The 72089-nt window shown below is 40.2% G+C and overlaps 1 protein-coding gene across 1 annotated transcript; it reads right to left on the bottom strand.

Moving 5' to 3' along the window:
• Positions 1-23962: 23962 nt before the first annotated feature.
• LOC104234953 (V-type proton ATPase subunit C) lies at positions 23963-39530 on the bottom strand. The gene is made up of 11 exons (XM_009788609.2): positions 39283-39530; positions 39109-39177; positions 38684-38811; positions 38508-38607; positions 37321-37388; positions 36268-36409; positions 35912-36028; positions 35608-35733; positions 24957-25040; positions 24779-24858; positions 23963-24343 (listed from the first exon to the last, which is right to left on the bottom strand). Exons 1-11 carry the CDS (start codon positions 39400-39402, stop codon positions 24247-24249), a joined length of 1131 nt encoding a protein of 376 aa, XP_009786911.1. The 5' UTR covers positions 39403-39530; the 3' UTR covers positions 23963-24246.
• Between the last annotated feature and the right edge of the window lie 32559 nt (positions 39531-72089).

Below are 72089 nucleotides of genomic sequence, written 5' to 3'. Positions count from 1 at the left end.
TTTAAATCAACAACAACAATTCAACAACTCAATTACAAGAATTTCTACAATCAAGAGTATGAGTACATGGCAATAAGAGAACCACGTAAAAATCAAATGAATACAAAAACCATTACAAAACAACAAGACATGTAAGGCATATGATAACTACGCACGCCATCACAACAATTTGGACATGTAGCATATATGCACAGAGTCATGGAGGGACTCACAATTAAGAAGTAAACAAATAACAAGGAAGGCAATAATTTCAACTAAGGCAAATAAGGCCAAACAAAGAGCAAGAGGTAAACAGTGTTAACAACATCATATAGAGCATGTAAGTGCAGCCTAACAACAAGATACCACATATTATGACAATTTGATCAAAGGCATGGAAAAAAGACTAGACAATCTAACCAGTCAATACAACATATAAATTGTGTACCCAATCATCACCTTGCGTACACGGCTTTCATATATCAAGATAGCACAATTGACTCAATTCCTAAGGGGTGGTTTCCCCCGCACAAGGTTAGACAAGATACTTATCTCAATTCGACAAACTCAATACTCAATTTAGCTTTTCATTTATCAATTCACCATCGCTCGACCCAATCTAGCCAAATACAACTTAAATATATCAAGTATTGTAAAAGAAAACAATTTCAATTAACAAAACTGTGATCCTTACACAATTTACAAAAGGTTAACAAAAGTCAACTCCCTAGGCCCGCACCGCGGTACCTGATAAATTTTACAAAACTCGAACACCCATTCTGATACGAGTTTAACCATGCAAAAATTATCAAGTTCCAATATCAATTCATCCTTCAAATCATCATTTTTTTATTTTTGAAAGATTTTACAAATTTTCCCAAATTTTCCTTTAGATTCTCATGAATTTGATGTTAAATCTAAGATATAATCAATAAATATAGTTGGAAATTGATTAGAGGCACTTACCCAATCATTTTCTATGAAAATCTTCTCTCAAAATCGCCCACTCTCGGACCTAGGGTTAAAAATATGATAAAATGGATGTAAGTCCCGAAATGGGAATCTTAATACCAGCCTCAGATGTCGCATTTACGTCACCAGGATCGTAAATGCGATTCTCGTAAATGTGACATAAGTATCGCAAATGCGAAGGTTGGTCAGCTCTGATCAGGCCGCAAATGCGACACAAGACTCGCAAATGCGAGCTCTGAGATGTTCGCAAAAGCGACAGTTGCGTCACAAATGCGGAGCTACCTAGTCGCAAATGCGATGAAGTTGTTCGCAATTGTGAACTACCCTGCCCCAGCCCAGTGTCACAAATGTGAGAATGATCTATCAAATGCGGTCATCGCATTTGCGATGAAATCCTCGCAAATGCGAGAACAGAGACACCAGCACAATTGAACCTTCTTCCAACACTCCGAAACGCGTACGAAACTCATCCGAGCTCCCGGGGCTCCATGCCAAACACCCACACAAGTCTAAAAATATAACAAGAACTCGCTAGCGTGATCGGAACACCAAAATAACCTCTAGAACCATGAATCGAATGCCAAAATACATGAAAAATCATCATGAACTTCAAGAACTTCTAGAATTGCAACCAAGCGCCCGAACCATATCAAATCAACTCCAAACGAAACCAAATTTTGCAGGCAAGTCCTAAATGACATACCAAAGCTATTCTAAATCTCGGAATTGCATTCTGACCCCGATATCACCAAAGTCAACTCTCGGTCAAACCTTTCAGTCTTCCAAACCTTCAACTTTTCAATTTTCACCAAAAATGCTTCAAATTACCCTACGGACCTCCAAATCCTAATTCGGTCGTACTCCTAAGTACAAAATCACCACCCGAGCCTATAGGAACCATCAAAACTCCAATCCAAGGTCAAATACTCAAAAGTCAAATCTTGGTCAATTCTTTCAACTTCAAGATTCTCAAATGGAAGTCACTGCTAAATTTTTTTTTGAACTTCTCAAAAATCCAAACCGATGATGCACGCAAGTCATAATACACAGTGTAAAGCTACTCGTGACCTTAAACTTTCAAACCGGATGCAATTTCTTAAAACGACTAGTCGGATCATTACAATTAATTTCAAGTGAGTAATAAATTTACGCGTTGACTTTAGGTCTTCCTCTATATTGGATAAATTTATTGTAATTTTACTAGGTGAAATACTAGTAATTGATATCGTGTACTTACTCTCCATCTGAGTATACATGTTGGATCAATGGAACTAGAGCTATTAATTATGATGTTCACTTAACTTAAATTAATAGTATACTCTCCATCTAAGTTGGGTCTGTTTTCATTTATTTGAGTGAATAATCTGGCATTACATATGTATGTTGCATGAGTAGTTCTTTTCTCATCGAAATTTCTATTCAAAATGCATGAATACATATATGTGTAGTGTGTTTAAAATTTTCGTATTAAAATGTTATATACAATTGACTGAAAATAATAGTATACTCTCCATCTGAGTTGGTTCTATTTATTTTTGGATTGTATAATTCTCACATTATATAATATACTTAGCATGAATGATTCTTTCCCATCAAAATTTATTATTCGAGATGCACGTATATATATAAATATTGAATGCAGTCTGAATTTTATATTTAGTGTTTTGATTTATTATGATCTATTTAATATTTTTATCCCAATTCCACAATGACTTTATGCAATTTGTTGTATTACTTGTTAAAATATTCTTTTAGTGATAAGACATAAATTTAAATGATGCAATGTATGTACCTTTTGTTAGAAGGAATTTAATTCCGATTTCTTGGCAAAATAAGAGATGAATATTTATTTTATTTTTCGAATAACTCTTGAGTTATTGAGCTTGATAAATATTTTATCTCTTGTGGTACATGAATGTATGATCTTGTTATTGTATATTAGTATCTCTTCTGAACAGAATAATATTTAGTCTACCTCATAAGATAATATGTTTCAAAATTGAGTAAAACTTTTTGTGTACTTTTGTCTAAGTCATATTAATCTGGACAGGATTTCAAGTTGGTCAAGGATGGACCTTAACGTTCATTGAAAGTTGAGGCACTACCAACATGTAGATCCTGTTTGGAAGGAAATTTGACTAAAGGTTATTTCCTTTCAAAAGGAAATAAAGCTAGTGATAAGCTAGAATGAATCCCTTCTTATTTGTATCATTAAATGAACATACTGGTAAGAGATAGTTTTGAGTATTTTTGTGACGTTCTTAAATAATAACTCAAAATATTAATATATTTTTTTGATGCACCGTAAGTCTTAATAAATTAAGTAATTCAAGGTTTTAAGCTTTAAACGGAGAAGCACCAAGGAAATATATTAAGTTACTGCAATTTGATTGTAGTGGAGAGCACCTCTCTAAAGAGTTCTTATGTAATTTATGAGAATAAGGGATTACATCTCAATTGACTACACCGTAAACTCCATAATAGAGTGGTGTGCTAGATAGAAGAAATAAGTCTTTTTAAGATATGGATATATTAATGACGTGTTGTTCAGATTTGCCTTATTTGTTTTTGGGATATTTCCTAGAAACTGCAAATTACATTCTGAATTTAGTTCCTTCTAAGTTAGTACCTGGGACATCTATAGAACTATGAGCTGAATGTAACCTCAGTCTGTGGCATGTTCAGATATAGGATTGTCCCGCATATATACTGAAAGGGAAAGTGGATATGTAAGTTAGAATTAAGAATTGATAGGTGCATGTTTATTAAATATCCAAGAAATTGAATGGAGTTTTATTTTATTATCCTAAAGAAAATAAGGCAATTGTTAAAACAAATGCATTTTTCGAGATAAGGACTGTTTAATAAACCATGTTCCTAGAAGTAAACTATTTTTTACAGGAACTAGGCAAAGAAATAACTCGATATTCAAGAACATCAAAACCCACAAGTCAGAATTGGCATTCCATTGCATTTAAATAGTGGGAGAACATTAATAGACATAATATGCCTTTATCGAGTGAGAGTGATATTTGAACAGTGAACACTATAGTAAAAAGTTACTAAGATTTCAATGTTATAAGGTAATGAAGGTAATATTAGTAGTATTTCGTCGTAGTGGGAGAATGCTAAAGAAAATTATAGGTCAATGTACACTATTGGGATAGTTTCAGTAACAGGATCCCTGAAGAGTTTAATACCAAACTAGATGGTTATGACAAAGCACTACTAGACAAATATTGCATCAGTAATAACTTGGCAAGATTCTTTAACAAAACCTTATTTGGTGAAGATTTTTAATAGTCATGTAAAAGAATGCTTGAGAAAATTGAAGATGCATGGTTATGAGTCTAAGTGGGAGATTGTTGGGGCATATACTATTAACCATGTATTGAATATAGTATATTCTTATAATTGTCATACTCAAAAGTCTAAATGGGAGATTGTTGGGATATATACTATAACCATGGGTTTGTTTTAAATATAGTATTTAGTGTGGAATAATTATTTTTTTAATTTTAATAAAGTTCTAAATAGATCATATATTTGTCTGTGTCATTTGCTTATATAGTAGATGATTTAGTATATAGAGTTTAGCTTATACACGGAAGATTAAATCATCAGTTCTTATAAGTATAAAGTTTGAGTTCACAATCTAATGATGGAATTGGACAAACCATCGTGGATGATTGTAGCACAAGATTAAATATAATTTATCTTGATTATGAGAATGGTTTAATTCGAACTTCTTGTGCTAGTACATTTTGTATGTATTGAATGGACAAGTAGAGATAAGTATTTTATACTGACTTAATAAAATAAACTCTCTAGCCATTAAATGTGCTTATACTCTTAATCTTGATATAATTATTATAAGTTGTGTACATTATTACTGTTTTGAAGGCGAGATTCTTTCCTGCGTCAATATGCCTGGTTGTGACGACCTGGTCAGTCGTCTCATGAGTTACCGCTCCGTTTTTCCCATTTTTGCTTCTTATTTCTTTGTATAGTGGTTCTATGTGTGATCAGGTTGATTGTTTAGGGTTCGGAAAGGAATTGGTACGGTTTGAGACACTTAGTCTTTTTTGAAGAAGGTTAAGTTGGAAAAGTCCGTCGGATGTTAACTTATGTGTTAGAGGGTTGGTATCTGAGTTTCGATGGTTCGGTTAGCCTCGGGAGGTTATTTGGGACTTAGGAGCGTGATGGGAATGAGTTTTAAAGGTCCAGAGTAGATTTAGGCTTGAATTGGCGAAAGTGGATTTTAGGCAACTTTCGGGTGGTAGGTGAGATTTTGATATTGGGGTCGGAATAAAATTCCGAGAGTTGTAGTAGTTCCTTTGTGTCATTTGGGATGTGTGTGCAAAATTTCAGATCATTTGGACGTGGTTTGGTTGGTTTTTTTTTATCAAAAGCGGAATTCAAAAGATTTTGAAAATTCAGGCTTGAATCCGATGTGTTTTGGTTGATTTGATGCTGTTTGAGGGATTTTGAAGATTGTTACAAGTTTGAATAAGGTTTTGGGATATGTTAGTGACTTTGGTTGAGGTCCCGGGGGCCTCGGGTGAGTTTTGGGTGGTCAATCGGGCCATTCCATAAAGTTTGGAGCTGCAGAAAATTGCAGGTCAGTGCTGCAGAAAAATGACCTTCGCGTTCGAAAGAGGGTCCTCGCGTTCGCGAAGGGTCAGTTGAGGAAACTAGAAATTTATCCTTCGCGTTCGCGAGGAAGGCGCGTTCGCGAAGGGCTGGGCATACGTGCATCGCGTTCGCGTAGAAGAAATGGGCAGCTGAGCTTCAAGGAAATTTAATTCATCATGTTCACGATAGGGGAATGTGATCGCGAAGGACTGTCTGAGTAAAGCATCGCGTTCACGATGGGGTGGTCGCGATTGCGAAAGATGAATTTTGGTCAAGGTATTTTTGTGCATCGCGAACGCGAGGCTTTGACCGCGTTCGCGAAGAAGGATTTCAGGCCTGGGGAGAAGGTTTAAATAGTCATCATGTCCACGAATTTGGGGTTTATTTCTTCCAGTGTTGGTCATTTTTGGAGCTTTTTGAAGGGTATTGAAGAGGGATTCAAGGAGAATAACTTGGAGGTAAGAATTTTGGACTTAAAACTCGATTCTATTGTGAAATCTACCTAATAAATCATGGAATCTAAGCCAAAAATTGAGGAATTAGGGCTTGAGATTAAGAGACTTTAAAATAAGAATTTGAGGGGTCATTCGGACTCCGATTTCAGTGTTCTTGGTATGTATGGACTCGTGGGGAGATAAGGAATCTATTGATATAAAAATTATTGAATTCCGAGATGTAGGCCTGGGGGTCGGGTTTTGGTAATTTCGGGATTTGTGTTGTAAATTGATTATTTTCGCTTGGGCTTCGTTCCCTTGGCATATTTTGACATCCTCGTTCTGATTTTGGATAGATTCGACGCGAGTGTAGACCGATTCGAGGGGCAAAGGTATCGTGAGCTAGAGATTTGACCGGATTGAGGTGAGTAATGATTGTAAATGATGTTTTAAGGGTATGAAACCCCGGATTGCACATCGTTATGTTATATTGAAGTAACGCACATGCTAGATGATGAGCGTGGGTTCGTGCACTGTTGGAAATTGTGATTTAGTCCGTCCCGAATGACTATTTTACCGTGTATTTGACTGAAATCTATTTGCTATCATCATTATTTGGGCTGAATGCCATATTTGGGCTTTGTGCCAACTATTTGAACCCTTAGGGGACTTTTATTGATACTTCCTCACTGTTTTGACTTTATACTTGAACTCAGTCATGTAATATTTCACTATTTTCGTACTCAGCCATGTTTACTCTGTTTTAACACTTAAATGATATTTTGGGCTGAGAATCATATTTTACTATTGCTCGAGTGGCTTGTGAGGATTTTGACTGAGTAAGGTTGAGGGCCTGTATTGTGAGGAAACATTTGATATTGATTATGAGGTCGAGGGCCTGAGGTATGTACGCCACGAGGTGGCTTGATTGATATGAGACCGAGATCCTAGTGATGATGTCACGAGATGGCTTGATATTGCACTTGGGTCGTAAGGGGTCCCTCCAAGAGTCTGCACACCACCAGTGAGCGCGGGTACCCATTGTGATGTGAGATATAGCCCGAGGGGCTAGTATTGTTGTAAGATATTGCCCGAGGGGTGGATTTGTTGATACTGTGCCTAAAGGGCGAACCTCTATGTGTTTATTTTCTTAATTGCCTATCCTTTTCTAAATGTTCCAAAAGGTTTTCATGAAGTTTAATTGTGCTAAATGACTTTCACATATCTTTTACTGATTTTACTGTTTCATTAAAGTCTGCAAATGTGTTTTACATGATTTTCTGCTTTCAGTCTTTATTTATGGTTATTACTCACTGAGTTGGAGTACTAACTTTACTCCCTGCACCTCGTGTGCAGATTCAGGCGCATCTGGTCCCGCTCTCGAGTACTGATCTTCCCGGCTCAGGCGGATCCGAGGAGTCTCTAGGTAGCTGTCGGCGTTCGTAGCTCGTAGCTTCTCCATATCTTATTTCTCTATGTTTTTAGTTACTGTATTAAACTCTGTAGTTTTCTCTGAGTATCCCGGATTGTTTAGATGCTCATAACTAGTGACACCCCAGTATCGGGCTATGTTGGGTTGTATTCCATATATTATACTATCATCTTCTTAAACGTTGGATTATTTTATCATGCTTTAGACTATTTCTTACTATTTAACTATTAAATACTAAAATGGGAAGTGTCGGTTGGCTTTGTTTTCACGAGAGGCGCCATCACGAACTGGTCCGAGTTTAGGGTCGTGACAAGTTGGTACCAGAGCCTAGGTTACATAGGTCTCACGAGTCATGAGCAGGTTTAGTAGAGTCTCACGGATCGGTACGGAGATGTCTGTATTTATCCTCGAGAGGCTGCAGAACCTTTAGGAAAAACTTCATATTCTTGAAATTCTTGTCGTGCGAATTTGTTGATTCGAGTACTAAACATCTATTATTTTATTCTCTCATAGATGGTGAGGACACGCGCTACCGGTCAGGATGGACAACCACCAGTACCACCAGCTGTGGCCACTAGAGGACGAGGACGCAGTCGTGGTCGCAATAGGGGAAGAGGTGTGGCTTGTGCAGCAGCTAGGACAGCACCTGCAGATCCACCAGCAGCCCCAATTCAGGATCAGGTCCCAGTTATGGGCGCTCCAGCAGCACCAGCTTAGGCACCAGCGGTGCCCATTGTGATTACGAGTCTTTAGGACGCCTTAGCTCAGATCCTATCAGTTTGCACTGGCTTAGCTCAGGCGGTCTCAACTACTACAGCCGCAGGTACTTCTCAGGCCAGGGGAGGCAATCAGACTCCCGCCACTCGCACACCTGAGCAGATCATGCAGGGACTTCAGATGTCGGGGGCACATCCAGCCCAGCTGGTTGCAGCTGCTCAGGACTATGTAGTTCCTGCCAAGCCAGAGGACAAACAGCATAGGTTGGAGAGGTTCGGTAGACTTCAGCCTCTAACCTACAGTGGTGCAGAGGGCGAGGATGCCCAGGGCTTCTTGGATAAGTGTTAGAGGATGCTTCGTACAGCGGGTATTCTAGAGACTAGCGGGGTCGCTTTCACTACTTATCAGTTTTCTGGAGCTGTCTTCACTTGGTAGGAGGTTTTTGATAGGCGTAGGCCTATTGGTGCAGCATCCCTTACCTGGCAGTAGTTCTCCGTTCTCTTTCTGGAGAAGTATATGTCGCAGTCCCGCAGAGAGGAGCTGCATAGGGAGTTTGAATGGTTGCGTCAGGGAGAGATGACTGTGACGCCGTATGAGATAAGGTTCTCCGAGTTAGCTCGTTATGCTATTTGGTTGGTTCCGAAAGATAGAGAGAGGATTAGGAGGTTTGTTGATGGCCTCACTTATCAGCTTCGTATTCTCATGACCAGGGAGAAGGTGATTGGTGCTACCTTTGAGGAGGCTGTAGACATTGCTCGAGATATTGAGTCTGTTCGTCGCCAGGAACGCGAGGAGAGGGAGGCCAAGAGGCCTCGAGGATCTGGTAGTTACAGTGGTACTCCTTCGAGAGGTCAGTTTCAGAAGGCAGAGCATGCTTAGCCAGCTCCCCCACGTTATCGTGGGGCATTATCGGGTCATGGTTCTCACAGTTCTTATCAGGTCCAGTCATCACTTAGTGTCGTTCTAGCAGCTCGTCTCGTGCTCCATCAGTTCAGGGCTTTTCTATGCCAGGTACATCTGCTAGTCACTCTGGTGCGAGGGGTTCCCTTCAGTCCCCTTCTCCAGCACCTGGAGCTGTTATGAGTGTGGTGAGATGGGTCATATGTGGAGGCAGTGCCCTCGTCGTCTTGCGAGTTCATCTTAATAGAGGGGTCAGTCATCGGCTTCAGCGCCAGTTACTTCACCACCACCCGCCCAGGCGCCCAGCCAGCTAGGGGTGGAGGTCAGTCAGCTAAGGGTCACCCTAGAGGGGGAGGTCGATCAGGTGGCGGTTAGGCCCATTTCTATGCACTTCTAGGCAGGCCCGATACTATTGCTTTAGATGTTGTTATTACAGGTATTGTTTCAGTCTTCCACAGAGATGCCTCTGTATTATTTGATCCTGGTTCCATCTTTTCTTATGTGTCATCATACTTTGCTCGTTATTTAGGTATGCCCCATGAGTTTCTTGCTTCACCTGTTCATGTATCTACCACGGTGGGCGATAATGTTGTTGTAGACCATGTGTACCGGTCGTGTGTGGTGACTATTGGGGGTCTGAAGACTCATGTGGATCTTTTATTATTGTGTATAGTGGAGTTTGATGTCATTTTAGGTATCGATTGGCTATCTCTTTGTCGTGCTATTCTGGACTATCATGCTAAGACAGTCACATTGGCTATACCGGGTGTGCCACGGGTTGAGTGGCGAGGTATGACTGATTATGTTCCCAGTAGAGTGATCTCATTATTGAAAGCACAATGTATGGTTGGGAAGGGTTGTCTTTCGTATCTAGCCTTTGTGAGGGATGTCGGTGCTGAGACTCCCAGTATTGATTCTATTCCAGTTGTGAGGGATTTTCTTGATGTCTTTCCTGCAGACTTATCGAGCATGCCACCGGACAGGGATATTGATTTTTGTATTGACCTGGTGTCGGGCACTCATCCTATTTCTACTCCGCCGTATCGTATGGCACCAGCAGAGTTGAAGGAATTAAAGGAGCAGCTTCAGTAACTCTTTGATAAAGGGTTCATTCGGCCTAGTGTGTCACCTTGGGGTGAACCAGCTCTATTTGTGAAGAATAAGGATGGCACTATGAGGATGTATATTGATTATAGGCAATTAAACAAGGTAACAATTAAGAACAAGTATCCTTTGCCTCGCATTGATGATTTATTCGACCAGCTTCAGAGAGCGAGAGTGTTCTCTAAGATTGATCTCCGTTCAGGTTATCACCAGTTGAAGATCAGGGACTTGGATATTCTTAAGACAACTTTCAGGACCCGATATGGTCATTATGAGTTCTTGTTGATGTCTTTTGGGCTGACCAATGCCTCAGCAGCATTCATGCATTTGATGAACAGTGTGTTTTGTCCTTATCTCAACTCGTTTGTCATAGTCTTCATTGATGATATTCTGGTGTATTCCGTAGTCAAGAGGAGTACACAGAGCATTTGAGAGTTGCGTTTTAGAGATTAAAGGAGGATAAGCTTTAAGTAAAATTCTCCAAGTGTGAGTTTTGGCTCAGTTCAGTGGCTTTCTTGGGGCACGTGGTGTCCAGCGAGGGTATTCAGGTTGATCCGAAGAAGATAGAGGTGGTTCAGAGTTGGCCCAGACCTTCCTCAGCCACAGATATTCGCAGCTTTCTTGGTTTGGCATGCTATTATCGCATGTTTGTTCAGGGATTCTCATATATCGCATTGCCCTTGACCAAGTTGACTCAGAAGGGTGCTTCATTTTATGGTCGGACGAGTGTGGGTGAGAGCTTTCAGAAGCTCAAGACAGCCTTGACCACACCTCCAATGTTGGCTCTGCCATCAGCTTCAAGTTCATATACCGTGTATTGTGATGCTTCGAGAGTTGGTATTGGCTGTGTTTTGATGCAGGAGGGTAGAGTTATTGCTTATGCTTCCCGTCAGTTGAAGCCCCATGAGAAGAACTACCCCATTCATGATTTGGAGTTGGCTGTCATAGTTCACGCGTTGAAGATTTGGAGGCATTACTTGTATGGTGTGTCTTGTGAGGTGTTTATTGATCATCATAGCCTCCAGCACTTGTTCAAACAGAAGGATCTCAATTTGAGGCAGTAGAGGTGGCTGGAGTTGCTTAAGGATTATGATATCACTATATTGTACCATCCGGAAAAGGCCAATGTGGTGGCCGATGCCTTGAGCCGAAAGGCGGTGAGTATAGAGAGTTTGGCATATATTCTAGTTGGGGAGAGACCTCTTGTAGTTGATGTTCAGGCCTTGGCCAATCGGTTCGTGAGGTTAGATATTTCGGAGCCCAGTCGGGTATTGGCTTGTGTGGTTTCTCGATCTTCCTTATATGATCGCATTAGAGAGCGCTAGTATGATGATTCGCATTTGCTTGTCCTTAAGGACAGCGTTTAGTACGACGATGCCAGAGATGTTACCATTGGTGATGATGGGGTGTTGAGGATGCAGGGCCGGATTTGAATGCCCAATATGGATAGGCTTCGGGAGTTGATTCTGGAGGAGGCCCATAGCTCGCGGTATTCCATTCATCCGGGTGCCGGGAAGATGTATCAGGATTTGAGGAAGCACTATTGGTGGAGGAGAATGAAGAAAGACATTGTGGGATTTGTAGCTCAGTGTCTCAATTGTCAGCAGGTGAAATATGAGCATCAGAGACTGGGTGGCTTGCTTCAGCGGATGGATATTCCAGAGTGGAAGTGGGAGAGGATCACTACGGACTTTGTAGTTGGACTTCTATGTACTTTGAAGAAGTTCGATGCTATTTGGGTGATTGTGGATCGGCTGACCAAGTCCGCGCACTTCATTCCTATGTGTACTACCTATTCTATAGAGCGATTGGCAGAGATCTATATCCGGGAGATTGTTTATTTGCATGGTGTCCCAGTTTCTATCATTTCAGATAGGGGCACTCAGTTTACTTTGTAGTTTTGGAGGTCTGTGCAGCGAGAGTTGGCCACTCAGGTTGAGTTGAGCACAGATTTTCACCCTCAAATGGACGTGCAGTCCGAGTGCACTATTCAGATATTGGAGGACATGTTGTGTGCTTGTGTCATTAATTTCGGAGGGTCATAGGATCAGTTTCTACCGCTTGCAGAGTTTGCTTATAACAACAGCTACTAGTCGAGTATTCAGATGGCTCCATATGAGGCCTTGTACGGGAGGCGGGTATGGCTAGGCTATTGGGGACAGACTTGGTGCAGGATGCCTTAGAAAAGGTGAAGGTGATTCAAAAGAGGCTTCGTACATAGCAGTCGAGGTAAAAGAGTTATGCTGACAGGAAGGTTCGAGATGTGTCCTACATGGTTGGCAAGAAGGTTCTGTTGAAGGTTTCACCCATGAAGGGTGTTATGAGATTTGGGAAGAAAGGTAAATTGAGTCCTCAGTTCATTGTGCCTTTTGAGGTGCTTCGGAGGATTGGGGAGGTGGCTTATGGGCTTGCTTTGCCACCTAGCTTGTCGAGTGTGCATCCGGTATTTCATGTTTCTATGCTCCGGAAGTATATTGGGGATTCGTATCATGTTTTAAATTTCAGCACGGTTAAGTTGGATAATGATTTGACTTATGATGTGGAGCTAGTAGCTATTTAGGGTCGTCGGGTTCGAAAGTTGAGGTCAAAGGATATAGCTTCAATGAAAGTGCAGTAGAGAGGTCAGCCCGTGGAGGAGGCTACCTGGGAGACTGGGTGAGAGATGCAGAGCATGTATCCTCACCTGTTTGAGGCTTCAAGTATGTTTCTTGACTCGTTCAAAGATGAACTTTTGTTTAAGTTGGGAGGATGTGACGGCCCGGCCAGTCGTCTCATGAGTTACCACTCTGTTTTCCCCATTTCTGCTTCTTATTGCTTTGTATAGCGGTTCTATATATGATTGGGTTGATTGGTTAGGGTTCGGAAAGGAATTGGTAAGATTTGAGACACTTAGTCTCTTTTGAGAAAAGTTAAGTTGGAAAAGTAACCGGATGTTGACTTATGTGTTAGAGGGCTCGGATGTGAGTTCTGATGGTTTGGTTAGCTTCGAGAGGTGATTTGGGACTTAGGAGCATGATTAGAATAGATTTGGAGGTCCGGAGTAGATTTAGGCTTGAATTGGCGAAAGTGGATTTTTGGCGATTTACGGTTGGTAGGTGAGATTTTGATATAGGGGTCAGAATGGAATTCCAAGAGTTGCAGTAGTTCCATTGTGTCATTTGGGATGTGTGTACAAAATTTTAGGTCATTCGGACGTGGTTTGGTTGGGGTTTTGATCAAAAGCAGAATTCGGAAGATTTTGGAAACTTAAGCTTGAATCCGATGTGTTTTGGTTGATTTGATGTTGTTTGAGGGGTTTTGAAGATTACAAGTTTGAATAATGTTTTGGGATATGTTAGTGCCTTTGGTTGAGGTCCTGGGGCCTTGGATGAGTTTCGGGTGGTCAATCGGGCAATTCCATGAAGTTTGGAGCTGCAGAAAATTGCAGGTCAATGCTGCAGAAAAATGACCTTCGCGTTCGCGAAGGGTCAATTAAGGAAGCTGGAAATTTAGCCTTCGCGGTCGCGAAGGGCTGGGCATCTATGTATCGCATTCGCGGGGGTGTTGTTGCGTTCGCGTAGAAGAAATAGGTAGCTGAGCTTCGGGGGAATTTAATTCATCGCATTCGCGATAGGGGGAACACGATCACGAAGGTCTGTCTGAGTAAAGCATCGCGTTCATGATGGGGTGGTCGCGATTGCGAAAGATGAATTTTGGTCAAGGTTTTTTTGTGCTTAACGAACGCGAGGCTTTGACTGTGTTCGCGAAGAAGGATTTTAGGCCTGGGTAGAAGGTTTAAATAGTCGTCTTGTCCGCGAATTTAGGGTTTATTTCTTCCATTATTGGTCGTTTTGGAGTTTTTTGAAGGGGATTGAAGAGGGATTCAAGGAGAATCACTTGGAGGTAAGAATTTTGGACTTAAAACTCGATTCTATTGTAAAATTTACCTAATAAATCATGGAATCTAAGCCAAAAATTAAGGAATTGGGGCTTGATATTAAGAGACTTTAAAATGAGAATTTGAGGGGCCATTTGGACTCCGATTTCAGTGTTCTTGGTATGTATGGACTCGTGGGAAGATAAGAAATCTATTGATGTAAAAATTATCAAATTCCGAGATGTGGGCTCGGGGATCAGGTTTCGGTAACTTTGGGATTTTATTGTAATTTGATTATTTTCGCTTGGTCTTCGTTCCCTTAACATATTTTGACGTCCTCGTTCTGATTTTGGATAGATTCAACGCGAGTAGAGGCCGATTCGAGGGGCAAAGGTATCGCGAGCCAGAGATTTGACCAGATTGAGGTGAGTAATGATTGTAAATGATATTCTGAGGATATAAAACCCCGGATTGCATATCGTTGTGCTATATTGAAGTAATGCACACAATAGATGACGAGCGTGGGGTCGTGCACTATTGGGGATTGTGACTTAGTCCATCTCGAATGACTATTTTACCATGTATTTGACTGAAATCTATTTGCTATCATCATTATTTGGGCTAAATGTCATATTTGGGCCTCGTGCCAACTATTTGAACCCTTAGGGGATTTTTATTGATATTTTCTCACTGTTTTGACTTTATACTTGAACTCAGTCATGTTATATTTCACTGTTTTTGTACTCAACCATGTTTACTCTATTTTAGCACTTAAATGATCTTTTAAATGATATTTTGGGCTGAGAATCATGTTTTACTATTGCTCGAGTGGCTTGTGAGGATTTTGACTGAGTAAGGCCGAGGGCCTATGTTGTGAGGAAACATTTGATATTGATTATGAGGCCGAGGGCCTGAGGTATGTACGCTATGAGGGGGCTTGATTGATATGAGGCCGAGAGCCTAGTGATGATGCCACAAGATAGCTTGATATTACGCTTGGGCCGTAAGGGGGCCCTTCAGGAGTCTGCACACCTCCAGTGAGTGTGGGTATCCATTGCGAGTGAGATATAGCCCGAGGAGCTGGTATTGTTCTGAGATATTGCCCGAGGAGCGAATTTGTTGATACTGTGCCCGAGGGGCAAACTTTTATGTATTTATTTTCTTAATTGCATGTCCTTTGCATGTCTAAATGTTCAAAAAGGTTTTCATGAAGTTTAATTACGCTAAATGACTTTCACATATCTTTTACTTATTTTACTGCTTCATTATAGTCTGCAAATGTGTTTTACGTGATTTTCTACTTTCAGTCTTTATTTAGGGTTATTACTCACTGAGTTGGAGTACTCACTTTACTCCCTGCACCCCGTGTATAGATTCAGGCGCATGTGGCCCCACTCCCGAGTACTGATCTTCCCAGCTCAGGCGGATCCAAGGAGTCTCTAGGTGGTTGTCGGTGTTCGCAGCCTGGAGCTTCTCCCTATATTATTTCTCTTTGTTTTTAGTTACTGTATTAAATTCTGTAGTTTTCTCTAAGTATCCCAGATTGTTCAAATGCTCATGACTAGTGGCACCCCGGTATCGGGCTGTGTTGGGTTGTATTCCGCATATTATACTATCATCTTCTTAAACCTTGGATTATTTTATCATGATTTAGACTGTTTCTTACTGTTTAACTGTTAAATACTAAAATGGGAAGTGTCGACTGGTCTTGTCTTCACGAGAGGCGACATCACGTCCGGGTCCGGGTTTAGGGTCGTGACACTGGTAAATTGGATAATAATAATAATGTACATTGGCGAAGTAATAGTTAGTTGATGGAATCCATGTCTCGGTTGAGAGATTGATGATACACCTTTATAAAAGCTTATAAGTTTTCATGTATAAACCCAGCCAGTGGATTTTGTATCCGACACATGAAATAAGTTTAGTGAAAGTCTAAAGGAAATAATCAATAAATTAAATCATCAGTAATTTAATTTAATTGATTAGTATCTGAATCTTAACATGGGGAATTAGATAAGATTTAATGGATGAATTTCAAAATTGAATAAGGAGTGCAATTACGAATTTTTAGTGGAATAATTCGTAATTAATTATGGTGGATATTAATTTCGAAAATTAGAAATTAATTCCATAATTGGAAGCCTTGTTAATTAAATTATGTGGTCCCTGTTGTGCCTAAATAATAGGAAATAAAGGAATCCTTTTTCTGGTGGAAAAGAAAACCCAACAGGTTTTGGAAAAAGTGTTTTAACCTTTAAAACTTGTGCTATAAATATATAACGTTTTCCACCTAAAGGGAGTAAGACATGGTAGCCGAATTTCAGCCATATTTTCCTAGAAAATTTTGCTCACACGAAATTACTATTTGCGGATATTATTTAGGTAACACAGTAGAAGATCGTGGAACGTTCGGAGATCATGATCGTGGGGGTGGTGGAGATTTCAATGAAACAATGTGAAATTGAAGGCTCATGTGACTGAAAAGCCGTGTTCACGTTTCAAGAGGTAACCCGTGAAATTCGTTTATACTAGTTGTCTAGATTACATGTGATTTTGATATTGGAATTACTTCCGCTGCATATAATAATCCAACACTAGCAACATTCAAGATCCAAATGGTGTACTGCTACATGCTTCTTGATCATCAAATACATCAAGGAGATGTATATCATTCTACATTCGATAAATATGCCGTTAAGACCCTCGAATTATGGATAATAAATCGAAGGAAAGAACCAAGGGATAAACAGAGTTGTAACCCGCAATGTTTATCAATAAAAATCATTTTCTCTTTATAGTTATTTGAAATTGCAGTTTTATTTTTTCGCACAAATTTATTGCAAACCGTCATTTCCTGCCAAGGAATTTTGTCCTAATTACTTTAATAAATTTTAGAAATTCTATTCCTTTCCTTGGTCAATAGCTCTTGTTCTATTTTGTTAAAAGCAAAATTAGTGGTCATCTCCTTATCGTTGAGTAATGGTATTGACAATTTCGGCAATTAACTTTCTGAATATGTTCGTCCATGGAATTGTTCTTTCGTGGCATTAATCAATTATGCTTTATTTTGTGCATTGATGCTTTGTCAATCTTGATTACCACAAGTTCTTTTCCTTTTTCTTCATTCTAACTAAGAAAAATCACCCTTCATTTTGGGAAATATTGGTTTTTTGGGGCTGCTTCTGTATTTCCTCTATATTTTCAAAGAATAAATTGAGTGTTCCATTTAACATGGAATAATTTAATACAGTACTTTTTTATAGTTTAAAGAATTTTCCTAGTCAGGAAAGTGTTTATGATTGTTTTTAAAAGGTAGCATACTTGGTTTTGACTGTTTAATTTCACTTTTTTTTATTACTAGCTTCATCAATTACAATTATCTAGCATTTGATTGTCACGTGTTAAAGTCATTTATTTGATTAATCAGAATGATGGTTTTGTGATTCAGCATGCAGTAGAACATTGAATAAAAACATAACAAATTCAATAATTGCTGACTTTCCAATTCAGTAAGATTCTGGAATTCTTTGCTTAATCGATCAGGATATAATAATAGCTTTCGAGAACGAAAAAGTAATGGTTGTTATCATTTGAAGCTAATCAAACTCAAGTAGGCCCTTTCTGTTATTCCTTTTAATTTCGTCTATTTTAAGTGATTTGGTTTTTTATTATTATTTTATGGTTAAAAATATCAGATTTTTTTGAAGGAATTAACTTTTTCTTTCCTAAGTTGTCTTTCGAATAAAGAGCCTAGGAGTAATTTGTTATATTTTTAATGAGCAAATTAAAATTTGTATGGTCAATTTCAATTAATGTTAAAAGAGGAATTCTATTAATATATATGAAAAAAGCCAAAAAAATTCATTTAAAGTGGACCGGGGAGTATTATTAAACCCCTAAACTTTATAAACAATTGTGTAACTTTCAACGACAACCTTCTGGCTAAAAAAGCAATTAATGAACAAATATAAAACACGTGGATATTTTACATGACATGTCATCATTCAAAAGTACCTGATGATGTATATGTGGCATTGTAGTAATGCCTGGTTACCAGTCATAGGGTTTCTAGAATGACCACATCAACCATATTGATTCCACGTAGTAATTAAAGTCTCTCTCTTCAACTTTTTTCATATGGAGGCTTCTTGATCTTCGATCACTACACTCTTTACTTGTATTTCTTCTGCTTTCTTATCATCTTTAATTATTATGATGATTTGATAATACAAAATGTATGATCCATCTAATCGGAATGGGACATATATAGCTTTCATAAATATGAATGTCGTTATCGCTCATATCTTGTTTCAGCATTACTTTTGATTGACGGGCCTTCATTCATCTCCAATATATCTCTATTTTTTTCTTTCTTGAACTCATTAATGATTAAAAATATTCTGTGATGCTTCTTTGTTTCTAAATACTTTGAAGAAGAGAATTTTGATAGCTAACTTCCTAATATTTGTGGATACATATAGATATATATATGAAATATATATGCAGTCTTTTTGTTGAAGCTAAAACGCTATGGTGACCCAAACCCATTATCCCTAATGTAGGTCCACCCTGGATATAACTAGTTATTCGGTGATCGAGCTGAAGGTATTCGGAAGAATAATTGAGATGTGCATAAGCTGACTCAAATACCATAATTATCAAAACAATAAAAGGATGTAAGGGAAATTCTCTAAAACTTTTGAGTATAATGTTTTTAGGTATAGCGAATTAACAGTCCCCAAGTATTCTTAATTAGCAAAACCTCATATCGACAAAAGAAGTAAAATCACCTTTTTTCCCTTTAATTAGTTCCTTGTTATTATTTCTATTTTAATATTAATCTGTGGTTGAAACTTGAAAGGAAATGAGGATCAGTAACGTGACAGTCAAAAGCTAGAACGTTAATATGTCAATGTAAATGAATGGTCATTTGATACTTGTCCATATATAAGGAAGAGGATATACGACATTCATGTGGTGGCCACTTTTGGTCCCTTTTTTCTTTTTCTTTTCTTTTTAACCTATTTTGGCAAATGAATTGCTTTTGAGAATTTCAAAAGTCCAAAGTAAGGGAGATTTTCGGTGTTTAAAGCTTAGAATAGATTGATAATGAATAGAAAGAAAGAGTAATGTTGAAGTAAACAAACCTTAACCTCTATTCTCTTTCAGTCAGAGATGGTACATTATATTTGTGTTAGAGCGCTATCATTGGATTTCTGTAACATTTTGATTGGATTTATAGCAAATATACTGTGCTTTATGCATGCGTGACATGACTGATGGTAAGATTGTGATAATCCATACTACTATCTAATTTTCCATACTAAACACTACACTTATTTTGAAAAACAAAAAAAGCTTTTACAAATTTTCAAATTTTTTGTTTCTTATGTTAATTTTTATTCTATAATTATCCAAGATAGTTTCCCTACTTTTTTGGTTCCAAAAAACTTGTTCAACTTATACGAATATACTTTACCAAGAAATAATCCAAATTAAATGGCATGCATATGATTTTTGAGGAAAATTATGAAGAGGGAGGTTCTTGTAGATTCGGAATTTTGTCCTATATATGCATCTTAATTTAGCTTGTCGGGTTGCAAATTTTGGTTGTTTCCTTTCGCAAGTGTTTGTGTTATTGCTGCATGACATGAGCTCTCCATCTCTATTTGTCTCTTTCATATACATACATATGGTGTCGATTGCTTGGCTTTGGCCCTTTGTACCTTTATTTTGACTCATCATTCTCTTAAAAATGCGTACAAATTAAAGGCGCAGAAACATCCAGCAATTGTTAATGAAAATTTAGAATTTACCCTTTTGTGGACAGATATATAAGAAAATTTTACATAATATTGGCATACTAATAAATTAGAATAAATGGTAGGTATATATTACGATAGATTAAATTACACTGATAGTATATAATTTATTTCGAAACCAGTCCATGTAATTCACATTTTTATACCGCCATTTATTTTTTACTATAACACCTTCTTTTTCATTAATTCCTCCATCCTTTCTCATTCAAAACGAATTACTCCCCAGTTTGAATTGGATCTCATCTTTCTGTTTTGATTGGTTTTCAAATTATATTGACTTATCTCAAAATGAAATTAACTTCTCCTAAAATACTTACAAAAGGTCAAATGAGATTTTTTTGACCTTTTCATATACAACATTATATATTCTAATCTTTTGAAAAAATGTTTACCTTTTGCCCGATAGATACCCTCTATAGATACTATACAATTCAAACTTTTACGTCTTATCTTAACATCACTACGTAATGTAAAGCAAACTAAAAAATTGTTGAGAAATGCATATAATGATATCTTTTGGACCAAAAAGAAAAAGAGTCGGTTGAAGAGATTGAGTAATTATAACCCGCGTTCCACCCCAAAAAATAACAATAATAATGATGAAAATAAAAGCGAAAAGGAATGAAAACATGACAAGGGAAGAAAATAAAATAGGAATATAATTCTTGGAAACATCAGGAAGAAGACAGAGAACATATTGGGTCAAAGTGTTTCCTGCTGTTTGAAACTAGTCACTTCGCAGAGGCATTTATTCAAGTTTCATTCATGCATACATACATATACATATACATATACATACATACATATACATATACATATATATATATACATATACATATATATATATACATATATATATATATGCAGATATTAATCAAAAGATTTATTAGGTGCAGGGTCTTTGGGATTAAGAGTGTTACAATTTGGTATACGACATGCCAATTAGGAACTTATTGTCAAACCCAGGCAGACAGATGGGTCGGTTAGCGTCCAAACACATACGCATTCAGAATTCAAACGTTGTGCGTTGTTAGTTAATCAAGAGTAGACATATATTTAATTCTACCTTTACCCGAAAATAGTAAATTATGTCGATTCGCAAACTCGTTGTTAGATCCGTCACTGTATGGAAGTCCATCGAAAAAATGACATTGTATAGCCGTTGTAAAAATAATAGCCGAAAAATGTATAAAATTTATATATATACATTATGTATGCTATATACAAAAATTATACAATTTTGTACATTTTTTCGAATACCATATGTAAATCGTTTCTGACAGGGGCTAAAAGTAATAATACCCAGGTTCATCTTAAGGATAAGGCCCATGGGACAGGGTCCCACATTAAGCTCCAATTTGGCATGGCTTATTTGCTATTTATTTGGTTTGTCCCCTTTGCCTTCATTCCCTCTTCTCCACCCCTCTTAGGATTATTAGGAATTGGATTTTTTTTATTTAATTTCTCTTAGGTTGGGCCCCCAAGTATGGAGGGTGAAGATGACATTGATTTTTAATAAGATGGTGGCAATGTCTGTTGTGTCAATAAGTTAAGGCATCCCTTTCAAATTTAAGCTAATTAGGTCTAATATAATCCCAACAATCTATTTGCTTTAAGGTTACATTGAAAGTAATATATGTGAAAGCATAAAGTTTAACCTCACATCTTTATAAAATTGTATGCCAAGTCTTGTCATTATAGTCTCATAGTCATTGAATTAATCATCTTCACTCATATAAGATAAAGTGTTGTATACATAAATCACAACTGTTGTTTCCCCTTTACATTTCGTTTGTTTGTTCTAGGCAAATCTTATACGCCTAATTAAGTTCGTACAGACAAATATAGCATAGCTTTATTTTTTGTTCTCAACATGCTATCAACATGGGATGGCATCAGATTCAAATTTCAGTGACTTTGTTCTCAATCAGTTTTCTCTATACTTCTATTCCAATTGTATTGTCTCTACTTATTTTAGCTTTCTCTATATCAAAATCAGTGCACTTTAGCCAGCGGCGGAGCTAGGGAGGCGCAAGGATCTGACTCCCCTTCGCTGAAAAATTACAATTTATATATTAGACCAAAGTTATTTTGTATGTGTGTACAGTAGATGTTGAATTCCGTTGATTTCTTCATGTGTTTACTTTTTTATATTTAGAATTTTGTTTGTGTAAATTCTGACTCCCGCTGCATTTAGCTAGCTCCTAACCTTCTTGAGCAAACTTTGAGCCTACTCTCTCTATGTTCTAAGCCTAAAGTTTAACTTGTTGAGCCTACTCTATCTTCTCTAGGTCAGCTCTTCAACCCTTTTCATTATTATAATTAACAAAATCTTAAAGAAAACAACAGAAAAAAATAACAAAAAAGTTTCTATAGTACACGTTTTTAGTGATGATGTTGTAGAAAATACGTACTACCTATTTCATGTTAGTTGTGAAAAGTGTTTCCAAGTTATAATATACCCATAAAATTAAGTGTTGAGATTGTTTTACAAAGACTGACATGGGCAATGTGATTGGCCAGGAGCTAAGAATGTGAAGAACCTGAGTCGTTAGGACCACATTCATTATGGCATTTGTGCCATTCTCCAAACGACATAGACTTGCCTCTTTCACCAATTTATTACTGTTGTCTTCACTTGCTTTAATTAAACTTACCACTACCTTTGCTATAGTAAATGTGGCCAACTCCCTGTTTCTCCACCTCTTTCTCCATTTGACTATGATTATTTTTGGGGCACAGCCCATGGTTTCTGTTATTTTTTTTCCTGTCGCGTTCAAATCTCACTTTCGGCTATTATAAGTATTATGAGTAGAGCAACTTCCTTTTATATAATTCTTTTTTCTTTTTGGTAGGGGAGGAGAAGATATTAGTAAGTGAGCCTTGCCGAATATTTGGTTTTATAGTCCATTATAAATGTTATTTTAGTTATATGACCCTTTTCATAGAAGATCAATAAAAATGACGCGTGAAATCTGTAAAAATAATAGAGGTGTTTTTTTCTATTCAATTCAATTGTAAGTGAGCACAGAAGATCTTCTCCTCAGGCGGATTGAGCATATTGGTGTCGAATCACAAATGTCGATAAACATTAAGCAGACACAAATATGTCCAATTTGGCAACTAGTCCAAGGCACAAGCTGTTTGTTTTCTGTTTCCTTCCAAAATTTGTCTGATGCCTATGTGAACAACCTCTAATACAATCTGCGAGTAGATAGGCTTTTTGTTGTGCATTATTGACACAAAAATCTTTAATTTAGAACGTCAGTTCCAACCAAAAAATTAATGCTCATCATTTGCCAACTAGCTAACTAGACAAAACCAACATGTAATATATATAAGAGGGCCAATTGATCATTGATGGTGCATGTGGGTCATTTTGTTGGATTACAGGGCTACACCAAAAGAGGATACATTGCAGAGCAATGAACCGAACCCAAGTTTTTTGGAGTTTAGACATACCTGAGAATGCCCTAACCTCCTTTTCAACTACAGCCTAGAAGGCTATAGGTCCTAATCCCAACTAGCCAGGACCATACCCTACCTACAACTACAACTATTATTACTATGTCTCAGTCTCAAACAAGTTGTGATCGGCTATATAAATACTCACCTTCTCCACTTAAACTCAAGCATATCCTACAACCTCCAAGACATAAGCTGCACCTGCACTAAAGTTTTCCAAAGGTAGAGTAAAAGAGCAGGGTTCCAGTTTTTGCAGAACTTAACCGGGTTCCTGCTCATTATTTAACCCGATTTCCTACTCACTTTCCTTGCCAAGAAGATTGTACAACCTAAGTCTCAATGGTCGCAAACAATTAATGGTAATCAGTCATTTTGGTAATTAATTCCGTCCATGTAAGTTTGCTCATATTGGTGGTCCATAAACCCGAATAAAAGAAGATGGTTGTAGTAGCTTAACAAGACAACGCAAACTAGTCAATACATGATTGCTTGATTTGGCAATTGTCATGTGCTCAAAACATACAATCGAGAAACCAATAGCATCTACTCGTCTCGACTCACAAAGATCAAGCTAGCTAAGAGTGAAAATGCATCAGAAAAGACCAAGGAGTATCGTATTGCAAGAAAGCAACGACATACAGGCTTAAAACAAGAACAAATTACATTTAGTATGGGAAACAATACCCAATACATATCAAAATTATCCTCAAAAAATTTTCATCCAGACAGTACTAAGATTTGGGATACAATCAACCCCTACAAAGGCAGCAAGAGGAAGTAAAAAAAATATGTTTTACAATAAACATATAATATTAAAAAAATAATTGAACAATCCTCTCTATTGTACAAGTGCGCAACCTGTCCTTATTGTTGATGGCAACTAGATTCAAACCAATTGCAGTGGACAGAACAAGCCATTTATCGAACTCAAACAAGATTTATGGTGAAGGAGACGTAAGGATGAGCCTCTGAATCACCTCCAAAACCAGCCATTCCTCCTTCATCCTCAGATTTCCAGAAATTGCTGCAGTTGAATTAAAAACAGTATAAATGGGGAACGTGATAGATAAACCATTTAATAACCGTCAGTTAGAGTTGGACAGAGAGACATGTAGGTCCAACGGACCACATAGATGTGGCGTATTGAAACTGAACAAATGCATGTTCTTTTCTTACAATATACTCAATGGACAATTACAGAACTTTCAGCCTCAAGTAGAGATAGAATGGGATAAATGTACTCGGGACCAGTAATAGTCAAGCTAAATAGCATCCATGTTATAAGCATGATATATGTTCCTGCTCGGCGGAGACTGGAAGAAAATATTATGTTACTTATAAACACCATTAACAGTCATGCAATACAATTTTAACATGTTAAAAGCATCACACATGTTCCTTCTTGGTGGAGTTCAGGGGAAAATATTATCACATGCAAACAGGTGATAATATGCCATACCTGTTTGAACTGTCGCAGAGTGACTCAAGAATGGAACGTACTTTCTTCTCACTTTTGGTAGAGGGTGCCAATACAACAGACTGAAAATTTATGTCGGTCCTTAAGTACTGGTAATAATCTAAATACAACCAAACAGGTAGCTGATAAGCATAATATTTGGGGGTCCAAATGAATTTACCAAAAATGATGGAGGCAAGCCGTATCTCAAAATGCTCTCAGCAAAGATACGCACAGCGCAGAAGTGCATCCAGGAGCTAAAAACCTGTAGAATGATGGCAGGACATTTTAGATAAGGGTTTCAATCTCACCAACTACAATATGGGTTTCAATCTAACTAACTACAATATGGGTGAGCTGGAAATGAAAATAAATCAATCAGCACTAAGAAAAGAAAAAGGAAATAGTGAACCCACATCGAGATGGGATACTTTTTGTTTTGAGAATGGATCGAGATGGAATCCTATTGCGAAATCTAAAAGGTAATTTACAAATTTACAGCAGTCGAAGAGCAGAAATCACAAGAGCGCACTTAGACCATTGGTCATTACTTTGGTTTTATTGGTTGAGCAAAAAATGTGCTAGAACCCTCTCGTCAAGGAGTGCACTTAATATCTAAACAGGCAACCAAATGGAGAGGTGCGTAGTGGAGGACAAATTGCTGCAAGGACTGACCTAACACGATGTTAAATTTAACCTCTGGCTTAAGCCACGTCCCTTAACACAATTGATAACGGAACTGCAAATCTATCCAGAATTGGCTTTGCACCTTACATGCTGATATTATTGGTACGTTCTGGAAACAAACTACACACCCCACTACGTGGATCATGTTATATGGACTCATTGTGGCCTATGCCTAAATGTATCTGTGTGAATTGCTGTGACATGGACATAGGTATTTCCAGTTTTCTAATGGACTTTTAAATACACTAGCTTAAAATTGAACATAACCATGTAGGTTTAATGTCTCGAGCAAAAAAAATGTAGGTTTAGTGACTGACTCTATAATTCATTAAGGGGGCGTTTGGTAGGGTACATAAGAATAGTGCTGAATAAGGCGTATTAGTAATGCATGGGTTAGTAAAGCAAGTATGAGTTATGCAGGGATTATTTATTATCCACTGTTTGTTGTGGCGTATTAAAAATTAAAATGCATTGCATAATTTTAAGAAACTAGTTGTTTACAAAAATGCCCTCCATATTCTTTAGCTTTAAGGGACTTTAAGGACAATTTTTTCTTTAACCATGTTAATGCATGCATTAACAGCCTTGGTATTCCTAATACCATGGTTTGCTATGTATTAGCCTTCGAAACTCGGTGGATAATGGGCCCGCCCCTCTACCCTTCTCCACTTAAATACCAGGCTTTGCTTTGCATGGTGTGGGGGCTTGAACCTGTGACCTAAGACACAAATTCACCACCCTTTGCCACTTGAGCTAGGCCCTGGGGGCAGTTATACATGGCATTATACCAGATAGGCTGTATAACTAATACTTGCATTAGTAATACATAGGTTGAAAAGGTGTATCAAACAAGGGATTAGTAATACCATAAGCTAAATCATGCATTATTTTCTCTAATGCATCCTACAAAACGACCCCTAACAGAATCCATGTTATAGAAATTTAGATCCCCCCCCCCCAAATCTTTCACCACCCTAGTCTCCCTGGAAGCCTCCTATGAACTGTTTCCATCTCTGAATGCTTATCACTATTATCATCTAACAGCACCAACACACTTGAGAACCACATGTACCTTTCTGTCATAAACTTTGTTTCATCCTACAAACTGGCAACAGATGAACCAGTGAACTGTGAATGCTTTCAGGGAAAGCATGAATTGGGGGTTATAGGTCAATGAAGATTGCTATCACGTGCTAATTAGATTGAAAAATATGACTTATTGACCCCGTCAAGCGAATTACATTACTGCACCCCCTCATCGCTGACTGATACACTCTTTAGGGGTGTTCAGATGGTCAGTTCACCTTTCAATCAAACATCCGTTCCTGTTTGTTTCCAAATGCTTTGATTTCTCGTTTTGAGTAACCAAAATCACACACTTATTGACTAACTATTGGACATGCGACTGGCTATTTATTAGTAATCAATAACCAAATTAGAGGGATGTAAAGATGTCGTAAACAAGTTTATATGGTTTTCAGATGACATAAATTATCTAGTCCTCTTCCTTAACAATTTTACAATGTCAAATGAAATATAAAGTAATAATATTGTTTTTTGTTCTCAGACCGCACTTGTGGGATTCAATTGGGTTGTTGTTGTTATTGTTGTTGTTGTTGTTGTTCCATGGGATATCTCAGCCCATTAAGTGCACCCTGTCGGAGTATAATACCTTGTTGAAGACCTTCATCATTGGAACTTAAGTATATGCGAAACATGTAATTTTTCTTGTTAAATTAGACGAAACCAAGCAAACCAAGCGTATCTCAGCTCATATTTACCAAAAGAAAGCCTAGTTGGCCCGAGCTGAAATATGAGTGAGGTGAGCCAAGCATAAGTCGGCTCTACTCAATGTCCAGGCCAAAGAGTTAATTTGTTCTCCTGAAGTTGGCACTAATTGAATCTTTAATCATGAGCTTAATCATTCAAAACTCTAATGAGATCTCATCTACATGCCTTACCTCAACCCTTGGTGCGCCACATCATTAAAGTTGGACTAGCCAATGGGAACACTTGATAACGTGCCTATTTCTAAGCAATCGAACAATAAACATTTGGTAGAAAAACAACATACTAGAACTTCGAAACAAAATGAACATTGTTCCCGAATAGGATATAATTGCAAGAAGTGGCCAAAAGTGATCATGCCAAAAAACCTAGGTGGTCTGGGAATCAAAGATTTGGCCAAGCATAACTAGAGCTTGCTCATGAAGTGGTAGTGAAGATATGCCCAAGAATCAACAAGCATATTGAAAGAGGTAGTTAATGCAAAATATGGGGTGCAAGACAGGTGGTGTGCCAAGAAAAACAGAGCCCCACATGGAGTTGGCCCGTGGAAGCATATCAGGTTGTGACCTATCAGGTTGGGAATGGTATCAACATTAAATTATGGAAGGATAGATGGCTCAACAATCAAACTCTAAAAGACTCTCATCCAGACCTATATCAGATTGCTTCAGACACCAACTCTTCTATAGCCCAAAATAGAGCAGGGAACAACTGGGACCTTCACTTCACAAGAAATTTGCAGGATTGGGAACTTAACGAGCTGTTTGATCTATACAGATCTCTTGTAGAAGCCACAAGGAATCCTCAAGTTTCAGACAGCTTAAGGTGGGGCAACTCTGGAAAAGGTAACTACACGGTGAAGACTGGCTACAGCAAACTAAGTGCATCCAATGACATGATTGAGCTTTGACCATGGAAGTTAATTTGGAAAACAAAACTGCCCACAAAAGTAAAGTGCTTCTCATGGACAACCTACAAGAAGCATTCTTTCAGGATGTGACCTATCAGGTTGGGAATGGTATCAACATTAAATTCTGGAAGGATAGATGGCTCAACAATCAAACTCTAAAAGACTCTCGTCCAGACCTATATCAGATTGCTTCAGACACCAACTCTTCTATAGCCCAAAATCGAGCAGGGAACAACTGGGACCTTCACTTCACAAGAAATTTGCAGGATTGGGAACTTAACGAGCTGTTTGATCTATACAGATCTCTTGTAGAAGCCACAAGGAATCCTCAAGTTTCAGACAGCTTAAGATGGGGCAACTCTGGAAAAGGTAACTATACGGTGAAGGCTGGCTACAGCAAACTAAGTGCATCCAATGACATGATTGAGCTTTGGCCATGGAAGTTAATTTGGAAAACAGAACTGCCCACAAAAGTCAAGTGCTTCTCATGGACAGCCCTCTATGAAGCTATTCTGACCCAGGATAACCTTAGTAGAAGGAATTTCCAGCTGGCTAATAGATGCTACATGTGCAAGCTCAACTCTGAGTCGGTTAATCACCTGTTTCTACATTGCTCAGTGGCTTCAGATTTATGGAACATGTTCTTAGCACTTTTTGGTGTCAGCTGGGCGGTGCCACAGAACTTGAGGGATGCAGTACTTAGCTGGAGTCTAAAGGAAGTTGATAAATCCATCAAAAAGATCTGGCAAATGATCCCATCCTGTATGTTTTGGTGTCTTTGGACTGAGAGGAATCGTAGATGTTTTGATGGCATTTCAACTTCCAATGGCCACCTGAAGTCTAAATGTCTAATGAGTCTCTTTAGTTGGAGTAACCTCTCCCCTATAAATGACATTATTCCCCTCCTAGACTTCATTAGCTCTCTCTCATTGGTTTAGTAACCTCTGATTTTTGCTCTTGGTTATCTAAAGGCTCTAGAATAGTTTTTTGTCCTACTGAGTTAACCAAGACTCTTATGTAACTTTTGCATCTTCTTGATACCTTTAATATAATACATTACTTTATCAAAAAAAAAAATTGCAAGAAGCGAATTATTTTGCAATCAAAAAGTTGGAAATTGACTTCTCCGGATGAATTCTGCTACATATCTCAATTTAGCATAGTTCTAGAATTAATAGACACAACAACAAAAAACCTAGTGAAGTCCCACAAATGCGGTCTGCGGAGGATAGCGTGTACGCAGGTCTTACCCCTACCCTTGGGAGGTAGAGAGGTTGTTTTCGATAGACCTTCGACTCAAGAAGATGAAAAGCAACACTAGAAACAAGCAACATCAACCACAAAGGCCAGAAAGGTAATAACAGCAATCTAAGAACCAGAAAAATAAATGAAGGAAGCAATAGCAACAAGTAAAATACTAGTAAACCAAAGCGTAAGATAGCATGAAAACAACATGTAATACTAGCAATCTAAGAACAAGACACTATCACACTAATCCTAAAAAACCCCGGTACGAGACAAAAAAACGCTCGACGACGTATTAACTTTCTATCCTAATTCTCGACTTCCACACCCTCCTACCAAGGGTCATGTCCTCGGTAAGCTGAAGACGCGTCATGTCCTGCCTGATCACCTCTCCCCAATACTTCTTTGGCCGCTCTCTACCTCTTCTCATACCCACCAAAACCAATCGCTTACACCTCCTTACTGGAGCATCTAAGCTTATCCATGATATCTTCATTCCTAATCTTATCCAACCTAGTATGCCCGCACATCCATCACAACATCCTCATTTCTACTACTTTCATCTATGAATATGGGAGTTCTTGACTGACCAACACTCTGGCCTATACAACATAGTCGGTCTAACCACCACCCTGTAGAACTTACCTTTAAGTTTTGGTAGCACATTCTTGTCACACAAGACGTCGGACGCTAACCTCCATTTCATCCACCCCGCCCTATAAGATATGTGGCATCCTCTCCTCATTCCCTTGGATAACAGACCCAAGATACTTGTAACTCTTGGAGATGACTTGTGAATCAAGTCTCACGTCCATGTCCGTTCCCTCCGTCAGGTCGCTGAACTTTCACTCCAAGTATTTTGTCTTAGTCCTGCTCAACTTGAAACCTTTAGACTCTAGGGTCAGTCTCCAAACCTCCAACTAGTCGTTAACACCGCCTCGCATCTCGTCAATCAGTACTATGTCTCTAGAATTAACAGAAGGGAATAAAAAAGATAAAAGAGAGACCAAGTGCTTGAATGTGTACACGATCCAATTTTTTGCCCATGGGATTCAGTAAGTCAGGAAGAGTACATTGGAGTTTAAAAACAGTGCATGTGTAAATGTTTTATCAAAAGAAAGATATAATACATGTGGAAAAGCAGACAGTATTTTCTTTTTTTTTTGGGGTGGGTTTTTTTTTGGGGGGTTGTTGTTGTTGGGGGGGGGGGGTTCAGCTTATAAGTGATTATGAGGAATATCTATGGAAACTACCTCCCTCTGCGAGCTTGTAGCTTTATCTATTTGTATAGATTAACCAACTGGATACCCGTTATCTGTTTCCATAACATACATACAAAAATTTACCTGTGATTTTTATCACCGGGTAGGATTTTAATTTGCCAAACAAACTGAATAACCAAGATGGTAATGCAACAGAAACTAAACCAAAAGCAAAATTAACTGCTCCATATCTTTTTTAGCCAACTTGAAGAGTTGGCATCCTGTTTAAACAAACAATTGGACACCCTTATCCGCCTTGTCTCACCCTCTGCCCCACGACAGAGTCTCCAATCTCATCCTCTTTTTAAACCACATATATGATCATAGTTCTGGTGAAAAACTTTTCAGAGTGCGTACTGATTATTTTTAAATTGTTAGTGATTAATTTTTTCTTATCTTGTAATAGCTTTTTTAATTGCGCCAACTAATTTTTTGTCAAAGAGTTCATAGCTTTCCAGAGAGTAGTGGACAAGGTTAGTTGATAGGTTCTTTTAAGATGAAGCATCATAGCTTCATACTGGCACACTTTGTCCTTCAACTTATGTTGGGAAGAAATGGGGGAGCAGGTTGTGGAATGAGATGGAGGATAAGAGACAAAGGATGGTGTAGGTGCAAAGGGTGAAGGCAGAAGGTTGAGAGGGTGGGCGGGAAGCAGTTGATTAGGGGGTCGCCATGGGAAGCAGTAATTGTGGAATATGTTGGAAGGGTGATATGGCACACAGTTGTTCTGTTGTTTTTCCTTTTCCTTCTCTTTTCTTCAAATTTCAGAAGAAAAACCAACAAGAATATCCTTAGTTTTTCCAGCGGAGGCACACTAGGTGATTTCTTCTCATCTATCCAAGCCTTGGTGGATAGAGTTACCTGGTACCTGTTGCTGGTGGGAGGTGGCAGGTATCCCGTGGAATTAGTCGAGGTGCGCGCAAGCTGGCCCGGACACCACGGTTATCAAAAAAAAAAGAATATCCTTAGTTTTTTTTTTAGCACATATCAACTGTCCCATTTTCTAAATGCAGATAACTATAAGTTCCAAATTTTGAAGCAGATAAAAGTTAGACGACCAGTGAAATGAATGTCAGGGGGACAGAATTACACCTTTTTTTTCTTGTTTACAAGAGCGATTAGAATAATTTCCAGTTTTACTGGATCACATATCTAAAGCTGTGAATGTCTGTTGATTGTTATAGCCTTATAAGCATAGTTGGCGTCAGAAAGAAAGCCTGGGAGTGATAGTCATTTAACCACACAACTAAACCCCAATCCCATGATTGTTATGCCGGCTAATCGGCTATATAAATCATCAAGATCCAGCTCGCTCCACTTTCCCCATTCATTCCAATATTCAATAGTTTCGGATTTCCTAACAAACTAGAGGTTTCTTCACCTTTTTAACAAAAACAAAAATCTCTAACGCCTAGTAAAGGACCAAATGTAAGTATACCAAACTAAGCTTAATTCCCACTAATTGGTATCGATTATATGGATCTTTTGCTTCCTTTGTGTTATATTTTTCTTTAAGCCCACATGAATTTAAGAGATGCAAGTCTCGTTCCACGTAATTTTAGGCCAACCTCATTCATTACTAACACCTTTAATTATTACAGTATCACACCTACGACCAATGCATTTGAAGGTCCACATAGAGCATGAACAAACGATCTTAAGCAAGCATTATTTCATTTTGTCTTCTGTTTGTGCTACTTGAACCTTCTGTGAGATGTGATAATTTCTTCATTTAACCATAATATGGACTTTTCCTGATTTTTGCCTTTCTACGAAACAAGGGTGATATCCAAAATTGCAACAACTATCAGGGTATCGAGCTACTGAGCCATACCATGAAAGTATGGGAGAGGGTGGTGGAGCGGAGGGTGAGGAGGATTGTGTCTATTTCAGAGAACCAATTCGGATTTATGTCGGGGTGTTCTACTACAGAACCTATTCACCTTGTTAGGAGATTGATGGAGCAGTATAGGGAGAGGAAGCGGGATTTATATATGGTGGTCATCGACTTAGAGAAGGCTTACGATAAAGTGCCGAGGGAGGTGTTGTGGAGATGTTTGGAGGTTAGAGGCGTTTCTGTTGCATACATTAGGGCTATTCAAGACGTATGATGGAGCTAAGACTCGAGGAAGGACAGTGAGAGGGGACTCGGAACACTTCCCGATTGTGATGGGGTTGCATCACATTCAAAGGAAGGTGACGTGGTGCATATTATTTGCAAATGACATTGTACTGATTGACGAGACGCGAGGTGGTGTTAACGAGAGGTTAGAGGTTTGGAGGAGACCCTGGAGTCTAAAGGTTTCAAGTTGAGCAGGACCAAAACAGAATACTTGGAGTGCAAGTTCAATAGCGCGACTCAGAAAGTGGACGAAGACATGCGGCTTGATTCACAAGTCATTCCTAGGAGAGAAAGTTCCAAGTACCTTGGGTCTGTTATACAAGGGAATGGGGATCGACGAGGATGTCACACACCATATTGGGACGGGATGGATGAAATGGAAGCTTGCTTCTGGTGTTCTGTATAACAAGAATGTGCCATCAAAACTTAAAGGTAAGGTTTATAGAGCGTTGGTCAGACCGACGGAGTGTTGGTCAGTCAAGAACTCTCATGTACAGAACATGAAGGTGACTGAAATGAGGATGTTGAGATGTACGGGCATACCAAGTTAGATAGAATTAGAAATGAAGTTATCCGGGATAAAGTGGGTGTGGCCATTGTGGAGGATAAGATGCGGGAGACGAGACTTAGATGGTTCGGGCATGTTAAGAGGAGAGGCACTGATGCCCCGGTGAGGAGGTGTGAGAGGCTGGCGTTGGAGGACCAACGAAGAGGTAGAAGCAGGCCGAAAAAGTACTGGGAAAAGGTGATTAGGCGAGATATGGCGTTGCTCCAGCTGACTGAGGAAATGATCATGGATAGGAAGGTGTGGAGGTTGAAAATAAAGGTAGAGGGTTAGGTAGTCGAGTGTTGTCCTTGTTTGTCACAGTAGCTTTGATACATCACTTAGTGTCCTTCGTGTTTTATCCCTAGATTGTCGTTATTACTTGTTGGTGCCTTGTTCCGGTTTTCTAATTGCATTACTTAGTGTTAGTTTTGTATTTTCGCTTCGGTTGCCGGATTAGTTTGCTTGTTTCTGCCCCTTCCCTTTTTCCTTCCTGAGCTGGGGGTCTACCGAAAACAGCCTCTCTGCTTTTTTAAAGGCAGGGGTAAGGTCTACGTACACTCTACCCTCCACATACCCCACTTGTGGGACTACATTGGGTTTTTTGTTATTGTTACGAAACCAGTCAATCAACTTTTTTGGTGAAACATATTGTAATCAGTCAATACATCCATTTCATGAGGCTTTTGCAATACTATAACATGTAATACAAGGTTCACAAGAGAAAGTTCATTTGCTCCCCCTTAAGAAATTTTAAAGTTTAACACTTTATCTACGATTTAGCCTTTGACCACTATGTTATAAAAATAAATACAAAATCACGGGAGGTATGTAAGGCCATGTCTAGAATGCGCCAACTGCTTAGGTTAAAATACTCACACAAAGCGCTAAAGCTACCTCCTAGCGTGGCATGCCGCTTTGTTTTCCAGCCACATTATGCTCCACCAAGGTACATATTTCCACAAAATTTTATCTAGTTCAGCTTACAATTTACGGATGAGCTGAAAACAACCACCACATGTTCATTTTTGTTTTATTTTCAATCAAGATTTAAGAAGGAAAAAGGGAAAAAATCAAGGTACAAGATGAGATTTCTTAAAGCAATTTGCCTGAACATGAACAAGAGTAAGGACAATGTTATGCACTGGCAACCAGAAATTAACACCTGCCTTTTCACACACCCAACTTGTGCCCGGAAGGAAAAAAGAACAGATCCTTTTGGTGTTTGTTAGGCAATTGTTAAAGAAAGATAATAGAAGTTAACAAGAAAAATCACATGTTTTGCTGACCCGTTCCCCGCTAATTAAGAGCTTGTCTTCTCGCCAAGCCATGATGCATTTCGCTCGGTCAAAATACTGAAAAGCTTAATAGCTTCTTCACTGGCAGAGGAAGGGTATGAAAAGATCCACCGACATTTAATGAAAAAAAGAATGAAAAAATTAACAAAGAACTCCAACACTTAATTGATATCACTTTGAATTTGGCAAATCCTCTCACCACAGCATGTTCCCTTCTCCGCTTTAAGATCTCCCCTCATTTTCTCTATTTCTTCCCGTGTATCATTGTTGGTTGGTAAATAATTTAGGTCTCTTCAATCATCATCTTTTAAAGTTTTTGGAACGCTATTTTGAGAGAGAGGGCGGGAGTGGATAAGGTGATAGGTTATGATTGTTTTCCATTTATTCTTTCCATAATTCATTTCCAGATAATGAAAAACAAAGACTGCAAAGACTTTTTCCTAGTCCCAGAACATGCTCCCTCAGTTTCACATGTTGCTCATGTAAGATGAGACTTGGTCCCCGGGCAATGGTAAGGCTCCCTCTCTTTCTCTACAGTTCATTTTGAAGGTTCACGGGATCAATTCATGAATATATTCTCTTGAATATCGTAAGCATTTTACTTCTACCGACTCTATCAGATAATAAATCCAAGAGGAGTAAAATCATTTTGTATCCTTGAAATAGTCAAAATCCAAGTTAGCATCTGATTGTAAAGTGATCTTGAGATAACTCATAGACTTCACCAACAACCATAATGTGATAGGTTATTTTGTTAGCTCAAAGTAGTGAAGTGCAGAAGAGACTAAAAGATCCTTATAACGCAGTTTAGATATATATTTGGCTGATGACAAACGAGTTCACTTTTTCATTTCCTTCGAGACTGCAAAGCATTTCTAATTTAAAGCCAGCACCAAAGACATAAGTCTATGAATAAAATTAACAGTAGAAAATGCATCCAGAAATACTTAGATTTCCAATAGAAAGAGGGAAGTACCTCCCCATAACTGGTATAGCACCACTGCAGCAGAGAGCTCCTGAATGTCTCTTGGTCTTGCATCAGTTTTTCCAGCTCTTGTTTCCGGCTTTCTTGTGTCTCCGGATTATGTTCAAAATCGCGAATCTGAATCAAATGTACCAATAAGACATCTCTTTAGATAAGGCCTTCCTCTATCAATAGTTCTTCTCACCACACATTACATATACATATATACGGACACAACAGAACAGTTTCACATATTGAAAGCTTTTTTCCCACCTGGTGGGGGAAGAGAGACTTGAAAGAGGTAAAGAAAACTCACCTGGAAGCCTCTTTCACGCGCCTTAATCTTGAAATTGTCGGCATCACGGTTGAATAATGTTACAGTATAAAGAGCATATTCATTGTCCTCATAGAGCATCTTAGAGGATCTGGGAACCTAAACAATTTAGTTAAAATGAAAAAGTAGAACTTGTAGGATAGCACTATAAAGAGCTCAGAAAGAAAAAAAACGTTTTCCATTTCCAGAAATAAGTAAGAAATCCAGCTTGTCCTCGAAGAAGATCAAACTAATCCAAAGTGCAATGCCACAATAAGGACCACTATGCAAAGCAGAGACACATTCCAAGTAAATAGAAGATATGTGAAGCTATAAACTGAATCCAACAAAGTTCTTACCACATAGGTGGTAAGATTCTCGTAACTTGATAACCAGTCTTTCTGTGAGTATTTGGAAACGACAGCAAGGAGAGTTGTTAAGTGTTCTGAGGTAACAATATCTTCCGGCTTTACCAAATTGGACAGATCACGGACAGCTAAGCTGGAAGAAACACCAAGCACATCAGTTAGAATGCCAAGTAGAGACAAATTCAAAAACAATTATACCAATCCAGATTAGTAATTTCAAATAACAAAGAAACAAACATTAACAGAGTGCCCTTATCCTTTGACAAGGATAAGTTCAAAGACCCGAGTACCAAACTTCAGACTTCTGAAAAAGATTTTCAAGTTTCTATGAGCAACATGAATCTAGCACTCTGTATGGAAGTTTTATTTTAATTTCTACCATCTAGATGGAGTTCCTCTTGAGCCAAGGGTCTATCGGAAACAGTCTCTCTACTTTCACAAGGTAGGAGTAAGGTCTGCGTACACACTATCCTCCCTAGAACCTATTTGTGGAATTACACTGTTGTTGTTGTAGATGGAGTTCCTACAGTCCCTAAGATTTCGCTCTGAAGCAATACACCTAATGCAAACCTAACTCACCACATACTTTTTTCAAAACTAGTTTTAGTGTAAGCGCGTTGCGCATGTTTCCTATCTTAATAAGCACTAACTCTCTCTCTCCCTCCCTCCCTCCCTCGCTCTCTCTTTCTTTTTGGTGTAAATATTCTAACCAACCAGATAATATGAGGGCCACCTCTAATATCTGCTGATCTTTAACAAAAACAACATGGATGTATTTCCATGTTTCTTCTTTATCAAAGAAAACCTTCCATGTCTAATAGTGTCTATTTAGAGATAGCCTTTTTCAAGTTAGCTTCCTCTTATCCTTTTTAAATTTCACTATTATGTCCATCTATGTTGTCAGTGTCTTGGACATACATTTAGGCAGAAATTGAAGGTTCCTCGATGGTAAATCAATAATGACATAGCTGAACACTCAAAAATGATAAATCACCATTTATTGGAAGTCCATGTGTATCCAATGGAATCTTATCTCATACATACCTTCCCGCCTGCTTTCGATTGATGGCATTAAGTTGACTACGCACATTGTTATACTCAGAAACACGAACCTGTCATAGAAAACCAGCAGATATTGTAACACATTGTTCGAGCAATATATACTATGATTAAAAAACTCTTAGTAGTAAAGTCAGATACTCAACATTTAATCCAATGAAGTATCTCAAAGAAAACTGTCACCAAAAAAGAATAACAAAGACTCTCAAAACCACCATGCTGTACTTAATTGACAAAACGATGTTACTCGATTGTTTTAAGGAGGAATAGTTATGTTCTAGGGAACCACACTCCGGGAATCAGTGGAACCAAACAGTGAATGTTTAACTAACATTGTCACTGTATCTTCAACAAGTACTTAATGCACTTCACTGTTAGGGACCTACAGCACCAATTTGGTTGAAACACAAGGGAAATGTGTCACATAAATTTGGGCAATATGGTTGTGGGCGAACTACGAATGGGCCATCTAAATCATAGAGGATTTCTCGGTTATCCCAAAAGAAAACATGCAGATAACAGAGAAAAAAGGAAAGAGAAATTATCTTAAGCCCCACTTGTTTCCACTTAATGAAGAACTAAATCTGAATCATTTACATGTCAATCCATTAAGTTTATTTGTTTTTATCTTGTACAATCACTTATTTGCTCTGAATAGGCCTGATTCAGTCAGATATGGTACAGAGTCTTAAATCATTAAGACGTTCACTTAAAACTTTATGTGAATGTAACGTTTTAGCACTATACTATCCACTAACACAGCACAACCACCAGCACCAACTACCTCCACTATTTAATTCTGTAAAGTGCAAACACATGATACCATTGGCAAAAAGTGAAGTAAGGAATGCTAATTCATGTTTGCTTTCTCCCTCGCTTATGGTGCTCTTCTTTTCTTCAAAATACCCTTTCTCTGTCTACTAGAGCATCGGTTTGTGCTTAATTCACATTGCGAATTAGAGCTATTTCTTCGTTTTACTTCACCATATACCACCTATTCATTCGGGCCTAATTACTTGTATCGTAAACATTTTATGTAAGCATTGAAATGGAGGACACCACCACACCCAACAAAAACTGGAAAATAGATAAATAAGATCTCCTACATTGTTATACCCAATTACTGCTCCTCACAAAATTACTTGTTTCACATAACACAGCAGAATATATACCTTAAGGTCATCCTCAATCTTGGCTACTTGGGTGTGAATTCCATCCACAATCTCCTTAAGAGGTGACATTGTTGGATACTTTGCCTCGTCCCACGCAAACCTACCACATAAATCAAATTTCTTGTCAGAAAAGATAATTCCACATATCAAAAGCAGTCAAACTAGGTGATATATACCTAGTGAGGTATGAGTCAACAGGAACCCCATCCACAGTGAGAGAGCTACTGAGGACCCCAGAAACTCTCTCCAATTCCTCGATCTGTCTTCGTGTCTTGGAGCAGACCCCTTCAATGAAGTTATTTGACTGCAAAAATTCAAATTTTCCACATATGATTCAAATAATTACCACATAAAATAACTTAATTTTTCGATTACAAAATACAGCTTCTGTCAGATGATATTCAACTTCTACGAATCCCTAATCAATACCACATTAAACAACTAAACTTCTCGATCACACTTGTAAAATTGCAGCCGGTAACTACTAAAAACGAGAAAATTAAAACAATCCAAAATAGATCACACGTGACTAATGCTTCGCAATTGAAATACAGAACAAATCAAAAAATGTAGAGAGAGAAAATAAAAATAAAGAGCTCACCTTGACGAGATCATCGCTGAGAGCTAGAAGCGAATCCAATGTGCCGACACGGAGATTCGGGATGTTAAACTGCAAATTCAACAAGAAATATGAAGGTGATCCAAAAAATTTGAAGTCGTTGAAGGCAGATCTCAGTAAAATTGACATTATTTAAGGGAAGGGCAGAGAGCTTACTCTATAAAGAGGAGTATCGAATGAATGCCTGGAGATAGATTCCTGAAGACGACTCCATAGAGAAGTAGTGGATGAGTTTTGCTGAACGGGGAGAGAAACCACCCAGTACCTGGAAGCCATTGTTCAACTTCTTCTTTGCTTTGATTAGATGTAGGAAGCAGAAACAACTTCCGGACAGATAAATAATTACGAGTCGTTGAATTTTATTTTCCCTTTTGGGCCTTATGTAGTTGTGAGCTGTGATTTATGTCCTTGCGTTATTGTTCTCTTTTTACATAAAAGGTACCATTTCATAGCTTCTTAAATTACACAAACACCCCTTCTTGTTTGAATTTGTGGTGCCAAGTGAAAAGGGACCTAACCGCTGGCCTAAACTGTTCATACTAGCACTGACCGGTAAAAATGGGGGAGTTTTGATTGTCGGATGGAAACGGATACATAGTATTTGAAGGTTGTCTACGGGTAAAATTTGGGATAGAGTTACCCCGATTTTCCGTTGAAGAAGCGAGGAACAGCTTTATTCGTTACTAGCTCAAATAAGATCGAAGGTGCCCGCAGATCGAAACCGGGACAGACGAATGACACGTCGAGAATCGAGCATGACCAAAGCCGGGAAGAATCAAGCTCGAGCAAAACGGAGAATCGAGGGTAAAGGAGAGACGGTTAAAGAGGACAAAACGGGGAGTTGAAATATCTGCCATCAACCGGATATCGGGGCACGAATCACGCCCGGTATCGAATGCGGATCATGTTTTCTTGGGAGAAAAGGAAGGAAGGATTTCACGCCCGATATCGAATGTGGATCATGTTTTCTTGGGAGAAAAGGAAGAAAGGATTTTTACCTTGTTTACACTTATATTAGGATTAAAACTCATCCACGACATAAAGAGGGGAACCTTTTTATTTTTTGGTCATTGTTGGCACGCATATCAAAGCAATAAAAGTTTATTCTAGCTCTTATCATTTGTTTAAGTATTCTTGAGTTGTTCATTGACTTAGCCATATCCAAACTCCATCTCGAAAGCTCGGTTGTGGTCGATTATTAGCGTTTAAGACTAACATGAGGCTTAATTACTTCAACATATTTGTTTGATCGTTTATTCTCATTTCAATTCAATTATTTGTTGTTCTTTAATCATTTTTGTTAAATTAAATCGCATATCCTTTAAACCGCGTACAAATTTAATTGTTATCTGTTTTAAGGGTAAACAATTTGGCGGTCATCGTGGGGTTAAGAATAATAGTGGTGATTTAATACGAATATTTATAACACACTATTTTACACTTGTTATTTGAAGTTTGATTTCAGGACTGTTCAATATGTCAAATTCTCAATCTGCTCACTTGAATATCGACGTCGAATCATGCCACCATGGTGAAAATAACAACTAAGTGCCGAGTAACGGCGTACCCCCTATCAATCCTAATAACGTTCCAATTGCTGACCTAGTCGATGCCAATTCACAGGTTGATGTCAACACTAACCTACCAACCGACCCCAATAACAGCGTTCACGGGGTGCCTCGGCCTTCGGTTCGTGAGGCACCTGAAGGGGGAGGTGATGTAGTTAGCTTGCGTTTGATTTTTGAGATGTTGCAAGCCCAACAAGTTGTCATAGCACAACTGCAGATTCAAAATCACAACGCGGCTGAACCCAGACGGGTTGGAGAAGATGCTCGAAGGGAAGATCAGATTGTCACAAAACCCGACGTGCCCGAATCCGGGAAAACTTTCGAGGTGATGAAATGCTTGAAGCACTAACAAAACGGGTAGAATCCAGCGAAAAGAAGATAGAGGCAAAAGACAAGAAAGTAGAAACCTACAACTCAATGGTCGATCAGATCCTGGGAGTGTCGCCGATATTGAAGGGGCCAAATTCTAAAAAGTTCATTTAGAAGCCTTTTTCCCTGAGCGAGACACCAAAGCTTTCCGAAAAGGTTCTGAATGCCTGATATTCTCAGATACAACGGGACCACATATCCAAACGAGCATATGACCTCTTACACATGCGCAATAAAAGACCACGACCTCGAGGATGGCGAGATCGAGTCGGTACTGCTGAAAATATTCGGGGAAACCTTGTCCAAGGGAGCAATGATATAGTATCACAACTTGTCTCCAAACTCTATTGATTCGTTTGCTATACTTGCAGATGCCTTTATTAAATCTCACACCAGTGCTATTAAAGTTGAGATGAGGAAATCGGATCTGTTCAAAGTCAAGCAAAGGGATAAAGAGATGCTTAGGGAATTCGTGTTAAGATTCCACAAGGAACGAATGGACCTACCCCTGGTTGCATACAATTGGGCTATTTAGGCATTTACTCAGGGGCTCAATCCCCGAAGTTCAGTTGTGTCTCGATAGCTGAAGCAAAATTTGTAAAGTGCCCCACGGTCACCTCGGCCGATGTCCACATTAGGTATCAGTCAAAGATCAGAGTCGAGGACAACCAATTAGGACTCGCTAGATGTCGGTTTATCCCAATAGAGCAAACAACAAGTCTAAAAGAACACTAGATCAAGAATCAAGGCCACCTCGAGATCGATACCAGCCTTACAACTCATATTAGAAAGGGAAATAGACCCAGTCACTATCTGACCAGGAACAATAGAAGAAATAATCAGGGTCTAAGCAACCGAGGGTTGGTGAATAGAAATAGTTTGATAGATCAACCGGAGTTAGAGACACCCCGAGGCTATCAGAATATAACTTCAAGGTATATGCAACAAGTATAGTGTCAGGCATCAGTCGCCTAAAGGAAACCAAATGGCCGAGACCACTCCTATCTGACCCGACGTAGAGGGATCACAATTTGATATGCAAATATCACAGTACTCATGAGCACAGAATCGAGGATTGTCGGTGGTTAAGGGAAGAAATGGCTCGTTTGTACAACAATATGCACCTTCAGGAATACCTAAGTGAGCGGGCCAAAACCCATTTCAAGAATAGGGATTCCAGCAAGAAGATCGAGCAGGAAAAACCTCAACCTGTAATTAATATGATTATCGGAGGAGGTGATGTTCCACAAGGACCAATGATAAAACGCACCAAAGTTTCTATCACAAGAGAAAAAGCGATCTCGAGATTATATTTCGGAAGGGTCCAACTAGTTTAGAACAACGACATTGAGGGCATCACTGAACCTCACAGCGATTCACTGGTAGTATATGTACTCATTAATAAATCTCGAGTTAAGCGTGTATTTATTGACCCAGGTAGCTCGGCCAATATCATCTGATGGAGAATCGTGGAATAACTGGGGCTGTTAGACCAGATTATACCAACACTTCGAGTACTGAATGGATTCAATATGGCATACGAGACAACGAAGGGTAAAATCACCCTACCGGTCAACACAGTCGGGACTACTCAGCAAGTGAAGTTCTATGTGATTGAGGGGGATATGAGGTGTAATGCCTTATTTAGAAGACCATGGGTTCATATTATGAGGGCGGTACCATCGACCTTGCACCAAGTATTGAAATTTCCAACTCCATGTGGGATCAAAACAGTATACGGCGAACAACCGGCCATAAAGGAGATGTTTGCCATCGAATAAGTGATCCCAGCACCCGCAGTCACAACATCAAAAGATAAGGGATTGATCAAAGAGAAAGGCACCAAATAGCAATCACAGGTCTCGGCCTCAATCTAGCCGAAAAATTAGGAGGAGCTTCTAACCGATGAAGAAGATGATTTGGGGGTCCTGAGATCCTTTGTTGCACCAAACGATGCCAATGCCACCAAGTTAATAATCGAAGAACTGGAATAAGTCATATTGTTCGAGCATCTACCTGATAAAAAGGTATACTTGAGCACGGGGCTAACCCCTATGCTAAGGAAAAAAACTCATTGATTTTCTTAAAGCTAATGACGATTGCTTTGACTGATAATATTTAGATATGACAGGAATCCCACCGGAGATACAACAACAACAACCCAGTGTAATCCCACAAGTGGGGTCCGGGGAGGGTAGGATGTACGCAGCCTTACCCTTATCCTGAAAAGGCAGAGAGACTATTTCTGATAGACCCTCGACTAAAGAAGGTAAAAGAAGCCCTAATAGCAAGTAATAACAACTCATAAATTGAGTTTGGATCCGAACTTACATCCGGTAAAACAGAAGAGGAGGCCACAGTCCGAAGTCAAGCATGCATTCATAAAAAACAAGGTATTTAAACATTTGCAGGAAACCTTCGATATACTAAGTGAATATAATATGAAGTTGAACTTGGAGAAATGTGCCTGCGCAGTCGGCTCGGGCAAGTTCCTTGGCTTCGTAGTATCTAACTGAGGGATAGAGATCACCCCAGATAAGATAAGGGCCATAGAAGATATGACTGTAGTCGACAACATCAAAGCAGTGTAGAGGTTGACCAGGCGAATAGCCGCATTGGGCTGACTTATTTCCAGGTCATCGGATAAAAGCCACCAATTTTTCTCATTACTAAAGAAAAGGAGTAGCTACTCTTGGACCTCGGAGTGCCAAAAGTTTTTGGAAGAACAAGCAATACTTATCGATCCCTCCTTTGTTGCACACCCCGAAGGCGAATGATCACCTATACCTTTACATGGCGGTGTCTGAGGTAGCGGTAAGTGGTGTCTTGGTTCGAGAAGAAGAAGGTACACAATTTCCTATATATTATGTTAGTAGAACCTTAGGTGATGCCAAAACATGGTATATACACCTAGAAAAATTAGCGTTTTCCTTGTTAAGTGTATCTAGGAAACTAAAATCATATTTTCAATGTCACCCTATATGTGTCGTGACCTCGTACCCGTTAAGGAATGTTATGCATAAGCCCAAACTCTCTGGCCGGCCGGCTGAAAAAATGGGCTGTAAAGATTAGCGGGTACGATATTGAATACAAACCTCAAACAGCTATAAAGTCTCAAATATTGGCAGACTTCGTGGCCGATTTCACACCAACCATAATCCCCGAGGTCGACAAAGAATTATTAATTACCTCGAGTACTAGCTCGGAGGTCTGGACACTATTCACGGATGGTGCCTCCAACGCGAAATGGTCCAGGTTGGGTATCGTACTGACCCCCCCCGGTAGCAGAATAAGGCTATCAATTAGAATTGTGAAATTGACTAATAATAAAGCTAAATAAGAGGCTATGATTGCAGGTCTAGAATTGGCTAAAAGACTGGGGGCCGAGGTGATTATTCCCTCCTCGTTGTTAACCAGGTCAATGGAACATTCGAAGTCAAAGAAGATCGGATGCAGAGGTATCTGGATAAATTGCAAAAAGTGTTACATCGATTCAAAGAGTGGACGATACAACATGTACCCCAAGATTAGAACAGTGAGGCTGATGCATTGGCTAATTTAGGATCGCTGGTGGACTTTGAAGAAATTAACTTCGGAATGATGGTGCAATTAATGAGCTCGGTAATAGAGACCGATCATGCCGAGGTAAACTCAACAAATTTGACTTGGTATTAGAGAAACAAATACATGGACTACCTTCAGAAGGGGAAATTGCCATCGGATCCTAAGGACTCGAGGGCCCTTAGAGCTAAAGCTGTTAGGTTTTGCTTGGCTATAGGTCAACTATACCGAGGGTCATTTTTCATACCATTAGCAAGATGCTTAGGTCCTGAGGAGACCGATTACGTGATGATGAAAGTCCACAAGGGGACTTGCGGAAACCATTTGGGAGCAAAATTATTGGTTCGAAAACTGATCAGGGCCGGGTATTATTTGAACGAAATGGAAAATTATGCAAAGGACTTTGTTCAAAAATGTGACAAATGCCAAAGGCATGCCCCAATGATCTACCAACCGGGGGAGATTTCTTCACCCAATCCTTTCCCTTTGGTCATTCATGAAGTGGAAAATAGATATCGTAGGACCTTTACCGTGGCCACTCGGTAAAGCTCAATACATCCTACTCATTACTGATTACTTTTCCAAGTGGGTTGAAGCACAGGCGTTCGAGAAAGTTAGAGAAAAGGAGATTATCAACTTCATCAGGACCATATAATCTGCCAGTTCGAGATACCAACCGAGATTACAATTCATCGGCAACAAAGTCAATAAGTTTTTTGAAGATAACAAAATCAAAAAGATTTTATCGACCCCTTATCATCGGAGCGCGAATAATTAGGTGGAGTCGACAAATAAAACCATACTACAGAACCTGAAGAAAAGGTTGACCAACTCAAAACAAAAGTGAAAAAGAAATTCTACCTGAGGTCTTATGGGCGTATCGAACAACTTCGAGGTCGAATACTAGTGAGACACTGTTTTCTCTAATCTATGATGCAGAAGCTTTAATTCCAGTACAATTGGGAGAACTGAACATAAGGTTACGATATTTTACGAGAACATCGAACGACAAGGACATGGCCACAAGTCTAATTTAGCAGAAGAAGATGAGAAGTCGCCCTGGTCCGGTTAGCAACGAATGGGAAGAAATTACAACCGTAGGGCAAACCTTCGACACTTCCAAGCTGGGGACTTAGTATTGAGGAAATTCACACTACACACCAAGAACCTGAATGACCGGAAAACAGGCCCTAACTGGGAAGGGCCATATAGAGTCACCAGCATAACCAGAAAAGGCTCGTACAAGCTTGAGTCCGAAAAAGGCGTACAACTGCAAAACAACTAGAATGTGGCACACTTGAAGTGGTACTACTGCTGAGGCATGAATACCCAAATTTCTTTGAGGTTTATTATCCTTTGAAGTAACTCGTGCAGGTACTCAATCGAAGTCAAGTCCATGAATTAGGTCTGAAAGCACGTATTGCACTCTTTTTCCCTTCAATCGTTTTTCCCCGAAGTGGATTTTACGGCAAGGTTTTTAATAAGGCAACAGTAAATATGTTAATCTAGTTTTGAAGACTCGTCGAAGACCGGGGACTAGGGACTGACCATATCAGATCAATAATACTCGAGCCCTCAAAATTCGGCCTCGAGTACTAGGGGACTATCACACCCTGAGTCAAGAATCGAAGATCTAAGTTTAGAGATTTTGATGATAATTTTACTCGACATCAAAAGCCAAGTCTTGAATAGTAGGATTCGTTTTAAGGGTCAAACAATCAAGTGAATCGTGCCGAATAGTTCGTTCTCACCATGGCGGATAGTTTTGTATCTTCGAATATTTACACTACATTTGAAGTAATAAAGTGAGAAAACTCACCTTACATGAGCAATGTTATCTTTATGTTACTCAAAATAAATATGGGGTTCTAAACCTTCTGAGCCTTCTAAGCCTTCGGGCCATCCTTAACCGGAGGCATGAAACCAAAGGCAGTAAGAGTCCACGAGACCTTGCTAGATCATCTAAAGACCCCTAAGCCTATGACTCATTTTGAACTGGAGATTGTTGTCCGATAGAAAGATCGAGCAAATTGAGCTACTAAACCCCGAGGGCACCGAGCCTACAAGGCAAGGCCTAAATACGAAAGATCACAACCAACTTAAGGTACGAAGCCATTGGAGCTTCGATCCCGATATATAAACAACTCAGAGACGTTTGAGTTTTTAAATATAAAAAGTAAGGTCCTTACATATTTTAAGTCTACAAAGATTATGTCGGATCTGATTAAATCAATCGCTCTCGAATCACGGCCAGAGAAAGGGCCGCCTTTGGTAAAGATTAATTGTGTTCGAATAAATTATTCGAGTAGTTTAATTAAGGCCTTATGTTTTTAGCCCCTCAGAAGTCAAAGCAACTCGGATCCATTGTTTGATCTGGACCTTATTCGGGCTTTGAAAGTTGAACAATTTGAGCAATTTACGCTAAGGCATTAACAATGTATTAAGTCCGAGAAGCAAGTTATATATCCTAAGTCCTAAACATATGCGAATGCAGAAAAGTTAAAGGACTTGATATATAGACGAAGAGAAATTTCATATATATATACCAAAAGGTAGTTACAGAGGCATGGGAAAACATCCCCAAGGTACAAAGCATACAAATACAAAAAAATTATAAGCTAAGGCATTTTCTGCCTAGTCTTTACCAGAGCCCAACTTGTTGTCTGAACCCTTGGGTTGGTACCTCGCTTTGGCCTCGGCTTCAAACCTCTTGGCCTCTTTGATCTTGGCCGCTAATTCAACCCCCCCCTGACATGGATCTCATCGAGAGCCTCCCTCCGAGATAGCAACTTCACATACTCAGCCTTCGTTATGATCCGGGCTTTAGCTATCTCGACATCGCTCTTATACAGGGCCAACATATCTTGGACTTCCGAGGCCTAGTTAGAAGCAACCTCCAGTCTGGACTTTAGTGTAGTGTACTCTAGGCCAAGAACATCACGCTCTACGACAGCCGAGGCGAGAGTGCCTAGAGTTCCTCGTTCAGCCGAGCCCATTTGTCGACCTTCTCTTTCGCTACTGGGAGCTGCACTCTGGTCGGCGTTAAGTTCTATTTGGTGGTGTAGTTTGTATGAGTCCATCAAACTGTAGAGTGCCTGGTCCTCTATGATAATGCTGAGAATGTTAATAAAACTGAAAGTAAAAAAGACAAGGGATTTTTACGTAGAAAAATCCCACACAATGGGATCAAAAAACCACGACCTACACTTGTAGGCTTTTAACTTCACTAACTTGCAATCTCACTATTATAAGATACTTTGCAATAACCCTATTACAAAGACTTCAACTAACTTGTGATGCTCTCCCCACAAACCACTTTATAACTCTCCTAGTTACAAAGGCTTTAAACTTATGACTAATCCTAGTTACAACATAAACTTGGAAGTTTACGGATTTTTGATTTTTCCTAAGACAAAGCTTCTAAGAAAGTAAAATAGGAAATACAATGAAGAACAAATAACAAGATTACAACTCAACTACGGATATACATAAGCTTATTGTGAAACTGATCCTTAGTTGAGTTGTCTTCTTGTTCTTGACACACCAGTGATTTCAATGCCGGATGAACATTATTATGCTTGAGAGAATATCACTGAATGCACACCGATGTTGTGCCTTGCACCAGATTGTTATATCACAGAAGACATCACAATAGATAGTGATGTCAATTCTTGGTACACGCTTCTTCCCAATGAGAAGTGACAATTGCACTGTCTGCACAATCACTTCTGTGCAGTTGCATTCCAACTGTATAGTTGACTTGTATTTCTGTTAGAGAACCTTAAGGGACCAGGTCCCTGTTGTGTTCCTTCTTATAATGATTGCGGGCAGTCACTGACTTGTACTTATGTCGGAGAACCCTAAGGGACCAGATCACCAGGTCCCTGTTGTGTTCCTCCTTATGGCTGTTCATTCATTTGCTGATTTTCAGACTAGACATTATTCAGTTGAAATATACCATGTGGGTCAGGTTCTCTATCTAGTTCTTCACAATAAGTTTGTTAGATCATCAAAACATAAGAAACATAAGGCAAAGACATTGAAAACCCATCAATTTCCCCCTTTTTGATGATGACAAACTTAGGCATGGATAGTATTTGTTTAGAGCAGAAATAACCAGATAAGATACCAAAAAACTACACAAAGTTCCCCCTTAATCTCAGAGCTCTCCTAAAAATCTATTTTCCCCATTACTTAATCTCAGAGCTCTCCTGAAAATCTATTTTCCCCCTTAATCTCAGATCTCTTTTTCTTTTTGATCCTTAATCTCAGAGCTCTCCTGAAATCTTATATTCTTCACCCTTTTGGCATCATTAAAAAGAGCACAAATAGGTAATTAACATAAAGAAGTCTAACACAGCTAGCTCATGCCACATGTGTGCACACAACATGATAGAAAAGAGAAGCCAGAGGAACACAACATTGTACAAGCAAAAAAGGAGCTGTTTTATTAATGTTTACAATGGACTGAGCAAGACAGAAACAGTAATGATGAATTCTAGCATGCCATCACAAAAATAGCAAATAAAAATAAAACAGAAACCATAAAATATTAGAGCAAAAATAGTTGGACACTAAGAGGATCCTAGGGGACATTAGAAGAAGGAGGCTTGGAAGAAGAGACAACAATGGTTTTGAGAACCAGGTCTAATCGAGCATTTGCACACAGTTGTTTTTCAAGCAGTTGTGCCCGAAGTTTATCATTTTCCTTCATCAGTCGGGCAACTTCTTCATTAACAGAATCATGCCCATTAACTACTTGACTGAGCTGAGTTTCCAGCATGGCATTTTGAGTCCTCAACCTTCTGGTCTCTTCAAAAGCCATATTTTAAGCGTTGATCAGCTAAGAAATGGTCGAGATGTTTCCACCAACTCTTTCTACACATTCGCATTCTTCTAAAGCGGTCTTAGAGAAGGTTTTCTTGCATGCCCACTTTGGGATTCCCCAAGGGGCCTTGTAGAATCTGAACACCTAAGTGAGGAGAAAGCCACATAGTAGCCCATGATTCCCACCTTTAAAGTTTGCCACTTTTTGCATATGATCTATCATGATTACTGGCAGATTGATTGGGACAAACTCATCAATCGCTTCCATTAAGACCATATCCGATTTTATAGCAATAGACCGCCTTTCAGAACGAGGTAAGAGCACCTTATTGACCAGTTCAAAGAGAAGCTGATACTCAGGAAGTAATACCTTCTTATGCACCTGTTCCCCCTGCTGAATAGCTTGCTCTTTCATGATGACTCTCCTAAAGTTGATACCACAAACACCTTTGACTGATGACATTTCTTCGCATGGAATTATAAGAACCTTTCCCAATGCTGAAGCGTCGAGTACAATGTCTACTCCATTTACTAGCGCACGAATATGATCCCTCTCAACGGTGAAAAGAGATGCGTAGAAGGTTTGTACCATATCTTCGTACACCAGAGGCATGCTCTCTTCGATCAAGTGCTCTCATTGCTGAAATTCCACTATCTCCAGAATTTGTCTCATACCGGCCATCTCTGAAATTGTTGGGTCAAATGTACGACCCTACAAGTCTTTTTGAGTTCTTAATCTCTACTACCAAAGACCACTATCACTGGGCATGGTCCTCATAGCACATTACTACTAACATGTGATCTGAATAGTTTTGAAAATGATGGTAGGTTTATGGGAAAATGTTATCATGTAGAGAGGATGAAGAGATTTTAAAGACAAGACATGACATGCAGACTTTGAAAAGTCAGATGATGTGGCAGTTGCGTTGATTTTGTTAAACAATTTTGAGAAGGCATGCAAAATAAGCACATTACTACTAACATGTGATACATGAACCTGATGACCGAACATTTTTTGAAAATAGGTTTTAGCAGCTCTTCTTTCGTAGTTCATAATTGTACTTTTAGCTTCTATGATCGTCATGCATGTTTAACTGCAACGGTATTGATGTGAGTTAGGCTTGGTCAGAAAAAACTTTAGCTAATTTTACCTGGCGGTGTCTTGTATAGCCAACTGATGGAGAATCGAGTTCTTCGTTAGACTCTCATGACCCCATCTTCACCTTGTTTGTTCCAGAATATTCTCTACTCAAGGCTTTGATGAAGATATCTGGAATTTGGTCTTCTGTTCTGCAAGACTTTCTACAGATCAACCCTTTCTCCATATTGACCCTCAGAAGATAATGCCACCCTCAATGTGTTTGGTCCTCTTATTTTGAACTACATGGAGAAGATATACCATCAGAAGATACCCCAAGGTCTTCCAGTTGCTGCTCAGTTCATAGGGTTTGAGCAGAGTAGGGTGCTTCCGTTACACATGCTTCTTCAGTTGTTGACATGACCATTTAGTTTTGCTTCCTTGTCCCCCAAGGGATGAGGCATGAACATGGAAAGTGAACCATTCTAGAAGTGTTTTTCCTTTCCACAAGAAAACCTGCACAGTGTGAGCACGTGATTTTTGCTTCACGGAAAACTACTCCAAAAGAAATTGAAAAATATATAAAAAATAAAACAAGTTACCTTCGGGTACAATTTTGAGAATATGCGTGACATTTTGATAATTGTTCTGTCCGTAAACACTCACCTTGCAATAGTTGAAAATACAAAAATAAATGTTGCATGCATTTAGGAATTAATGGTACATTTAGAAATTAATTAACCATAATTTGGTTAAAAGAAAATCAAAAAATAATTGTGTGCTTTTTGTGTTTGTTTACATGCTAGTTTAATTTGTTTGATTTTTCTGTCATTTTTCCTTTAATTCTGTTCCGTCCTCATAAGACCCTTTATGTGGTCGATTGTTATTTTGTTTGTGTTTGAATACGTTTTGTGATATACATGCTCGAGTTAATTAATGTCGTCAGTCATATAGATTCCCTGTGTCATGCAAAATGGTTGAAGGCAGTTAATGCCCCGTTCATGTCATTTGTTTGATTGACTGATTATTATACGTCGTGATTAGTATAGTCGATTAGATAAACGTCGTCGATTAGCTTTATTGGATTGAATGTTCAAATATTTTGAGTCGTATAGCTTCACAGGATGGATCGAATCATTGTCGTTCATTGGATGTTTGACATTGTTTGAAAATGGTTTATAACTACATTGCAAATAATTAGAACTCAGTCTAGGGCAACTTTGAATTTGAACTTTCAGAAGTTCAAAATGTCCTACTGTTGCAATAGGATAATACAGTGATAATCAGGGTTTAACAGGGGTAATTTAGGGGTTTGAAAAGAGCAGAAATGACTAGTTTAAGTGAGCTGACGATAGGGTACTGAAAGAGGATTTAAACTAATGTAATAGTGGGGAATCAAACTTGGTAGCATGGGGGTTGATTAAATATTAAAGGCTGCCCATACCTTTGGGCAGAAAACACATGCTAGGGGGGCTATCAAAAGGATGGGCATTGGGGAGTTTTGATTAGTTTAAAGGAGTCATGGGCAGAGTGGAAGGCAAAAGGAATCAATGCAGCCTGGGGGCCTGCCATTTCTGCCTATAAATAGGCTCATTAAAAACAAGAAAAGGGCTGGAAGAATTATTAGGGGTTCAGAGAAAAAAAGTTGTTAGTCTTAAAAGAAAAGATTGGGCCTGGTCTTCGAATTTTGAGAGGTCAGTTTAGTATTGAGAGCATAGGCTGGACATTTTCTAAGTTTTCAGAGAAAGAAAAAGACAAAAAAAAAGCAAGGCTGGTCTTTAAACTTTAGGAGGATAGTCTATTTTCAGAAGAGATAGAGTTAGGATTGTGCTGGAACTGGAGGATAACAATCAGAGGCTACTGCTTTCTTGCATTATGTTTCCTTCCCTGCTTTGCCTGCTACTTGTTTTGGTATTGTTGGGTTGCGAACTGGACTTTTCTGCTTGGGTTTTAAAGATCTGTTGCTGGGTTTTGTGGCTGTTGATTGCTGGTTTCTGTTGCTGCTGTTGCTGTGTATGCTACTGCTTCCACTGATCATCCATCTTCTTCTTTTGTTTTTCTCAATACCAGGTACACCACTGATACACTGTCAATGTGAGTTGAAAGTTGAAACATGAATACAAAAGAGAAGAGTTGAAGTTGTTTATTTTCATACATAGCATGTATATTGAACATTAGGTTGTGTATAATAGTTCACGTCTTCTATCAGGATAGTGAAGGTAGCCCTCATGTATAGCTGAACGTCATGTATGGCAACTTAATATCATGTTGTGTATATAGGCTGGTAGATAAAAAGGGTTGACAGTGTAATAAGTCATATCTTGAACTTTAGCTATGTTTGTGGTTAGCATATCTTCTAACACATGTTAAGTATTAAACTATCCATTGTTAGTTAATCTCATTTCCTTTAGTAAGCTGCCTCGTTATAACTTGCAACAATACCTTTAGAATAGATAGCACAAGTTTACATTTCAGCCTTATGAATGTCGAGCCCAAGTCGAATGAACTAACCAGGCATTCATCGGAAAAGCAGTGGCCCAGGTCCAGCCAATACTGTGTATGTTGGGCTTGGGCCCATAATATCCAAATGGGTGCCCATATACGCGTTCATGCTTCGGATTTTACGAAAAATAGGCGGAACCCAACTATAAACAACTTGTAAGCATGTAACTAAGTTGGGCCATTTTTCTGCTTTTATTATTAGAGACAAACGTAACAGGAAATATAGCCACTATAGGACGAACTTTTTAAAAAATAAATAAAAGTGAGGCGCCCCTCGCCAAATAAATCACACATTGCTGGGGCCCTCAATAAATACATAACCATTGACTAGACTTTGGATTTGGCCGTTTAATGCACCTTCACGGCCTCTTCCTAAAATAACAATACGTTAGTCTCTTTAGGACGCGCCTAAATAAATCTTACCTTCTTAAATTCGGGTGCACATTTATGTGACCCAAATCCAAATCTCAACGGAGTCGAAATGTGTCTCTAACCACGGGTACATTGATTGTGACGTGGTTCGAGATGCATTTCCACGACGTTGCAAATTCTTTAAAAGAATAATGAATGAGACGAGCCTCGACAAACAAAGTGCACAATCTGCGGGGCCCTCCATACGTGTTGTTAAAAATCACTTAGACTTCGGGATGAGCCGTTTTAGTAAAATTCCACGGCCTTACCCAAAATAATAATACGCTAGTCGCTTTAGGCGCACCTTTAATAATTTAATTTTCTTAAACTCGGGTGCACATGTATGTGACCCAAATCCAAATCTCAACGGAGTCAAAGTGTGTCGGCGACCACGGGTACATTGATTGTGACGCGGTTTGAGATACATTTTCACAACGTTGCAATTCCTGGTAAAAAGTAATAATAATAATTATGAAAGCGGTAAAAAGATAAAATTTGCACATAAGTTCATATTTGTATAAAATCAGATAATCAAGCCGAATATAACAGTTGAGTGACCGTGCTAGAACCACGGAACTCGGGAATGCCTAACACCTTCTCCCGGGTTAACAGAATTCCTTATTCGGATTTCTGGTACGCAGACTGTAATATGAAGTCATTCTTTTCCTCGATTCGGGATCAAGTTGGTGACTTGGGACACCCTAAAATCTCCCAAGTGGCGACTCTGAAATAAATAAACAAATCCCGTTTCAATTGTCCTTTAATTGGAAAAAACTCCTACGCCCCTCGCGGGGGCGGAAAAAGGAGGTGTGACAGCTCTGACGACTCTGCTGGGGATTCTAAAACCCAGAACCACTGGTTCAGGGTTAAGAATTCGAGCTTAGAATAATTTTTATTATTTGGCTTTACTTATTATCTGATTTTATTATATGTTTTAGCCTAAATGTGCAAAATGTTGCTCTTACCGCTTTGATATTACTTGGACTGTATATATATAAACTGTGCCGAAACCCCTCTCTTCTCTCTCTTGAGGAGTGCACGCTAGTCGTGACTTCTTTCTGTTAGTGTCATATACCAAAATAGAACGAGGATTCAGAGGAGTTGCAAAACCGGATGGCCCTTTGGTTACCGGTACACAACTTCCATCCTCGGCTCGAGTTGTCCGCTCGGGTAAGCCAGGTCTAGAACAAACACCTAGGTTTTAAAACTTAGTATAACAAAGCCTCATGCCGGATCCCTAGTAAGAACGCTTATTTGCATCATGTGCATTTGACTTTGGGGACTCAACACAGGGGTTGAGTCCGTCTAGGACTAGCAACCTGAAATGAAAAGACTATCCTGCTACATCCTGTTTGCTTTATGCATTCATTTGCTTCAGACTTGCATGCTGACCGGTTTCGAAAATCTGGAATATTGGAAAATTGTGAAAAAAAAGAGTGAAGTAACAATGTAGAGAGTTAATTGCCTATTTTATAAAAACCAATGCCCAAATACTGTCGAAGTTCTGCCCGAAATTTTGGGAAAATGAAAAAAAAAAGGGAAAAATGTTTATTTTTTTATGGTTTATTTCACTCAAAGAAGCAAAAAAATATATAGAAAAGAGTCTTGTATTTTTGGTTTGGAAAATAGGTTGGTCATTGTTTGTTAAAAAAAAATAAAAAAAATAAAAAAAATAAAAAAATAAGAGTCTTTGTTTTGTCTTATTTTCAAAATAGAAGAGGATAAATAGTTTGTCGTGTCATGGAAAATGAAAAAAAATATATTGTTTCCAAAATTTGGTTTATGTTCTCTGCCCGAACTACGCCAGTTTGATTCTCGCAGGGTGTGAGATACGTAGGCAACCCCCGTCGGGTCCAACTTTCTTTTTGCAAAAATAATCCAAAAGAACAAAAGTTTTTGAAATAGTTAGGGTGACGCCGTTCTTTTCAGAAATAGCCGAATGTCGATTTTTAAGGAAAGAAAGGTGTGCCAATTTTGTATTCGAATCAAATGAGTCTGGATCTTTGCTTAATCGCCCTAATAAACATGCAGAATGAGCACAAGTCCAAGTTTGTCGGTAACAGTTAGGAGCAAAATCCCTTTGGAGTTGCGTTTGTGGTGGGAGGATTTGGAAAAGTCAGAGCAAGACAAGATCAAACTGCATCTGGGAGGTCTGACTAGTTTGTTGAATGTCAGGCCCAGATGCGACATCATAAAGGCTTTGGTTACATTTTGGGACCCGGCCCACAACGTATTCCGCTTCTCGGATTTTGAACTCATCCCAACCTTAGAAGAGGTAGCAGGTTACATGGACGTTACTGAAGGGTTAAGGCACAAATATCTGATCGCTCCAAGAGCTGTAAATTCGCACAAATTCATGGATCTACTGAATATAAGCAAGGGAGTCCCATACACTGAATTGGATAAGGGTTTTTCTACCTTGCAATTCACATACCAGAGGTACGGGCATATAGGAGGGTTCAATGATCCGGAAAGTGGTGTCTGCAGTAGAGGGAATCAGGCAAAGTGGAATGAACATAGGCGGTTCGCTTTCATGGTAGCATTCTTGGGCATTGTGGTGTTTCCCCGGAAAGATAGAAATATCGATTTGAAGGTGGCTGGAATCGTCAAGGTCCTGATTACCAACGATAAAAAGCATGCTTGCTCCTATGATAGTGTCCGAGATATACCGAGCCCTCACAGCTTGTAAAGCCGGGGCAGATTTCTTCGAAGGGTGCAATTTGTTATTGCAGATGTGGATGATCGAGCACTTATGTCGTCATCCTCAGTGTATGCGCTATATGTCTACGAACGAGGGCTGCATCGAAGGTTATAACCTAAGGGTTTTAGGTCTCAGATTACCGGAAGGGTTTGAAGAATGGGTATCCTATCTCCGTGCCATCACCGCAAAACAAATAAATTGGACATTGGGTTGGCTTCCTGTGGAAGAGATTGTGTATATGCCCGCCACTGGTCCTCACTTCCTCTTAATGGGACTCAGAGGTATTCAGCCTTATGCCCCTTACAGGGTGATGAGACAACTGGGAAGGTGTCAGATGATACACCCAGACGAAGATCTCAGTATTTATGCAGTCGAGGTCAGCAACGACGACCAATTTCCTAAAAAGACAGTTCGTTACATATGGAGTGAATGCCAGTATTTGACGGTGAATACTCGAGTAAGTGACATATCTAGAGGTGAAGTCTCACCGGCCTATCTCGCTTGGCATAGAAAGAAGAGCACTGCGAGAGACGAACCAGAGCGGCCAACCAAAAGGCCTCACCTCCAAGATTTTGTTGAGTCATCGCAAGAACAATGGGGCTGGCTTGCAAAAGAAGAAAACTACAGGGCTGAAATTGGAAAACTAAAGCAACAAGTTGAAAGGCTTATATTTGAGAACAACGTGCAAGTCGCCTCCGAGCGGGGTGAAAAGAACAAATTAGCCAAAGAAAACCAGACCCTGAAAGCCCGCATTCGCCAAGTCAGTAAGAGTAACAGCGATCGGCAGAAACATCGCTCCAACGAAAGGTTGATAGCAGAGTTGAGGGATCAAGTCAACAAAAGCCGAGAAGAATTAGAGAGATCGAAAGCTTGCATAGCAAGAATAAAGGTCAGATGGGCAAAAGGTACAATGGCCCGGAGGCAGCGTCTGCAATAAGTCATAAGGGATTATGAAATGAGCATCGGGATATTAAGGAAAACGAACTCCACTCTTCAGGAGAGGATCTTCAAACAAGCATGAGATGCCCAAACCGACAGAAGACGTTGTTACGATGCAATGACCAGAATGGAAAGACAAATGGAGATGTTCCAGGATCGACTTGCCGACAATGCTCAAGCACTGGGATTAAAAAACCGGCGAATAGAGTAATTATTCGTTAAAAGGGACAACATTCGAGAAAGGATTGATGAGATTGGGCACTATATCTACATGAGATGCCTAGCATATGAGCAAATACCTCGGAAAACCCTCCTTGTTTCCATCATGGGCTGCATCCACCGGATCATGAATGAGTTGAAGAGCTTGCAGAGAGACCTTATACCAAGGGCCGCGGAAAGGCCGAATGATGCCTCGCGGGCCCCTAAGTTGGAATTTTAATCTTTTGTTCGAGTCTTGTTTAATTGGCTTTGTTGTCTTCCCATATGTTGTTTTCTTTTCTTTTAATCAAGTCAGGTTAAGAACTTTGGAATCTGTACTATTGTTGTTCCTTGTTTGAAGTAATTTATAATAGAAAATTTTGGTGACGAATTAATTGATTCCAAAAGAATTGGTGTGTGTCTTTACTTTGTGGCAGAACTACGCCCGGTGTGATTCACGCGGGGACGTGATACGTAGGCAATCCACATAAGATTCGACCGCCATTAATAAAAAGGGAGAGAAAAGAAAGAAGAAGAAAATACAAAAATAGAATAAAATACAAGGGGTTCCCAAAGTACTTTAAAGGGACAAATAAGCAAGCCGGGATGACGCATGTTGTTTGAAGCAAAGCATGTTAGAAACGGTTAACTGCCTAGGAGCATTGCATCCCCAATGTGTTGTTATCAAATCTGTTAAACTCTAACGCTAACAAGTTTGTTGTTTTCCACAAATACCAGACAGTTAGTTTTTAAAGCATTCTGGCAACACACCCTTACCAACCCAGATCCAAAGGACCGGTAACAACGAGCATGACTACTTCAGAAAATAGTACCGAGGAAGAAAGGTCGTTGAGCCAGTTGTTAAAAGAAGCGATGGAGAAGATAGAAAGGATGGGACTAGATATGAATGCAATGCAGTTAGCTCTAGCCAAAGCACAAAAGAGCCCTGAGCCACTGGGGCACATGCCGGAATACCCTCACTCCGGTCCTTCAACAAGCCTCCCGAATCACCGTTATCATCAGGAGAGAAGCCACCATGATTCCCAAGCTCCATCACCCCATCGACCTCTCCCAATACCAAATGTTCCCACTTTTATGGGACCCACATCAGCCACCCTGCAAAGATCAACCAGCGAGCCGTTGTTTCAGGCTCACGATACGCAATACTATCCCCCTGAACCCACATTCAATGCACCAGAACCCCATACCTACAATCCGCACTTGGAGGTACCGACGGAGATTAGAAGCCGGTTAAGGTCCCAGAACAAGATGAGGTAGTGAGGAAGTTCAAAAGCTTGGAGCAATCCTTCAGGAACCTGCACGGATTGGGCAACCAGGTCAGTGTGGCCTACAAGGATCTATGCCCTTTCCTGGACGTCCAACTCCCGGCAGGGTTCAAGATGCCTAAGTTTGATTTGTATGAAGGGCACGGTGATCCCATGGACCATTTGCGGGGCTTTTGTGGCAAAATGAGAGGGGCAGGCGGCAAAGATGAGCTACTGATAGCTTATTTCGGCCAAAGCTTGAGTGGATCGGCACTGGAATGGTATACCAGGAAGGATTCCAGCAGATGGTACACTTGGGATGATCTGGCGCAGGCTTTCACGGGTCACTTTCAATACAATCTCGAGATAGTCCCTGACCGTCTCACATTGCTGAGGACCGGAAAGAAGCCTGGGGAAAGTTTTTGTGAGTTTGGTTTCCGCTAGAGAGAACAAGCGGCCAGAGTTGATCCTCCCATGAGAGAGGGAGAAATGGTGGACTACTTCTTGCAAACACTGGATCCAACTTACTTTGGTCACTTGGTGACGACGGTTGGAAAATCCTTCAATGAAGTAGTGAAGATAGGAGTCATGATAAAGGAGGGTCTGAGGTCTGACAAAATCCTGAATTACTCGGCGCTCAAGGCAACGACCCAGGCTATTCAGAGCGGCACGGGAGGTGCGCTGGGAAGGAGGAAGAAAGAAGAAATTGCCACGATTGAGGCAAGCAGTTGGTCCAGGTCCGGCAAACCATACTACAACCAACCCAGACCCCACAGGCCAAACTACCCATACAACCCACCACAGCACTACTACCCACCTCAAGAACCACACTTCTCCGTGCACCAAGCCCAGACATACACTCAGCCTCTGGCTCGCCCGCAATGGCGCGCGTCGGCTCCCCAGAACACACATGTACCACCGCAAAACACCTATCCTCCACCAAGAACATACAAGAATCCTCCGGGGGCAGGCTTTCGAGGAGTCAAGCTGCTAGAAATAACAGGCTGCAAAGACATAGAGCCTTTACTGAGTTGGAAGAGACCTATACCGCCGTATTCCACAAATTGAGACGACTGGGTTTGGTGAGTCCTGTCGAACCTAGAGAGCAAAACCCCCCCACCCCAAAATTTGGACAGATCAATAAGCTGCGAGTACTGCTTAGGAATGCTGGGGCATGATACTGAAAAATATTGGAGGCTGAGGCAGGCAATACAAGATCTTATTGATGCTAACAAAATCGAGGTCCAGGCGCCGGAGGCGCCCAACATCAACCAAAACCCATTGCCAGTACACCGCGAAGCTCACATGATCGAGTTGGTATACGAGGGAGTAGAGCCAATGAGGCCATCACAGACAGTGATGACAATCCAAGCCGCTCCGAAAGAGGGATCGACCGGTGGAAGACCAGGGGTACAGTCGCAGGGGGAAGGCGTCAAGCCAGTAGTGATATTGGGAAAAAGTCTGTCCACCGTAACAAAGAAACCAGAGCCAGCCAAGTTGGTAATATCAGGGACTCCACCCACACCCGCAGTTGTGTTGAAAGGGGTATACAGGGAACTGGTCACCATAAAACCGGTAGTTCAACTGCCAATGATTGATAGCAAGGTCGTGCCTTGGAAGTATGAGAAGGCAGTAGTGATATACAAGGGAAAACAAGTGGAGGAAGATAGTTGTGAAGCGCAAGGGCTGACTCGATCAGGACGGTGTTTTGCTCCGGTGGAGTTGAGAAGACCCAACCCAGCTGCAACAAAGAAACCTGTGTCCGAAGAAGAAACTGAGGAATTCTTGAGGAAGATGAAAGTGTAGGATTATTCCGTGGTCGTACAGTTGAAGAAAACACCGGCCCAGATCTCGCTGCTATCATTACTAATCCATTCTGATGAACATCGTCGGGCCCTAATGAAGATACTGAATGAAGCTCATGTGCCCAATGAGATTTCTGTAAATCACCTGGAAACGATTGCCAACAAAATTTTCGAGGTGAGCAGGGTAACATTCTCAGATGATGATCTACTAGTGGAAGTCACAGTGCATAACAAAGCTCTCTACCTAACTGTCAAATGTGAAGATTCGGCAGTTACTCGGGCATTGGTGGATAACGGCTCAAGTGCCAATATTTGTCCATTATCCACCCTGGACCAGTTAAAGATCGACCATGGAAGAATCCACAAGAATAACATCTGCGTCCGAGGATTTGACGGAAATGGAACAGCCACCGTGGGGGATATTATACTCGAATTGACCATCGGTCCAGTCCAGTTCACCATGGAGTTCCAGGTATTAGATGCCGCGGTATCTTATAACCTTCTGTTGGGACGACCGTGGATCCATGTAGCTAAAGCAGTGCCTTCCACCTTGCATCAAATGGTCAAGTTTGAGTGGGATAAACAAGAGGTCGTACTGCACGGCGAGGACACTACGTGTACCATGGGTGGCACCATTGTGCCCTTCATAGAGACCAATGATGACAAGGGTCCCTGGGTTTACCAGATTTTCGATGCAATGTTGGCAAACAAGATTTCTGAGGGTGAGATCATTCAGCACCCTAGGGTAGCTTCCGCAACGATCATGATGGTTTCAGAAATGCTGGGTAATGGGTTTGTGCCGGGAAAAGGCCTGGGGGTTGAGCTTCAGGGGATTATCCAACCTGTCTCCCTGCCCAAGAATTTGGAAACCTTTGGGTTGGGGTTCAAACCAACTACGGCAGATGTAAAGCGAGCGCGAAAAATGAAGAAGAAAGTCTGGTTTCTTCCCAAACCTGTGCCACGTCTCTCAAGATCTTTTGTTAGAGCAAGTGCCAAGGGGTCACCGGTCCCAAAAATTCTCGGACCATTGATTGGGATGGACGGGGACCTGAATCAGAGTTTCGAGAGGCTATTCGCTGATGTCAATATGGTAGAAGTTGGAGAAAGTTCCAGCAGAGCGGACATACAGTTTGTGGGGCTTGAGGCCAAAACCAACAATTGGACGGTTACTCCTCTCCCTATCCGGGGGGAGTCCTGGTAGTAGGCTTTGCTTTTTGCTTTTTTTGTTTCGGATTATTCTAGGGTGTAATCCAATTCTTAGTTTGTGTTGTAAAAGTGTGAACCCTGTTATCCCACAATTTCAATAAAATTCTTTTCTTTTGTCTCGTTTTAATTTTGTTTTGTTCTTTTTCTTTCTGAACAGTTCTCTTTTTACTGGTTCTAATGACATGGCATGCACAACGGATCTTCGACCTAGTCTAATAAATCAATCCGACTCCGACTTAAGGATACAAGAGGTCGAGTGTGACGATGAGTCTGAATATGACGGGGATGAAGCCTTCGAAGAAATAAACCGAGAACTGTGCCAATTTGAAGAGAAACCCAAGCCTAATCTGAATGACACGGAGGTTGTGAATCTAGGAGATGCGGATAATGTCAGAGAAACCAAAATCAGCATCCACATTGAGCCAAACGTCAGGGAGGAATTGATCAAAACCCTTGTGGAATTCAAAGACGTTTTTGCATGGTCATATGATGATATGCCGGGATTAAGCACCAATCTAGTGGTTCACAAATTGCCCACTAACCCTGCATACCCTCCGGTCAAGCAAAAGCTAAGGAAATTTAAAACAGAGATGAGTGTAAAGATCAAAGAAGAGGTGATTAAGCAGTTGCAGGCGAAGGTCATTCGGGTCACTCGATATCCCGAGTGGTTGGCCAATGTGGTACCAGTGCCGAAGAAGGACGGGAAAATCAGGGTGTGCGTCGACTACCACAATCTCAACAAAGCAAGTCCTAAGGATAACTTTTCGTTGCCCAACATCCATATCCTGATTGATAATTGTGCTAGGCGCGAGATCAGATCTTTTGTGGACTGCTATGCAGGATATCATCAGATCTTAATGGACGAAGAAGATGCGGAAAAGACAGCTTTCATTACACCATGGGGAACTTACTGCTACAGGGTCATGCCATTCGGACTGAAGAATGTTGGGGCAACGTACATGCGAGCAATGACTACTGTGTTTCACGACATGATACACAAAGAAATTGAGGTGTACGTAGATTATGTGATCATAAAGTCTCGGCGACAGGGAGACCATGTAGCAGACCTAAGGAGATTTTTTCAAAGACTCCGAAGGTATGATATCAAGCTCAACCCGGCCAAATGCGCATTCGGGGTTCCATCAGGAAAGCTGTTAGGATTCATCGTCAGTCGACAGGGTATTGAGTTAGCCCCATCCAAGATCAAATCCATCCGAGATTTGCCACCACCAAAGAATAAAACGGAGGTAATAAGTCTATTGGGGAGGCTAAATTATATCAGCAGGTTCATCGCCCAACTCACGGCGACTTGTGAACCCATATTTCGGCTGCTGAAAAAAGATACTGCGGTAGACTGGACGACGGAGTGTCAAGAGGCTTTCGACCAAATCAAAGGGTATCTGTCCAATCCACCTGTGTTGGTCCCACCTGAGCCAGGGAGGCCATTAATTCTTTATCTGACGGTCCTGGAGAATTCGTTTGGTTGTGTATTGGGGCAACACGATGTCACAGGAAGGAAGGAGCAGGCCATTTATTATCTTAGCAAGAAGTTCACAGTGTATGAGGTCAAGTACACTCAACTCGAGAAAACATGATGTGCCCTGACTTGGGTGGCTCAGAAGTTGAAGCACTACCTGTCCTCGTATACTACTTATCTCATATCCCGTTTGGACCCATTGAAGTACATTTTTTAGAAACCTATGCCTATAGGGAGGTTAGCAAAATGGCAAATTTTGCTCACAGAGTTTGATATCGTCTATGTGACGAGGACGGCCATGAAAGCCCAAGCGCTGGCCAACCATTTGGCAGAGAATCCTGTTGATGAAAAATACGAGCCTTTAAGGACGTATTTTCCCGACGAAGAAGTGATGCATACAGGTGAGCTGGAATTACCCGAGGAACCGGGTTGGAAGCTTTTCTTTGATGGAGTCGCGAACGCGAAAGGGGTTGGAATAGGAGCAGTACTCATTTCTGAAACAGGACATCACTATCCTGTTACAGCTCAACTACGCTTCTATTGCACCAATAATATGGCCGAGTACGAAGCCTGTATTTTGGGTCTGCGATTAGCTGCGGACATGGATGTCCAAGACGTTCTGGTCTTGGGAGACTCGGACCTCTTGGTACATCAGATTCAGGGTGAATGGGAAACACGGGATTTGAAACTCATACCCTATCGACAATGTTTGCACGATCTGAGCAAGCGATTTCGATCAGTGGAATTCAAACATATCCCAAGAGTCCATAACGAGGTTGCCGATGCATTGGCCACCTTAGCATCAATGTTACACCACCCCGACAAAATGTATGTTGACCCATTGCACATTCAGGTTCGTGATCAGCATGCTTATTGCAATGCGGTAGAAGAGGAAGTAGATGGCGAGCCTTGGTTTCATGATATAAAGGAATACCTCAAAATGGGGATATATCCTGAACAGGCCACTGGAGACCAAAAAAGAGCCCTTCGGCGTTTGTCGAATGGTTTCTTCCTCAGTGGAGGAGTGTTGTACAGAAGAACCCCGGACTTGGGATTGTTAAGATGTATAGACGTCGGTCAAGCCACGACGGTTATGGCAGAGGTGCATGCTGGAGCTTGCGGGCCACATATGAGCGGATATGTATTGGCAAAGAAAATCTTTCGAGCAGGGTACTATTGGCTCACCATGGAACACGACTGTATCACTTTCGTAAGGAAATGCCATCAGTGTCAGATACATGGAGATCTGATTCATTCTCCGCCAACAGAGTTACATACGATGTCAGCACCCTGGCCGTTTGTGGCATGGGGCATGGATGTCATTGGACCTATCGAGCCGGCAGCATCCAACGGTCATAGGTTCATTCTAGTAACCATTGACTACTTCACCAAATGGGTTGAGGCTAAAACCTTCAAGTCGGTAACTAAAAAGGCAGTGGTGGATTTTGTGCACTCCCATATCATCTGCAGATTTGGGATCCCAAAAGTAATCATCACGGATAACGGTGCGAATCTTAACAGCAGCCTGATGAGAGAGGTATGCCAACAATTCAAGATTACACACCGCAATTCCACCCCATATCGTCCCAAGGCGAATGGAGCGGTCGAAGCAGCCAATAAGAACATCAAGAAGATACTGCGGAAGATGGTGGGAGGATCTAGACAATGGCACGAGAAATTACCCTTTGCCTTGTTGGGTTATCGCACTACAATCCGGACTTCCATAGGTGCAACTCCTTATTTGTTGGTATACGAAACTGAGGCAGTAATACCAGCGGAGGTTGAAATTCTGTCCCTCCGGATTGTCGCTGAAGCCGAGATTGATGATGATGAGTGGGTCAAAGCTCGACTGGAACAGTTGAGCTTGATAGACGAAAAAAGATTGGCAGCAGTGTGCCATGGTCAGTTGTATCAGAAGAGAATGGCAAGGGCGTACAATAAGAAGGTGCGCCCCAGAAAGTTTGAAGTAGGGCAGCAAGTATTGAAACGGATCCTCCCGCATCAGGTCGAAGCAAAAGGCAAGTTCGCCCCAAATTGGCAAGGGCCTTACATCGTGACCAGAGTGTTGTCCAACGGTGCTTTGTGCCTAACAGATATCGAGGGAAGATGTGTCGACATGGCTATCAATTCTGATGCAGTCAAAAGATATTATGCGTAATTTCTTCGATTATGGTAGTTATTGGTTCGTTTGTTTGTATTTGGTACTTATTGGATAATGAAATGACGGAGGCAATTCTTTCTTCTATCCAAACACTTTTAACCCTTGCTTCCCCCTCTTGAGCCTTAAGTTATTCTTTCATACCCCTCTTTTGGAATCACTAAATAGGAAAGATATGAAAAGAAGAAAAAAAACAAAAAAAAAAGAAGAGAAATATAAAGATCACAAGAAAAACAAGAGAAGTAGGAACTACGTTCGACCTGATTCCTCAAAGAGGATACGTAGGCGCCTCACGGCTCGGTCATAGTGTGCATAATGCGCATAGCTCAACATAGTGTAAATATAAAATCTCCCAAGCAAGAAAACTGGGGCAGGAACTATGTTTTTGAATATCCAGAAAGGGTTTGATTCCAAGAGTTGTAACACTTCACCCATCAAAGTTAAGTTAAATATTTGATACACAAAACCAACATCGATGCCCAAAAAGACCTCCTGATCAATATCTGAGAAGTGCCAAGCCAGGCCAATGGAAGCCAAGAATAATCCGCTGATCTCTAGCAAAGAAGAGGGTTATAAACTGGAAATGAATTGATGGCCGAAAAGAATCTCCGAAAGAGAGAGTCATGTCAGCAACACTCCAATCACCCGTTGAAAGATAAAATGAGAGAGTCTTAATGGGTGAAAACCTTTGCGGGTACCATAAGGCGATGAAAGATGAGAGAGATAAAACGAGAGAGTCTTATCGGTGAAAACCTTCACAGGCACCGTAAGGCGATGGGAGCTGAGAGAAAAGAGAGAGTCTTATCAGTGAAAACCCTCGAAGGGCACTATAAGGTGACAAGACAGATTGGCAACAGGATCCGCATCTGCAAAGAGGTGGGCACCTATCTATTCCCAGCAAGTAAGGCCATCAGGCAGATTGATGAATACAAATAGACTGGGTCGGGAATCTATAGTGCACGACATGATCATAGGGACCAGTTATATCATCCAGATAAGTTCTTTCCTTTTCTTCTTCCCCCCCAGTATTTGTTCAGAAAGATTTTTCTCCTTTTCTATCTTTTCCATTTCTTTCTAGAAATTCGTTTTGAAAAGGATTTTTCAGAGTTTACTACCAGAGGCCAAAGTGGTACAAAAGCAAAATACGAATGGGAAAGGCCCAAGATGAGGCAATAAGACAAAAGGCGTTTGGTGCAAAACCAAAGGACAAATTGGCTTAGAAAGTTAAGGGGGACGTGAAGAAAAGCGGAAAACGACGGTTGAGGGACTTATGGACCAAGTTCCATGAAGATCCCCTAGCATAACGTCGATAGATCATGAACCGAGGTCCGAAGTGGTCAGACACCACAGAAAGGGGGAAGGAGGCAGGGAGAATTGGCCCGCCGCAAGACAACCCTAACAGTCCTGTCCCCAATAAGGATATCCCCAGGTGATAACGTCCTATGCCCTGCAGTTCTGGGAGGGAATAAAACTTCCAAGAAAATAGTGTTGGAATTAAAGAGGACTCCCACAGCTTGTTTTGAAACAAGAAGGCAGGGAAGAGATAAATGGAAAGTCATCCCCAGTAGACATTTCATCCCCAGCAAGCGGCTTTATCCCCAACCAGTTTTGAGAGCACAGAAGGGGAAAAGGAAAAATCATCCCCCAGCAGGAAGGACACGGCTGCTCACCATGATTAAAACTAACAAAATCCTCTTTGTCTGCTGCAGGAAAATAAAGGTTGATGATGGCAGAGGGACGCGACGCAAGAAAGGTCACCAAAACTGGGGCAGAAAATTTTCTGCCGTTTTCAACATTTTTCTCGGAGGAACGAGGAAACAGACTCAAACATTTCATGTATTTACCATTAGGCGCCCACCTGTATAATGAGAGGAATATTTTTATGTCTTAGTTTAAACAGGCGCCCACCTGTATAATGAGAGGAATATTTTTATGTCGTAGTTTAAATAGGCGCCCACCTGTATAATGAGAGGAATATTTTCATGTCTTAGTTTAAATAGGCGCCCACCTGTATAATGAGAGGAATATTTTTATGTCGTAGTTTAAATAGGCGCCCACTTGCATAACGAGAGGAATATTTTCATGTCTTAGTTTAAATAGGCGCCCACCTGCATAATGAGAGGAATATTTTCATGTCTTAGTTTAAATAGGCGCCCACCCGTCAACGAGAGGCTAGAGATTTGGAGACATGCTCTTGAGTCTAAAGGTTTCAAGTTGAGTAGGACGAAGACGGAATACCTCGAGTGCAAATTTGGAGTTGAGCCGACGGAAGCGGGAGTTGAAGTGAGGCTTGACTCTCAAGTCATTCCCAAGAAAGGTAGTTTCAAGTACCTTGGATCGGTTATTCAGGGGATCGGGGAGATTGACGAGGATGTCACACACCGTATAGGGGTGGGGTGGATGAAGTGGAGGTTAGCGTCGGGAGTCTTGTGTGACAAGAAAGTGCCACCGTTACTAAAAGGTAAGTTTTATAGAGCAGTGGTTAGGCCTGCCATGTTGTATGGAACTGAATGTTGGCCGGTAAAGAACTCACACACCCAGAAGATGAAAGTAGCAGAGATGAGGATGTTGAGGTGGATGTGCGGGCATACAAGGATGGATAAGATTAGGAATGAAGATATTCGAGAGAAGGTGGGTGTGGCCCCCATGGAGGACAAGATGCGGGAAGTGAGACTCAGATGGTTCGGGCACATTCAGAGGATGAGCACTGATGCACCAGTGAGGAGGTGTGAGCAACTGGCTGTAGTGGGCACGCAGAGAGGTAGAGGGAGACCTAAGAAGTATTGGGGAGAGGTGATCAGACATGACATGGCACGACTTAGGATTACTGAGGACATGGCCCTTGATAGGGATTTATGGAGGTCGAGCATTAGGGTTGTAGGTTAGGGGAGAGTGTGAATATTTCTACAACACAATAGAGGGAGACTATCCAGTTAGGAGTTAGACTAGGAATGTCATTGGTCGTCTATTGAGGCAGGGCTTTACCTTCTAGTTGTACTATACTAGCCATCTATTTCGTATTTTCGTATTTTCGTATTTTCGTATTTAATATCCTATATTTCATATTTCATATCTCTTATATATTGTTGTTATTTTTATTACGCATTTTTATGGTACTAATATATCATCTCCTATTGTTTTTTGAGCCGAGGGTCTCCTGGAAACAGCCTCCCTACCCTTCGGGGTAGGGGTAAGGTCTGCGTACATATTACCCTCCCCAGACCCCACTTGTGGGATTATACTGGGTCGTTGTTGTTGTTGTTGTTGTTGTTGTTGTTGTTGTAGTTTAAATAGGTGCCCACCTGTATAATGAGAGGAATATTTTTATGTCGTAGTTTAAATAGGCGCCCACATGCATAACGAGATGAATATTTTCATGTCTTAGGTTAAATAGGCGCCCACCTGCATAATGAGAGGAACATTTTTATGTCTTAGCTTAAATAGGCGTCCACATGCATAACGAGAGGAATATTTTCATGTCTTAGTTTAAATAGGCGCCCACCTGCATAATGAGAGGAACATTTTTATGTCTTAGTTTAAATAGACGCCCACCTGTATAATGAGAGGAATATTTTCATGTCTTAGTTTAAATAGGCGCCCACCTGCATAATGAGAGGAATATTTTCATGTCTTAGTTTAAATAGGCGCCCACCTGTATAATGAGAGGAATATTTTCGTGTTTTAGTTAAATAGGCGCCCACCTGTATAACGAGAGGAATACTTTTTAGTCTTTACATTTTATGTCTCAGGCGCCCACCTGTATAACGAGAGAAATTTTTTTCAAGTCTTATACTGCAGATCTTGAAATCAGTAACCCACCAGAAGGCAGAAGGTTACAACAGGATTCCTCAGCAGGAAATTCAAGCACATGATTCAAAAGGAAGAAAAGGCGCGTTTTGAAAGAAGCGGCCTGTGAACATTAAATTATGCTCAGCACAACAAATCTGATGAAGAAAGCCGTATCCCCAGAGGAATCACCAAAGAGTTTAATGAAGGAAGCCATGTCCCTAGCGGACCGAGCAAAATGATGAAATTGGTATTCAGAAAAGCAAAAGGCCAGTGTCATCCCCGAGTTCTCGGAAGAAAAGCACCGGAGGAAACACAAGCCGACAAGAAAGTAAGGCAACAAGAGCTAGTGGAAGATAGAAGATCTTATGATCCGTAGTCTAGTATAGCTTCTTGTTTTCTTTTAAGCACGGTGTAACAAGGAGATCGGTAAGCAGTGATAACAGCACGCAGCAGCAGTAGCATTGCAGTCCCAAGGTAGTCCCAGCTACCAAAACTTCCCGAACTACATTGACCTGATTCCCTTTTAGCCAGGGATATGTAGGAAACCTTTGAAGCAAAGGTTCGGTCAAATCTTTCAAAAAACAAAAAAAAATGCTTCACATAGAATACTCCAACAGGGCAAAAATCGCTCGTATCCGCTCACTTTATCTTTGCACGAAAGCTCTTTGTGCTTTAAGACAAAGAGGGGCAGCTGTGAGCACGTGATTTTTGCTTCACGGAAAACTACTCCAAAAGAAATCGAAAAATATATAAAAAATAAAACAAGTTACCTTCGGGTACAATTTTGAGAATATGCGTGACATTTTGATAATTGTTCTGTCCGTAAACACTCACCTTGCAATAGTTGAAAATACAAAAATAAATGTTGCATGCATTTAGGAATTAATGGTACATTTAGAAATTAATTAACCATAATTTGGTTAAAAGAAAATCAAAAATACATGCATGTGTGTTTCTTGTCATTGAGTGATTTTATTTAATGTTAATTTGTGTGTTAATTATTATAGGTGTTAAATAATATGTGTGTAATTTTATTGTTGATTCTACAATTTTTTTAGGATTTTTGTTTAATTTTGGTAATCCTAAATGTGTAAAATATCAAGGAAACCTGGTTTGGGCCAGGTGGAACCAAACTTTCAGGCCCAAACCAACCACATGGATCCAGTCCAAACCCAGGCTGCCCATGCACGGCCCCAAACGACACCGTATTAGTATCCCCGTCTTGAGCCGTTGATTTGATTCAAATGAACGTTACCGATCAGGCCACTCATTAAACCTCAACGACGCCGTTTCCGGCATATTGATCTGAGCCGTCCAACCCCATCGATCCAATGGATCCAGGCCCTACCCTAGACCCGTTAACCTGACCCGATCCATTCCCACACCCGGTCTCACCCACCACTACGCCCAAACGACGTCGTCCCCCTCCTGTGAATAGATCCTGGCCATCAATCTCACCCGATCCAATGGCCAGGATCTAAACCCCTAATTCGTATATAAGCCTAACCCTTTTACCCCGCCCCCTATCCAAGCACCCCACCCTGCTCCTTCGTCTCTCTCAGAAAGATCCTAAATACCCCTGAAACCCTAGCAGCCGCCCTGGTTCCCTTTCACCGTAAACCCGGCGGCAAGGACGCCAGTGACTACCATAGCTACACCACTGGACTTACAAGCCACCCTGAACACAAATCCCTGGTCACTTAACTTCGAATCACCTCCAGGGTGCTCGAATCTTCGATCAAAGATTCGAGCCAAAACCCTAAGTCACCTGATGAGTCCCAAATTCACCCCAGTCACTCCCTTAACATCCCTCATACCCTAATCAACTTTGGTTTCGTTCGAATCTAGGTAGAACTCTTCGAACCACAAATCTAAGCTCAAGAACCCTAAAAAATCGAACCCATGGGGTTTCGTCCAAATCAATAGCAGGTTGGGGTCTAATAGACCTTAATCGAGGTGTTCTCAGTCGAGAACACTTCGATTAAAGTCCGTTCGACCTCAAAAAGGGTCGAGTCCAGTTCGAGCATGGGTCATTTTGTTTTTTAAGTTTCAAGAGGTAAATTTCCCTTTCTTCCCTTTTGTTTGTGTGCTATTTGTGTTTGTTTACATGGTAGTTTAATTTGTTTGATTTTTCTGTCATTTTTCCTTTAATTCTGTTCCGTCCTCATAAGACCCTTTATGTGGTCGATTGTTATTTTGTTTGTGTTTGAATACGTTTTGTGATATACATGCTCGAGTTAATTAATGTCGTCAGTCATATAGATTCCCTATGTCGTGCAAAATGGTTGAAGGCAGTTAATGCCCCGTTCATGTCATTTGTTTGATTGACTGATTATTATACGTCATGATTAGTATAGTCGATTAGATAAACATCGTCGATTAGCTTTATTGGATTGAATGTTCAAATATTCTGAGTCGTATAGCTTTATAGGATGGATCGAATCATTGTCGTTCATTGGATGTTTGACATTGTTTGAAAATGGTTTATAACTGCATTGCAAATAATTAGAACTCTATCTAGGGCAGCTTTGAATTTGAACTTTCAGAAGTTCAAAATGTCCTACTGTTGTAATAGGATAATACAGTGATAATCAGGGTTTAACAGGGGTAATTTAGGGGTTTGAAAAGAGCAGAAATGACTAGTTTAAGTGAGCTGACGATAGGGTACTGAAAGAGGATTTAAACTAATGTAATAGTGGGGAATCAAACTTGGTAGCATGGGGGTTGATTAAATATTAAAGGCTGCCCATACCTTTGGGCAGAAAACACATGCTAGGGGCTTGTCAAGAGGATGGGCATTAGGGAGTTTTGATTAGTTTAAAGGAGTCATGGGCAAAGTTGAAGGCAAAAGGAATCAAGGCAGCCTGGGGGCCTGCCATTTCTGCCTATAAATAGGCTCATTAAAAACAAGAAAAGGGCTGGAAAAATTATTAGGGGTTCAGAGAAAAAAAGCTGTTAGTCTTAAAAGAAAAGATTGGGGCTGGTCTTCGAATTTTGAGAGGTCAGTTTAGTATTGAGAGCATAGGCTGGACATTTTCTAAGTTTTCAGAGAAAGAAAAAGACAAAAAAAAAAGCAAGGCTGGTCTTTAAACTTTAAGAGGATAGTCTA

Source organism: Nicotiana sylvestris, chromosome 3, assembly GCF_000393655.2.
Source record: "Nicotiana sylvestris chromosome 3, ASM39365v2, whole genome shotgun sequence".
Classification (NCBI taxonomy): Eukaryota; Viridiplantae; Streptophyta; class Magnoliopsida; order Solanales; family Solanaceae; genus Nicotiana; species Nicotiana sylvestris.
The sequence above is the reverse complement of the archived record's forward strand: the minus strand, read 5'-3'. Positions and strand labels throughout refer to the sequence as shown.

Bases quoted from the DNA above. Each gene is read 5' to 3' on its own strand.
- LOC104234953 (XM_009788609.2), bottom strand. From the start codon at position 39,402: ATGGCTTCCAGGTACTGGGTGGTTTCTCTCCCCGTTCAGCAAAACTCA. The intron at 39,178-39,282 runs GTAAGCTCTCTG...TTGAATTTGCAG, and splicing joins TCGATACTCCTCTTTATAGA to TTTAACATCCCGAATCTCCG. The intron at 36,410-37,320 runs GTATGTATGAGA...TGTTTCTTCCAG, and splicing joins AATCGAAAGCAGGCGGGAAG to CTTAGCTGTCCGTGATCTGT.